Genomic DNA, 71061 nt, shown 5'->3' with positions numbered 1-71061 from the left:
CGGTGTTAAAAACACACCCGAGCAAACAGGAGATTAGCCTGACCCCCTGCCTGAGATACCGATTTATTTTTTACATCTATCTTCTCTCGATGTGCAGGTGTTGAGCCTCAGCTCATTTCATGTTCCTCTAAAATCGTCTCTGAAGTGATGGGTCCCCTCAGACTAATCCGAAAGTCGTGATTGCGGCGTCTCTGGGACAACCTTTGCGATGGGCACGGATTCATCAAGCACCGGTTATGGTGCAAATTCAACCTCACAAGAGAATGGCAAGACCTCGAATGCTCCCTTGTACAACGGTAAGCTTTTATTTAATGTTCTCCCGCTACCTATCTCCAAGAGCTTTAACGAGGTGGGCTACTGTTTCTCTCCTCCTTTAGAAAACGAAGAGCTGCAGCAGAGATACTAAATTATCTCCTCAAGTTCACATCCTTTACGGCCTGCCTAGTACCACCGGGAAAAAAAATTCCCATTAAATATACTTCTGATGAAATTTTCAATTTGGTGTGCTTGAAGTTTTTCCGTGGGAGCCACGTGGTTTTTACGGCTGTTCTTGACCGAGACAAACACAAGTCACGCCAAGACGATCCACCCTGCAAACTTCAGGCCTGTTTATCAAACCCACCAGGTGTCCCGTGGCCCCATGGTGGGGGCAGAGAGGCACCGGGGCACGTTACGTCCAAACTGTGCCGGCAGTGGGGCATGTCAGCGACACGGGTGAATGTCAGACAGGCCGAAAGCTTTTTTTAGTCTTTCTAAATCCTCGTGTGTGTGTGTGTGTGTGTGTGTGCGCGCGCCTTTGTGTAGCTTTCTCTTCTGTGAAAACCGTGGCTTTTGTCTTCATTCCCCGGTAACACTAATGCTGAGACGCTGCAGTGGGAATGCTCTTCTGCCCGGCGGGTAGGGTGGGATTGAAGCTGGAGAGGGATGGAGCACGCTGATTTTCCTGCTTGAAAGGTCCCCTCCCTCCCGCAACAAGGCTCTGCTCATAAAAACCAGTGAAGTTGTGTCCTGCCTCAAAGTTTTGACCTGTCCACATGCCAACTGTTGAGGTGTCCGAAAGCTTTTCCCTGTGGTCTGTCGGAGACTGCTAGTCCGGGTCCTTCGGCACAGCCTTTCCCCGTTTGCCCCTCCTGGTTTATCACAGCCCCGAGACAAGCCCACAGCGAGACTTCATTCTTTTTTTTTTTTTTTTTTTTCTTTTTTTTTTTCCCTTTTTTTCTTTTATTTTATGAAATGCCTTGCAGTCCATTTACCAGCACATTGTAAAATCTTAGCATAAATAATTAAAACAACAGCTGTCAAAATAAATGCCTGAGGTCCATCTTGGCAATGCTATGAAATATTCTCCTACCGGGTTAGGGGGGAGATTGTTTTTTTTTTTTTTTGTCGCGGTTGCAGGCTGGCAAGCCAGGAGCCTGGCAGTGCCCTGTAATCAGCAATGAGTTTCCCAGTCATTAGTTCAAATTAGAGCAGCTCTGATGACAAGTCGAACGGCAACTCCAGCTTCTAATGGCTGGGGAAGGTGCAGGCTGACCCTTCTCACAAGCCGAGCGGAATGGTTTATTTTGTCCCAGTTTCTGAAAAGAGGAACAGGCACAAAGCAGTTGTGTAACGCCGTGTTCAGATGGGTTTGCCGCCGGGAGATCTGGGGTCAGCAGCAAGCACGTGGCTTTGGTTAAAGACGCAAAAATCGCAGCAAGAACCAGCAAATTCCTGGAGTCTGGGGAGGTTGCGACCTCCACGTGTTTTGGGGACCAGGGTCTCCCCAGCGCCCTTTCTTTGGGCTTCGCTTCAGACTCACCTTTTCTTGACCTTCCCCCTTCCAAAACAGAGCTAGGGAGACATTTTTGTTGTCAGCAAATACACATTGGGTTGGACAAATCCACCGCTGTAATGTCTGGAAGGCAGGCTTTGAAATGTGTGCAGCAAGCAAAGGGCTTAGAGACAGCAGGGCTGGGGGCCGTAGGTGTTTCCATGTGGAGCGTGCTTAAAACTGCTGGCGGGGGCTCTGGCTCCCAAAGTCTCTGCTCCCAGCAGCAAGACCAAGCTCCTAAGATCTCCTGAACCCCTGGTTTCTCTCCCAGTCGTCAGGCTCACCCCGAGGCGATTCTCCTACCCGATTTCGAACGGTGAAGGTCCTGGCCCAAGAGCTGCAGCCATGGAAGAGATGAAAGTAAGTTACGGCTGAGAGCGTGGTGTGAGCTCCGGGTGAAAGCTGAGCTCTGCAGGGACGGGGAAGAGGAGAGCTGTGAGCTTGCACAACTTTTTTCACCGGTCAAATCATACGTGGGGTTTTTGAAGTCACGGCTCTTGAACTTGAGATTACTTGAGATGCTCAGCTTTCATTAATACAACAAAAGCTGTGAGTTTCTAGCCCTCGTGGTTACAGGGGAAAAGCTTGAAAAAAGACCCTGAGAAACATAACAAAATTAAAAATAGATGGCATACAGAATGATTCCCACAGGTATTATTCTGAAATAATGCCGTGATTTGGGAGGAAGATTGAAGTCAGGGGTTACCAGCTCCAGAGCTGGTGCTTCCTTCCCAGAAGAGAGAAGCATCCCAAAATGGCAGGAGCCTTTCATGGGTGCTTGCCCTCTCCTCCCACCCCTACTCTGCGTTGCGATGACCCAGCCGGGCTGGAGGTGAGTGTCCCCAAATCTGCCGCATGCCCAGGGCTGGCAGAGGCTGGACTGTCTCTGCCACATGCCTTTGTCCGGTGGCTGCCACCTGGAAAAGATATTTTGGTGTAATAAAAGGAGCAGACCAGAGGTCCAGGAGCCAGGTAACCTGGGAGTTTGTCGCTGGCTCTGCCACTAACTTGCTGTCTGATCTGCAATGGGTCACTTAGAAGAAGCCACCTCGACCCTGTAATGCCCAAAATGCCGTGTGTGAGCACTTGGTGAAAACGGTTTGCAGAAATACAGGGCACCCGCCTTCGCTGAAGAGCAAGCTATATTTTAAAGTGCCTGGCTTTAGCTATGGAGATGATGGTAAAACCCTTCATGCCTCGGTTTTCCTTATCTGCGGAGTGAGGATAATAGCATTGGCTGATCATTATAAATCCTGTTGAGCCCTTCGTTCGAGGCCGGAATGGATGTTTCTCGGAGAACCTCAGGCATTTGGAAGTGTAAGTCCCAGTGAAAAATCAGTTTGCAATTAGTCTTAGATGGTTTTTGAAATTATTTTCCCCTTGTATCTCCCTAGCCGAGTGAGAGGTCTCATTTCTTGCATGCAGCTATTGCATTCGCTCGCAGAGGTTTTCCCCAGCTGCTAAGCAAGCCCTTCTCCAGGTGCTGGGGACCTGGGGCTGGATCTCACTCCTGGGGACCCGGGGCTGGATCTCACGGCTCCTCGTGCCCCATGGGAGCAACCTCTGGGCACCGCTGACTGGCCGATGGATGCCGCTGGCTTCTCAGCCAGGAGCATCCCAAATCACTGCTGCCCTCGGATTTCTCTCCCTTCACGGATCTGGCTGAGCCCTCCGGGTGGCTTTTAAATGCCACCTCCCCTGGGACTTGTTAAAGTGCTTCATCAGTGCCCATCTTCCTCTGCAGGGATGACCTTTAACTCATCTCTGCTGTTGCTACCTGACTCGGATCACCTCAGAAGAAAGGTTGCCATGGCGATTTCATATTCAGCTCAGCCAAAAAAAAAAAAAAAAAAAAAAATCCAGCTTCTGTATCTTATTAAATGCTCCCTTTTGAGGACCCTACATGTGGAGAGCCAAGGCCGGGGGTTGCCCGCGTTCACTGCGGCGAGGAGTTTGGACACTGGGAGTTTCCCCGCCAGCCAACGTGGATGTTCCTCACCCCTTTGCCAAGCCCAAGGGTTTTTTTTGGTAACGTGTCAGGGTAAAAGCTGGGGGTGTAAAGCCATCAGTATTACTTCGAAAACACTCCTCTGCAAAATGTCAATCTGCCTTTTCAAGGGGATTTTTCGCCGCTCTAATCTAAACTGCGCTGTCAAATGTCAGGAGCGGGTGTTTAATGAGGATCAGTTGGAAGCCCTAATTGGATGGGTATTCAATGGTCGTCTTTTTTTGTCAGTTGTTGTTTTATCCTTGGGACTCTGTTTTCACAGAGATCCTCGTTAAATTTTAGAAGCTAATCTCCATTTAAACTACAAGCTCAGGGAATCGTGGTCCTCGGGGGCTGCTTGGAGCCGCGGCTGTTGTGGGCTTTCATTGAATTTACCTGGAAGGCAGAGAGAAAACCCATCCAGGGTGCTTCTGCGGGAGCAACAAGGACCATTTTTGGGCACAGGCAGTTCTTTTCTTGCAAAAAGCTCGATAGCACGCACGGTGGAAACTAAGGTCTACAGGCGCCAAGGTCATGGGAGTGATGGCGAAGGAGCCAGGGAGTGCTGGGGAGGTTGGCCCAGGTTCCCGTCTCTGCTGGGGAACGTGAATACACGCAGGCACGAGGAAGGGGTCCAGCTCACAGAGGTGTCCACTGCATTTATCTCCAGACAGACCGGGCATCCACAGCGGGAGGCAACAAATCCCTGATCCCTTCCAAAGCCATGAACCACCCCAAACTCATATAACCCTTTAAAACAGCCAGAGACGATGCCCACACGCCCTGCAGCAGCCTCTCCGGGCCACATTACCTCCCTGCCACCATATGCCAGTGTTTTCCTGCCGCGGCCTCTGTCAGAGGTGCTGCACAAAATGGTTTTAGGGGTTCTGTCACCAAGCGCCAAATGCATCGTGCTGTATCCTCTCGGAAATTGCAGCCGAAACCCCTCTGAGCCATCCAAAGATCATCCCAGCCCAAATCCCAACGTCCTCCGCATCCCACCTCCTGGCGCGTGGTCCCGCTCCCCATCCTCTGGCACGCACCGGGTTTCAGGCGGCCAGATGCATCCGATGGGGAAACAGCCGCTCGGCAGATCCCTGGGGCAGCACGGGAGCCCCCTGCGCTTTATTGTCTTGTGCAGCACGTGCTTCCTACCAGGAAAACCTGTCCCAAAGGGTTTATTTCTCCATGTGAACTCAGTGTCCCACACGCTTTTATACAAACAATTGTTCTTTTGATTTTTCTCCCCTTCCCCTACAAAACAATTTATAGCAGATGATTTTTAAAACATCCTGTTTTCCTATAGTTGTGCTTTTATTGCTTTTTTAATTAAAACCTTGGGAAGGCCATAAAAGACACATCACAGATGCAAGTGTTTCCATACCCTGTTTCACATTAAACACCCACAAATAACCGCGCTCCCCCACAGCAGCTCCTTCTGCCCCCTTCGCCCCGCGGCGCGCTCAGGGGTCCACGATTTTAGGAGATCCTTTGGCTAGGAACCGGCTCCTATTCCAACACCCACGTACCACCTTCTCTCCGTCCCTAATCGCATTTCATTTAACACACGCAATTACCAAAATGACTTCTTCCAATGATAAAGCACGGGATGTTCAGAGCTGCCTGGCTTCTCGGATGGTTTTCAGCCAAGAAATCTAGTGCCCTCCTGGTCTCTTCTGGAAAGCCCAGGAGCCGGCCGGCGTGCTTGTAAGTCTGCCCCTTCCGTAAAATCCCGAGAAGAGATGCCACGAAGCCCGTCCAGGAGGCAGGTGAGACACGCAGGTTACAAATCATAACTCCTGCCCAGTCATTTCTAGGCATTTGTTACGGTGTCTTAAGTCAGCAACCTCAACAACTCCCCTGGTCTCCAGCCAGGAATAAAAGCGCTGAAGGAAATCCAGCCACAGTAATTTCTCCAAACCACAGAGCTAACATGCATGGTAATTAATTCTTTTCGTGGAGAGAGGGTGTTTTTTTTTCTGCTATGAAGTCTCCCAGGGGCTGACACAATAGCCCATCTCCTTGGCGGTCATCCCATGGCTTTAATCATCTGTGGCACACAATTCTGCAGAAAAATTCAGCAGAAATTTTTCCAGCGTGGTGCCTGAAATTGAGCTGCCGAGGTCCATCCTTCGAAAGGGAGGTGTGACCTTTTGAAGCAGTAGATGAGATCGTGGTGCTGCTGGGCTCGGTGGAAGCTGCCTCTTGACTTCAGCGAGGTCAGGACATGTCCCACCACACGCTGGCTTCTCGACGCAAGGAACAGCATCACATGCTAAGACCAGGAGTCTTTTGGGGCTCATTATTTGTTTTTAAAGAAAAGAAAACATCCAAGTCCAGGGCTTGTGGTTAATGTAGAGTTTGTAGGAGCAAAGTTCATTTTTTCTAGAGATGTCTTAGTTATGGAAGAACTTTGAGGGTCCTTTCTCCAGCTTCCTTGAATTTGTCATTGAAGATTTCCTGAATTATGCTCTCAAACCTCTTTAAATCTAGTCACAGATGGAGCCTAAATGCCATGTTGTTGAAATTGAAGGACACAGCTTACTTTCTGGGGAATAATACATTGCGGTAAGCCGATACAGAATAACTAGCATGATTTCTGTTTTGTTTTCTCTTAACCATGTTTCTTTCAAAGCTTCCATCCATAACACAACATTCACCCACCCCCGTAACTAATTCATTATTTTACAGCAAGTAAAATCAAACAGGAGACAAATGACTGTTGTTTAGTGCCATTAGTTTCAATGGCTTTACACAATATTTGAGTCATTGGCTCTCCTCTTGCTTTGGAGGAATCCCAAATCTGGATGAATCTACGCACATTATAAACCATCCATGGGGCCAGGCCAGGCCTGCCGAACAGATGGAGGTCCATATGCTTTGGCTCTGCACCCATATGGAAGACTAATATGCAGTCCAGGAATAGAGCATGCCTCTCCTCCTCTTTTCTAGCGATCTCAAATCCAAAGTCATTTTCAGACACGAGCCGAGTTAAGCAAGTTCATCTGGAACCGGTGCAGCAAGACGCTACAAGGCTGAGGGTCCAAGTGTAATATTTTCCTTGCTCTGTGGTTCCTGCTGAAGCCGAAATTGCAATGTTTTCTAGAAAGCAGCGTGTCAGGCTTTCCAGAGTGCTAGTTAAAAAACCCATTACATTCCTATGATGTGCTTTAACCTTTGCTGCCTGGGTCGTGCAAGAACGTGGAGTGCTCCACCGGCCCTCGCTGGAGGAACTTCTCCAGGCAACCAAACCAGCAAATAGCTGTGGGTATTTCACAACGCCGGGGAGGGTTTGTTTGCTGGAGGCACACAGGATTACTATCAGATGGACTGCCACCACTTCAACACAGAGGGCCTTAACTTTTATTGCTGGCTGTGCTCCTCCGGCAGCACCGGCAGGTTTGTTCCGGCCAGGCGCTTTGCAGGAGGACAACACCCCCAGCTGCTTTTCAGCATTCGAGTTTGTCCTGGTGCCCTAATCCTTGCTCAAGCTCTGTGTTTTTCTCAGCGATACAACGCAACGGATACAGCTCGGTCCTTTTTTGAGCACGTGAGCAGTAAATCCAGTGCCACAATCGTAAAGGAGGTTGGTATCTCCTTGAAGACGGCATCTCGCCTCCCATCCCTGGAGCCTGCAGGGCTGTGGGGAGTGCCCTCCTCCTGCCATCTGCCTTTTTTAGGAGGTTGGAGATAGCTGCTGACGGCTGGGTGCTGAGGTTTCCTCTGCTAACCGAGAGGGAGATATTTCCATCCGTGCTGTTACCTTCGTGTTTATTCTCAGCTCATGCACAAGGCCGGGAGAGCGTCGCGGTGGGAAGGGTTGGTGGGTGCTGATTGTGATTCTTGTAGAAGCGCTCGTAGATTTGCTTGGAGATGATGTTAAGCAGCTAAATGCATCTGCCTTCAGCTGGATTGTGAATCTAATTGGCATGTGACGGCTTTGCTCTGCATCGGGCTAGGTTTGATGGAGCTGAACAGGAGTTATTCCCAGCTGGAAAAGGAGCTTATTGCTGAATGCCTTGATGTTGCTAATGCTGGCAGAGAAGGCCACTCTCTGGAGAGGGTGATGGGTTTTTTGGTTATCATTCAGGCCTCTGCCTTCTTCACATACATGGGAGACACACAACTGTCTAGGGGGGAGAAATAAGACATGTAGTCCGTTTCCCACAGGTGGTGGCCTCTCGAGCCTGGATTTTAAGCTGGGAGCCCTGTAGTATCCACAGTGAGGAGATGACCCAGCGTGGAGCTTGGACACGTGACGGTACTGGAGTTGCAGAGGCGACTTGCCAGCTTGCGGGTGCTCAGTTGTTTTCATAGGGAAAAATAGATTCAGTAGAGGGGAAAAAGAGAAAACTGGAAAGAGTTTCATGTGATCAAGAGGGGGAGCCCAAAGTGAAATTCTGCCGTCTGCTGCCAAAGGCAAGAGCGTAACATTTAGAGGTGAAAATATGCGTTAATAAACCACTCTTAAATGTGAGAAACCTAAAAAGGAAAGCAACCAAAACATTGAAAGAGTTAAAAAAATGTGTGGTTTAACAGAGCATTATACTGGAGACCGTGGTTATGCGCCTGGTTTCATCTCCTGATGTTGAGGGGCACACCGGAGCAAACCACTTCCCTGCTGTCCCCTGTGGGGCTCTGAAAGTTTTAAGCTTTAATTTCCATAGTTTCAAGCCTCTCTAGCATGAAATTAGAGCGTTTAAATTTTGAAAAGGCGTGGTGGTCAAAAAAACCAACATCTATATGCTATGATCTATAGATGGTGCAACCTTTTTCAGACTATTTTGCACAAAATTAAAAATGAATTCCTACGAAGATCGACAGAAACCGTTGGTGTCATTTAAGTGAGACTGACTGAAGGCCGCAGCCGTTGGTGTTATTCCCAAGCAGTATCTAAAATGCAATGCAAAACTGACGACAATTTTCTTCACACCTTCAAAACAAAATATTGTCTGTCTTGTTTGTGAGATCGGTATCTTAAAAAAAAAAAAAAAAAGAAAAAAAAGAAAAAAAAAAGATGATTCGGTTGTTTCTTAGCACTGAAAAATACCCCTCGGGCAGCTTGAAAAAATGTTTTAGAAAATTGTAATTTGGTTCACAAGGATTATTTGCACTTTGTTCACTAATTACCTGGGCTGTGGCGCAAGCAGAGGGTTGGCTATCATCGACCCTGCCCCGAGCTTCGGCTGATGAAGTGTTCAGGGGACGGTGATGGTCCCTCTCCATCCCTCTCGCTCGGCGGCTGGGAGGGATGCTGTGCCTTCCAGCCCTGCCCGGGCGAGGGGCTGCGGGGGGATGGAGGCAGCCAGGGTTCTGTGCCGCAATTCGGAGGAGCCGCTGCAACTCGCCCAAGTCAGCTTTAAACCAGGCAGAGCAGGAATTAATTGTAAAGGAGCTTGGCAGCACCGAGACTGCGGACTCTGCGGCTTGACCAGAGGAGCCGTACTCCGTGCCAACGCAAGACATGGGCAAGATCTCCCCCAGGAGAGCAACAGTCTCATCACTATATACGTATATTTTTATAGGAAGAACAAAAGTGCTGTGCTAATGCATTCCTCCTTCTGCATGGCTCTGCAGCGCGCACACAGAGCACTGAGTGTGGCAAGAGCCGAATTAAACTCCACGGGCGAAGGATCCTTGTTCCGGCTGGGCAGGTCTGTAGTGACAGGCTGGCTCCTCCAGCGTCCGTCAGCGGGGACCAAAATTCACCGGTGTGCTCAAGGGGAGAGGAGAAGGGGAGGGAGCGTGTGCCCGCGGCGATGCTGGGCAGCCTCGGAGGCTGCGGGGAGGTTTCATGGCCGGGCTGGCTCTTAGCCCGGAGGCACAAAGAAGCATGTGGCAGATCTGAAGGCTGGGACGTAACCAAGCGAACTGCCGTTAAAAAGAAAAGCAATTCAGGCAGCTGTGCTTCTGGCCGCCGTGTGGCTGAGCAGGCGAGACAAGACCCTTATTCCCAAGCTGGTGTAAAGGGGATAACGCCCCAGAGGCCCATGGTGAGCAAAAGGATGTTGAATTTAGCTAGAAGCACCCATTAGACTATTGCCCCAAATAGACATGCTGGGAAACACAGACCCAAACTGTGGGCTTAGCCAGGTGGAGACTCAAGTTTGCCTCTATTTTACAAGTTCAGGCCACTTTTTATCATCCAAAGGCCTTTTGGGACAAATGTGCCTGGCCCATGGGAGGGGGCTCCCCACCCCAGAGCCACCAGCATCACCAGTTTGGGCTGGCCTCGCTGCTGGAGGGAGCAGTGGGATGGAGGACCGAAGATTGAGGGGAGGCGCTGCTGTCGTTCATGGTGGTAAGTACGTTCACGGAGCAACACGTGCACCTGCATCCCTGCCTGAATAGCATCAATGCTCTTTTTTGTTTCGCTCTTGATGACAGGAGAGCCTTAATTGGGCATGAAGTAATTCATCAAGCAGCAGCCTGGTGCTGCCGCCGGGTCCCCATAGCATCTGGCAGCTGCCTTGCCACAGCCCCGCGGCTGCTCGTCGGCTGGTGGCTGCCCCAAAAATAGCCCGAATAGCACCCACCTACTGCAAGCGCTGCTGGGAGCAGAAGTTGAGCCCAAAACTCCGCTCCCCCGGCTCAGAAACAGCACATGGGCTTTTCAGCTTGCCCAGTTGCAGGGCCTGGGGCTCGGTGGAGCTATTTTCTGGAAACAGAGATGATCACACATTTCCAACAGGGTCTTCAGCTTGCCAGCAAGTGCAGCAGGTGATGGATGGCCTTGAACGTGTCCTGGGAACCACCTCAAAGTGGGACCACTCTGAGAGCCAGACCAGAGGACCCACTAAAGCAAGGGGAGGTTTCTGGATGGTTTTGTGCACATAAACTCAGCAGGGACCAAGCCGCATGGCAGGGAGGTAAAACGGGAGCTCAGCCATCAATTTCAATAGCTGCAGGGTCTTACTCTCCGTTTAAAGTATTTTTAAAGCTGGGATCCATTCTGGGAACAGAAACATCACCAGCAATTTCATCCCCCTGGATAATTCGCCTAGAACTTGCCTGTGCTTTGATCCAGAAGCTGCTTCAAGGACACCAGAAATCCCTTCTCCCATCCCCTTTCCCCCCCCCACAGCACACCCCCGTTGTGCTGCTGTTAGATGCAGCTCAATAATCTCGGTAGGCACGGTGAGGACATCCTGGTGGCTCTGGATGTCCCCCTGGCAGAGCGCTGACATCCCCCCCTGAGATGGGCAAATAAGCCCAGCCTTCCCCTTTCCTTCACTGGCAAAGAAGGTTACGAGGTCTCCCCATTTAATTGTCACGGCATTTTATGGTCTTGCCCCCCCCTTTTCATCAACAAAAATAAACAAAAAAAAATAAAAAGCCTGCACATTTCTTTCATTTCTTGTATTTTTATTTAAAAAGAAGGTTTGCTAACAGCAATCGGTGCCGTGGCCCAGGCCCCTCAATACAACAGTTGGCTTTAGCAGTCCCTGCGGCTTCATCCCTGCTCCATCCCTCCTCCGCGCCGGGGACAGAGCAGGGAATTATCCGGCTTTAACAACCGCTCCTGAATCGCGGGAAGCTCCTCGGGATCGCAGACTACTTCCATCTTGCAGTTTTACCCCCTGTCTCCTCTATCTCAGGAGACCCCAGCAGCTTCAGCTGCGGTTCACAGCCAGGTTTTAGCTTTACTGTGCAACTAAACCTCAAGTAAAAATAATAACAACAATAAAAAAAAGCGCCAGGTTTAAAAAAAAAAAAAACAAAACAAAACATAAAAGAAATCATTTTCTGGAGATGGAAAGAAATATCCCCTTGGTGGCAGATTAGCCCACATTTATCCACTATAATGTTGCTTATACCTTAATCTTCGGCCTCTTCATCTGACACTAATTAGGAGGCTGGAGGCTCCTAAGGGTACAGTAGCTTCCACGTCCCAAAACATGAAAGCGACTTTTTCCTTTTACCACTTGAAGCGCTCAGTTTTTAAAGAGACAATGTCAAGTATTTCAGCCCCAAACGATATGCTTTTTAACTTAAGCCCGGCAGTAGGAGGAGGCACAAAGGTGGTGGAAGCCCAGCCAGGATGGGTTTCAAAAACACGGCAGCGCACGTCCGAGGCTCACCGGCGTCGCGTTATTTGCTCTCCCACAAATTAAACCCAAAGTGCACTCGCTGAACCCCAGACTCACCTGCGTTCTGGCACTGAGTGCTAATTAGGAGACAAACAGAGTAGGCTACAGAAGCAGAAAATTAAACAGGCTAATCAGATCAATCTAGTTTCTTCCCTCAAAAAACCCAAAACTTAGGAGAAAAGCAAATGTGGTTATAAAAATGTCTTTATATTTTGGGCTCCCTCTAAAAAAAAAAAAAGGAAAAGGATTATTTCTTTGACGCTCATCACTAGCCAAGCATCCCGTCAAGATCCATCTGACATCCTAATTAACTGTTCAGAGTAAGAGCTAATCGGAGCTTGAAAGAAAGGAGAGTGCGGGACTTCGGGAACAGAGCGCTGTATTGTATGCTGGTTCTTTGCGGAGAAAGTAAAAAATAAATTATTTAGACTTGACAAAGTCCCTTGAAGTCCCGCGGTCTTTCCGCTTGGCTGGGTCTCGGGCCTATCGCCGATATTTCAGCGGTTATTTTTGGCAGGGGAGAGAAGGCAGGCTGCTTAGCAGGTGCCATTGGGGAATTAAGAGCTAGATGTACTTATGGTTTTCACGAGCCCTGCCAGATGTTGAGTGTCTTCCACTGTGGCACAGTAAGACACTTCTTACTAACGGTGCCGGTTTGCGGCAGCAAACCTCCTTCCTACCACTTTCGAAATTGCTCCTTAGGAAAGGAAGAGAAAAAATACATGTTCAGCATCCTCCTCACCGTCTGCCCGGCTCAAGGCCGGTGTGCCTGATCTCTGGAGGCCCTCACATCTCCTCTCCCAGCAAATGCCACCGGGATCAGCTCAGCACAGCTCCCCACCACCCCCTGGAGATCAAGCTGCAGCCCAGGAGGCTTCTCCCTCGCCTCTCCGAAGGCCATGCTCAGCCCGGCGGCCCGTGTTTCGGATGGATCTGTGCATGACTCTGTCGGGCACCAGTCCCCGCTGGGCAGGAGACGGGTGCTGCTCAGTGCCACGGGCAGTGCCTTGGCTGTGACAGCCGCCAACAAACCTTCCCTGCCCACCCCCTCCCTGCCCCTTCCCCTCCCCGCCACGAGCACGGGGCCAAGAACGTGCCAGCGCCGCCGTCCTTGGCCAAACAAACTAACTACCAACCTTGGACCAGTCACGACAAATGGCTTAACGTTTACCCATCACCTAACATACCCTCAAAAACCAAGGCCACCTTCACCACCGTTCGGGCGTAGGTCGAACGCCATTCCGAGCCCAGCAAGCCCACGGCAAGGGGTCTTGTCCAGGCCAGCCACCCCAGATGCTCCCGCATCTCTCCTGCCCCTTCCTTGGTGAACACCAAACAGTTATAATACTCAGGTCAATATATATAGGTACCACGTGTATATATTTGTGTCGCTGTTCTGCGCATTAACAAAGACAACCAGCCCCACCAGGCACCACTCGTCCTTTCCGCCCCCTCCCCTTCCTCCCGTGGCTGTGCAGGAACGCGGCCGGGGACCACTCTACGTGGCCCCATCGCACTCCCCCACAGTCAGCTTCAAGGCTCCCTGCTGGTGCAGCGTCTTTAAGGCTTTGAACTCCAAGGGCATGGTGTGCGGGCTGGCCTGCGAGGTGTAGCCGTACTTCAGGCTGTCGTAGTAGTGGTACTTGACCGGGTTCTGGTTCTGGTCCAGGGGAAAGGGCCAGAAGCCGTAGAGATAGATCTGGTTGCAGAATCGAGTGGCTAAGGTGTACATGAGGAGGCCGGTGGTGGGTCGCTTGATGTGCACCTTGTTCGTTAGCCAGTACCTGCAACGGGAGAGTAGAGGAAAGCACGTTATTCCCCCTGCACACGAAGCTCGTGTCTTGCCCATTTTTTCTCTCTCTAGCCCCTGACTGAGATATATTGGTGATTCAAAGTGAGAGGTTTCTGACTAGCAGAAGAGTTCTCCATGCCAAGAAAAAGCCTCTCTAGGGACTGCTTCATGAATAAGCATCCTCCTGCTCTCTGTCTGGTGGTTATATCACACTTGTTGCTATGGCATTGAAGCATCTCAGGCCTCGGCAATCCTTTATGAAAAACAAATTGCTTGCAACGGTGGCCTTCAGTACTTCAGCCTACAATTATCTTCCAATCAACCTAGGAGATCAATACCATAGTCCAAACCATCCACATGTCAAGTAGACTCCAGCAACCCCTCGAAGCAGACACACTCTCACACATAAGCTGATGATTTTCATTGATGAATGAAGATTTTTACGCTGGACGGTAAACACAACGGGGCTGTAAAAATGTTTGCTTTGGAATAAAGGGTCACCAGGCTGCAAGAGCTAAACCACACTGCCGTGCTCCTGTTACACCCAGCAATTGCTACCGTGATCCTGGACCAAAATACACCACCACACTCCGCAACATCAGGCCACGAGACAGACAATATGGCGTATTGCAATATATACTATGCGATACGCAGGTCAGCTGTGCTTGCTGCTGAAAAGTGCATTAGTTTTCACGAGGGATGGCAAAAAAAACAGGGGAAGAAGGCACCCTGTAGGGATGCATGAGCAGAAACGGTATCAGCAGTCGTGTTTTGGGCTGCCGATAAAAGTTATGGCAGCATCAACATCCCGTAAGAAGACCTTTCGAGCGGCCAGTGTTTGTTGCACAGGCAACTTAACTGGTTTCCTCAGCAGAAAAAACACCATCAGAGGAGCAAAATCAGAAAGCAAAAAGGTTTGGGGGAGACAAAAGGTCTGGGGGAGGCAAAAGGTGTGCCCCCTGGGTACACTCCCTCCTCCCCCGGCATGTCTGATGCTGCCCCACAGCAGGCAGGGACGGTGCGGGCAGCGCATCCCACCGTGTCGCAGCCCCTTCAAGCCCTCGGATTATTTTTAATAGATATTTCAAAGGGCCGGGGTTCAGGTGAGCGACCGGCAGGGCTTTGGATAAAAAGCACGAGGAAGCCGAGCACGGCACGCGGCATTTCTGCGCTCTGCCCCCGAGGTTTGGGATCCTGGGTCACACGCGGAGCCACGGGAATTGTCTCGCTCCTCATTTGCGCTTTCCTCCTGGACTCCGAGGGTCTGGTGCTCAGACAGCAGGAACCCGTGGGAGAGCTGAGCCTTAATCCTGCAAATTAGCTTTTCACGAAAGCCATTAAAATTTAGCAGCCAAGGCACACGGCGTACTCGTTTGTTCTCAGCCAGATAAGAGAAAAATTGACTTTTCTGGTGAATCAAATTCTGGAAGCAGAGTGCCCGCCTCGGCGTGTGCAGGAAGGGCACGGCAGGGTTTATTGGGGTCCCACACCCCGGGGGTGTCCCAGCGCCTGCAGCTTTAGCAGAGGATGAGTACGACACTTTGGGAAGTGGGTCCTCCTTGCCCGACGCATCTTGGCATCCAGCACGAAAAAGGAGCAAGTAACCGGGGCAAAACCAGTATCTCGGAGGCACAGCACGAGCATTTTCTGGGCTCGCCCGGCCATACGGGTTGCGCTACGGGGACACGGCAAAGCCCACTGCGGTGCCAAGGCAAACTTCTCCCACAGGTAGCCATAAAACAGCCTCCTTGATGAGTTTGTGGGTAAGCACATTAGACCCCTGGCGTGCGGAGACCAATGGGAGATTATCACCACCACTTAACTCTGTGAATTAGGGTATCCTCATCCAGCAGGGAAGCTACCTGGGAAGAACTGTCAAGCCACATAACCGGCTGGTTTTGGGGGAAGACACAATCAACTGCGTTTGTCCTGCACTTGCTTTAGCTTTAAAACTCTCCTTTTATCAGTTTGCCAGCTGGAGCACAGAAAGATAGTGCTGACCTCCTGGCCTGCCGAAAATATTAACTTTTGGGTTTTGCTGAGAGTCTGTAAAAACTGTAGGAATGTACAACGACCTTGACACCATGATGGAGTGACCCTTGCAGGAGGGCGCAGGACGTTTGTGTGATCACCAACGTTTTAAGCATATTAACGACGGCAAAAATGACCTGGGTCAAACACAGACATGCTCTACAGAAAGCAGACCGTCTTCTGCAACCCAGCCTGAACAAAAAGCCCTACCAAGACCAAGAAGGGTGTGCAACCAGTACCCAAAAGCAGCCCTACCAAAACCAACCTGGTGTGTCCACCACAGGACACGCAGCTAGTGAGCACTCACCCGATAATATTGGGGTAGGGAACAATCACAATTCATATTGGTATAATGAAAATAAAAAACCTGGCTCTTTTATTGAATCATAGAATGGTTCGGGTTGGAAGGGACCTTAAAGATCATCTAGTTCCAACCCTCCTGCCCCGGGCAGGGACACCTCCCACCAGACCAGGCTGCTCAAAGCCCCATCCAGCCTGGCCCTGAACACCTCCAGGGATGGGTTTTACCCCCATTCCCTTTTATTGCAGGCGCAGCACTGGGAAAACGAGAAGTATGATAAACCTCACTCCTACAGCATCATGAATTCTTGCTGCTGGATGCAGCTTTGGGAGGGGGTGATGGACTCCAGGCTGTCCCAGCCCACCCACACAGATGGCATACGTAATATAGAATGCCCAAACCATACCATAGGCCATGCCCCAGGACTTACAATTTGTTTCTGGGAGACTGAAAGTGGGAAATCCTCCAGTGAGGGCTGGGGAATACTGTTTCATGACCGGTTTGTGCTGGGAGTGTGGGAGCTCTGCAGGAAGATCTCCCTCTTATCTCTCCCACCACTGGCCAACTGAGACAGCAGCCACATTCCTGGTGCAGGAGAGAACAGCTGGGGATGGAAATAAAACCTAATTAATTCTGTAAATCCAAATGAGGTTGTCTGGGCGCACATGGGATGCTGTGTCAACAGCGCACCTTTAATATGTGAGGTCCGGGATTTTAATTAGGAGGAAAGATAATCTTGAAGCAGGCAGTAATTATTTTTCAAATTGGCTACACCAATCACCATAACTATTAACTGCAACATTTTATGGAAAGAGACAGCAATTAAAAGAGAAGAGCAAACAGCAGTCCTGAAACCCAATACCTCCTTTCTCAGAGCCGTTCTCACGGCATAGACCTCCTTCAAAAGCTGGTGCTGCGTCGTTTCTGTAAATGAACCCTCAGGGGTGTAAGGAGCTCCAGAGACGGGCTGGTAACTGAGCGGGATGCAGCTATGAACAGGAACTGTGATTCCGTCAGGCAAAATTCGCCTGAGACAGCTCTTATTTCGGATCATGATGGTGACAGATGGGAAATGCCATCGGATCTTCAAGGCCACCTTTCGTAAGGACGCAGTCCAGACACAAGCCCTATTTGAACTAACACTTGATGGTAGCCAAGGGCAGAGGCTTCAAGAAGAGTGGCTCAGAGAGTCTCACCCTAGCTGGTGGGGGGTTCTGCTTGCTCCTCAGCAACACCAATTTCCCAAAAGGTTTCCAAGAAATTTAAGCAGCCGCCCGAGCAGCATCGCATAGCACTGCTGCCGGCTGCCTGACCATCAGCGTATCATAGAATCATAGAATGTGTTGGTTGGAAGGGACCTCTAAAGGTCATCTAGTCCAACCCCCCTGCAGTCAGCAGGGACATCTTCAACTAGATCAGATCACTCAGAGCCTCATCAGGCCTGGCCTTGAGTGTCTCCAGGGATGGGGCCTCCACCACCTCTCCAGGCAACCTGGGCCAGTGTCTCACCACCCTCATTGTAAAGAACTTCTTCCTAATGTCTGATCTAAACCTGCCCTGCTCTAGTTTAAAGCCATTGCCCCTCGTCTTATGCCTCCTGCACTGCAGCCACAGGGGAAGCGACCACTATATTTGGACCTTCAAGCCCGGTGGGAATCCTTCAGGACATCAAATGCTCTGAAACTGCCCGTAGGGAAGCCGCAGCTCCCGCCCGAGCTGGGGAAGGTGGCAGCCTCCCCACTGCACATCTGGAGCGGGCACCCGCCCCGCTGCCAGCGCTCATCCTCCCCCAGCATCACCCAATTCGGGGAGCAGAGCCTGGCCTTGATTTGGGATGCCCTGGCAGTGCCCTGCAGGCAGTGTTCGAGGAGGGCTAGCGAGGGCAGGGTCCTGCTCTCTGCTTCCCCATCGCCTCCTGGTATGTCCAAGAAAACCCTAAGGTAACTTGTACCCTCCAGGCAAGGGTTAACCCGCAGGATAAACTGAACAGAAAATCCATCGCCCTGATGAAATGAATAAAAGAAACCCAGGTCAATGAAGAAATCAAGTTTCAGCAGCATCAGCCGCATTACCTAGTGATATACATCAGAATAGCTGAAATAATGCAATTTCAGAGCCTTTTAAAAGAGCTTATTCATAAAAGTGTGATACAAACACAAGCTGTTGTGGAGGTGCTAGTCCTTGACTGTCAGAAGCATACTATCAGTCTGCCACACACATCCTGCTCCCATTAACACTCATGAAAAACCAGCTACGGATAACGAGAGCGAGTGCCCTGCCGGTGCTCATGCTCACCTTGGTGCAGGTGAGGACAGGACCCGCCGGCGCCGGCAGGGCACAGATCATATCCCGGCTGCTGGGTGGATGGAGATGAAGTGCTGGAGCCAATGCTATCCCCCATCCAGCTTCTCCCAGCCCTTTTCTGTCCAGCTATCCAGTCTCCTCTGTCACCCCCACCAAAACACCTGAGAGCCACGTACGGTGATGAGATCTGTGCTGGAGGCGTTGGAACGGGCAGGTCCCCATCCAGATTCATGCTGTTGCAGACTCCAAAAGATGGATCTGGAGGCAGAGTTGGGCTTTATCCCATTGATGGGCAAAGCCCAAACACCAAGTCGAGCCTCTCTAACCAGACTGGATCTGTACCCTGTGGCTCGGGTCTGGTTTTAGTGACTTGGTGCAAGCAAATCAACACTGAGTCATGGATAAATAACTCACTCTCTCCTCCAGATCTTCAGCTCTGCAGTGCCCTTTCAAACACACGTGGTACTCAACACCCACAAGTGAAACCATTTCCAAACAGAGAGAAGAGCAAGACAGTAATTGGGAAGCAGATTAACCTATTTCTTTACCCTCTCCCTTCCTATGCCTTTCCCCTCTTTTTGACAAAGAAAAGACTAAATCTTCTTCCCGATTAACCGGAACAAATTAACTGTCTCAGGGTCTCAGTGCAGCCACACCACAGCTCAGATACAACGTGCCTCATTTGCTCAAGTGCAGAGGGGCGAGAGTAATTGCTCGCACAAGGATTTATTTGTGGGATATCCACTGATCTCACCCACCCATAGTCCCCCACATCCTACCCCAGTCACACAATTGGGAATGGCTATATTTTTCCCCACCCCCTACAGACTTTGGTCATATTCACCCCTCACCCGAGCACGGGACCACTGTTCTTAAACCGTCTGTGGGACCAGAGGAAGGGCTTTAAGGCACGAGTCCTTGGGGGCAGATATTTCAGAGGAGCCCCTGTGAGCTGAAGGATCATGTGGGAAGAAGCATGAAAGAGCCTGTTTAGAAACCCCACAACTGGGTGACACTGGCTACTCCACAGCAGAGCCCATCTTGAGACAGAGAGCGAGAAAAGGTGGGCTGAGAGGGCTGTGAAAAGCAAAAGCGGCATCTTGCATTTGACATGTTAGAGAAAAGGGGAGCCCATGGAGGGAAGCGAAAGAGCAGGGTGACACAATCGAAGCGACAGGTTAGGAGAATAACCCGCACACGTGTGTCCTGCGCGGCTACAGGCAAGGCGAAATTGCCGGAAAGGATGCGGACACAAGGCGAGGAGGGACCAGGGGAGGGCTTCCACCATGGCTGATGGATGGCAAAGGCAGCAGCTGAGCAGCATTGCTCTGAAAAATCAGCAGAGGCTTTAGACGTTGTTTGGGTGTGAGGAGCCAGGGAGACCTCTGAGGCAAAGATGAATCCACCTTATCCCCCACCAGGCTGCACTTCTGAGGACACGTGGCAGAGCTGCTCTACACAGCTACGGACCCTGAGCAAGGGGACTGCTGCCATGAAGGGCGCACGCGAACCATCTTGGCCATCTGGATGTTAAACCTAACGGGAGACCTAGCAAAGGAGCTGGAAGAGATATTGATTTTTTTTTTCTTCTTTCAAGAAGCTCTTAACAAAATCTTAAGGGATTAGAATTGGTTACTGCCAAGAGACCCTCGTGATGGACACAGTAGAAATGCTAGACTAGATTATACAAGGCAAACTGAAACGTGTCCATGAATTCTCCGCAAGGAGCGATAGTCAAACCTCCAGACACAATTATTTTCCCTTGCTTCCTGCATTTCATGTTATTTCTCTGACAAAAGCTGCTTGGCAATAGGGATTACAAGGCTTTCTGGAGACACTAACAGATGACTTATAAGGGGTTTGCTTGCTTCGCAGCCAGGAGACGAGCACGGCGCTCGCCAGATGAATTGCTCAGGAGACATTTTATAGAACCACTCCGAAGTGAGTCACGCAACCCCGAAACGCACGCCACCGTCCCCATCCCCGCGAGCTGGCTCCCCGCCACGGCACAGCTTTCCTCCTCAGCCTTCGGTAGCGACTCGGCTTCCTTCTGAGCTCCTCCATCGAAATGCTGATGGCTCTCTCCCCTCCTGGCGTGAAGATGAGGAGTTTAACCGTGTGAGAACAGCCTCCGTCCTATTGCACAGATTATCCAGAATCATCAACACAAAAAGCTATCAGCAAACATTTAAGGCACCCTCACAGCTAGGAAGGTGATGTCTCAAATGATGCTGTTAAGGACAACAAAACCAAATGCTTTTTACTTATCTCAGCAACACACACTCTACAAATGCCCCAAATGCACTGAAAATTATAGGAAAAAATGCTCAATTGCCACTGAAATGCATTCTGGTCTGGGGGAAAGCAGAGCAGGGCAATAAATACTGTGGTTCAAGGAGGAGTCAAGAACTCACAGATGTATTTTCACTGGAAGTGAAGGAAGAAGAGAAAAGGCAAAGCTTTTGTAGCTGAATTGAAGTTGGCTGAGATAACATTAGTCTTTGTAGGAAGTGCTATTCCTTGAAAAAAAAAAATAATAAAAGAACATCTTAGCTGAAAGACTCCCCCCATTTCTTTGTGATTTCCAAATCAACTTAGGATAGGTTATAAAGGGGAGCTTTATCCAGAAAAGACGACAGGACATCTCTGCAACTGCAGCCCACCGTAGCACAGAGGGATGTTCTGTGGGGCTTTGTGGATTATCGATTCTCTGCCGCACACCACAAAATTTATTTGTTTCACAAATCTCAGATCTGTCAAAGAAAACTGTCATGCTCCAAACCCGCATGTTCCTCAGAGAGAGCTGGAGAGATGGAGGAAGTCGTTGGTGACCGTGTCCCTGTAACAGCAAGGAGCTCAAAAGCAAAAATATATGATGATCTGAGGAATTCGAGAGCATCACTGCAGAGGAATAACTAAATTCCTAGCGATTCCGGTCAGTTTGACCTGAGGTGAGATTCCTTCTTCATCCCAAACTGCATCATATCATTTACCCTGAGCAGATGGCAAAGACAACCCTATAGGTAGCTGAGAGACTTCCTATATAGCACCAAGAGCATCAGCACACCTCCCTGCTCAGCAGTGGCTGGTTCATTCAATACTGCCTGAATCACTCTTGAATCCATCCAAGTCCAAACCTGAGGAGGCCGCACCGAGGCAGGGGTTAACGTTGACTCCAGCCTTCCCCCAGAGCAGCACAGCCCTTTGCCCCCCAGTCCTGGGTGGTCCCTCTGTACAGCTCCTTGCCCAGGCCACTGGGTAGGTGTTGACGTGCTCCCACCAGTTCTAGCCAGCTGAGGGGCCTGCAGTCTTAATTATATTAATCGTTAATTAGCAGGCATCCTTGTTTTCCTGCTGATAAGTGTGAGAGCAGGAGGGCAGGTCAGGCAACAGCTCCCTGGCTTAGAGGGCAACCCCTGATGAGGATTAGCGCTGGCTTCTGTGGTGATAATTGAATTAGTGCTGCCTTAGCGCAGCCATGACCCACCTTTCTCCATCGCCCCACAGCACGGTGACCAGCCCAAAGGACAGGACTGGGGGCTCGGCTGTAGCTCAGAGCGGGCACTTAGAGCTTGTCGTCAGCATCAGCCAGCATCCGACCACGTGCTGGTACCACATCCGTCCCAACCAACCCATCCCATACAGTAGCCACCAACGCTGGCTACTTCAGCCGCTTGCTGGGGTGACTGGTCACATCCCTCTGAGCCTCAGCAGGTTTTCAGAAGCCCCAACCCACAATCCTCGCGCAGGAACCTATTAAAACCGACGGGAACACTAACACGTGCAAAAGGAAGACACCACTCCAAGCCATGGGAGAAAGGGTGAGAGACGGTGCTGAGCCCCCGGGCTTGTCCCCAGACCCCCGCATCCCCTCCGGCCAGGCAGGACCTGCCAGCCATGGGTGGTGGCTCCAACGCTGCTCTGTGGGAGACGCACAGGGACTACCAGCGTGCCAGCCAGCCCGCCTGGACCGCAGGGCTGCAGCGCAGGAGGGCCAGGAAGGTGCCGCGAGTCGGAAGATAAGCTCAGCAGCAGAGCTTATCGAGGCATCCTCCTCCTCTCCCGCGGGAAAGCGATGCCCAGCCTTTGCCAATCCCTCCACAAAGCTTCCTGCGGGAAGTTTCTGGCACCAGGAATGGTTGCCAGCGCAGGATTAGCAGCCTGTTGATTTAAAGGGCTTATTACAGGAGCTTAATTCTATTTTGACAGATGAAAGTAAGTCAATTACAGCTAGAAATAGCTCAGAATTTGGGTTGTGGTGTTGATTTTTTTTTTTTTTCTTGCTCTCCTCCCTTTCTGTGAGTTGTGGTATCATTTCCTTCCCTTTCTTTACCTCGAAATTTTCTGTAAGATGCCTCTCTGGCCCAGGGAAGCCTCAAACGCAGGCATTTGGGGCAGACATAGCTCTTTTTGCCTGTTATTGCCGCCTGTGATGCACCGCGGCACCAGAGCCTCCACTCCTCCCAGCCTGCCTGGGCCTCCTGCAGAGATGCCCTTCACACCCCTCTCCCTGCAGCAGCCCTTAGGCTTGGCTCCTGCAGGAAACGACCCCAAAATCTGTTCCGTGCCCATCCCCTGCTCTGACACATAACCCAGGCTGGGACAGAGCAACACCCAGCACGGGCCAACTGACCGGAGGAGCCCAGGCTCAGAGGTGGGTCGGGGAAGAAGTGCTCAAAGCGATCAAGAAACACTAATGCTGAGGCTCAGAGGTGGGAGCACCAGCTGCACGAGTGAATTCCCATCCCAGGAGAGCAACAGGGTCTAGTCAGGAGCGGAGAGGACAACTACTGCCACTAAGCCATCTCCAGCATAAAGCACCGCCTGCCTACACTCCCGAAATGCCTAACGAATCGTGACCCTCCTCAGAGAAATAAAGCAAGAGCCTACCCTATTACCAAGCCATTTACATAGAAGTCTCACCCCTGGAGCTCTCTTTCTTTTCCAGCCTTACCATTCCCACCACACACGTGTCTCCCACACACCTGGCTGCAGTCAGAAAGCAGGTGGGTGTCAGGAGGATGGGGCCGGGCTCTTCTCAGTGGTGCCCGGGGACAGGACAAGAGGTAACGGGCAAAAACTCGACCATAGGAAGTTCCATCTCAACATGAGGAGGAACTTCTTTCCTTTGAGGGTGGCAGAGCACTGGAACAGGCTGCCCAGAGAGGTGGGGGAGTCTCCGTCTCTGGAGACATTCCAAAGCCACCTGGACGCGTTCCTGTGCAACCTGCTCTGGGTGACCCTGCTCTGGCAGCGGGTTGGACGAGATGATCTCCAGAGGTCCCTTCCAACCCCTGCCATTCTGTGATTCTGCGATTCCCTCCCAGTAAATCTGTTCACTTCCACCTGGCCCTACTTATCTGACCAGCAGGACCAGATCGTGTCAGTCCCCTCCCCGGGCTGGTCATTTAAGATGAGCAGTGCAATTAGCACCATTACAGGAGCATGAACAGCAGCCCTGCTGAGCCCGTCCAGGCTGCCATGAGCAACCTGACCTGAGGAGCTGTGCGAGACTTGCACGTCACTTCAGCACAAAGTCACAAACCTTGTCACTAGCTCCACAAGCCACAACACACATACACATTCCTCCAAGAAGAGCCCTAATTGTAGGTCGGGGAGTTATCGTGGTGACATCCAGACTTACAGCCAGCAAAGCACTGGAAGACTTAGGCTCGCTCTATCGCATGGCTAAAAGACCTCACGCTCAATACTGGGGAGACCCTGCCTGCGAGGTGGTCTCCAGTTCTCATCTAGGGACCAGCCACTGCCCATGGAGTCCTCCTCACGGTCTACAGAAAGAAACAGCTTGCGCCGTTTGCCTCCAGCCCAAACCCACTGATGGCTCTCCAGCTCAGGAGGCTCATGAAATCCCATCTCCAAGCACACCAGAAATGCTCTCACCCTCGGACAGCGTGCAGCAGGCGCAGCGAGGGGTAGGCAGTCCTGACATTGATGCGATGCTTCAGGATGAGCTCATTCACCCACTCCACTCGCTCCTTGCCCCCCTTGGCCATGAACGCCGGGATCCAGAGGATGCTGCCATTGAGGCTGTGGAGGCGTTGCAGCAGCTTCTCCCTCCAAGTCTCATTCACCAGGTCCTCAAAGGCCCGTTGGATGACCGAGGGGTTCATAGTCACCAGGTCCGTCTTCATGCCCACGTCCTGTGAGTACTCCTGGACAGGGGCCAGATTGCACCTGCGAGGGGAAACATCAAATACCCCTTTATAATGGACGCGAGAGAGGGCCGTGACAAATATGATGGGTGTTTGATGCCAAAAGCCAGGGCCAGTGACAGATGTGCCCATTCGCCTTCACTTTTGGGAGGAGGAGGAGGGAGAATGAGTCTCTGTACTAAATTAGAGAGGCTCTGACCTGCTAACGATGAGCCGTCCTAATATCGGGCGATCATTCCTCAACACGCCGCCATGTGCATGCGTATTCCTCTGGGGCAATGCTAATAACAGACATATCTTTGGTGTCTGGTGGGTGGGTTTGTACGGATCGGTATCTCTTCTGGTGCGCTTCAAAAATAACACGTAGCAACAAACCTCCCGTCTTTGCTGCCACAGCAGATTTTAAATGAAACGGCCTTTCCCACGCAAGGAAAGCACTCGCCTCTCAATTCCAGCCTTGCCGGGGTAATATTATCCCAAGTCCCTTTTCTCCTCCTGGTGAGTCTCAGCTAACAGCAGACCGGGTGGCACCGGCAGTGATAATGACACCAGCAGGAGGTGGACGCCAGGACATGGCCTCCACAGGGTTTGCCTGTCTGGAGGCTGTGACCTTCAAAAAAATATCTCTTTCTGTAGTATTACTGATGCCTCCTCCTAGGCTGCGCACGTGGATACGGGCACATGTGCTCCCCTGGGAGCTCCCGTGCCACGAGCTCCCGTGTCATGCCAGGGCTGAGGGATAAACTGCCAACAAATCACCCTCGTTATACGGTGGTTTCCTGGAGGTCCTTGAGGGGGGATCCATGGCCATTAAGGCGTGGCCATGTCATGTACATGGCGCTGGGTAAATGTCACCGGGGACCTGCTCACGGGGGGATGCAGAGAGATGTTCCTCCCGCTTGGTGAAAACCAGAGGGTACCCACATGTTAGCACACTGTGTGATCTCCTGTGGTGCTTTACAGTGAAGTTACAGTATTTAACGAGCAGGAGTTACATCCTAACCATCTGCCTCGATAATCAGCCATTACTACTGTTTTCCTTACTTTACGGATGGGGAAACTAAGGGAATGGCTGGAAAGAAAATCCAGCTACTGGCACGCGGGGCCCTTGTGATCCACTCACTGCAGGAATAGAATCACTGCAAATACACATTGGATCTGAAGGGCTGAACCGTATCCTGGACACAGAGCCCATGGCTGATGACTGCCAGCCCCACCGAAAAGGCTGCCTGGATGGAGCAAACCTTCCCCAGGAAGATGCAGGTTCAAGTGGTGGCTTGGTGGCACAGAGAACCTACGGTGGGAAGAGCACGTCCATGTCAGACCTGCACTAGCATACATGGCTGGGGAGAAGTCACTCAAAATCCCAATCCTTACACCCACAAAAAGCTTTTCTCCTGCAACTTTGCTGCCTGACACGAAAGCCCCTCCCTAAACTTTGCCAGAACTGCAATAAGCAATTTTTCCCTTTGCTCCCTCTGGTTAGACTTAAGGATGCAAACGCTAACGCCCTGTCCCCCGCGGACAGGACGGAGTTGCAGGCAGCCAGGCAGGCTTGAGCTGGGGGCAGAGGTGACATTATCCTCGTTCCCACATCCACGCCGGGGACCGCCTCTGTGAGCCGCTGATGGATTGGGCTGTCTGCATAATAGACTCGCCAGAAAGCAAATGTCTGCACACAGATAAATCACCAGCGGACTCCTACAGCCCCTCGGCGCAGAGATGTACTCGGGTGGCGGGGATGGGAGGCAGGCGCGCTCCTCCTCGCCACTTCACGCAGCTTCGGTAGCGAAGTCGGCGTGTGTCCCAGTGGGGGTCGGGATCTGCTGCCGCAGGTCCGTGGGGCAACGCGTCTGTGGGGACATCGGTGCTGGGGACGGAGCGGTCACAGGGGAGCGACAGACCTGGGCGCGCGCACGTGTGGTGCCAGGGCATCGTGCGGCACAGCCGGTGCTCGAGGGCAGAGGCGATGTGGGGAAGAATCGAGCTTGTGCCCATGGGAGAGCCCAGGACAGGGTTTGTTCGCCAGAGGGCATGCATGTGGGAAAAGAGGAGGGAGTGCTTGGGACTGGGCGTGCTGGGGGCTAATGGTGCCCTGGGGGGGGGGATAACGGTGCCCTGGGGGGGTTAACAGCGCACCTTAGAAGACACGGTGCATTTGCAAGAACACTGGAGGAGCACTTGGTGGCGGGTGGAGAGTTTGCAGCAAGGCGTTTGCATCGCTGAAGCCTACGGGGCTGCGAGGCTGCGCTGTACCACGCAACCAGGACTCCAGCCCCTTTCCACCGCCCCGAACCCCCCCTGAGCCCCCACCCCCAGCCCCATCCCGCAGCTGGGCGCAGTCCCCCACCTTATCACGAAGCTGTGCGCGTCGATCTCGGGGCCGCAGCCGCTGCTGAGCAGGACCCCCGAGTTGCCGACGATGGCGCAGGTGGGGAACTGCTTGCCTTTGAGGGGCGAGGTGCGGGGCAGCAGCTCGTACAGGTTCTGCGAGACGTTCATGGTGCTGTCCCTGTCAAAGACATAGTGGATGACGTCCCCCGGCTTCAGCGTCCCCTTCAGCACCGAAATGTCCTTCTCCGCATCCAGGAACTTCAGGATCTGTTTCCTGAGGACAGGAAAGAAAGCAGCCCCATCAGGTGGGGTACAGAGAGAATTTGCGTCATGCCTAAGACAGACTCTTGCCTCCTGCCTGCCCTCGCTCCATGGCTGGTCCCAGCTGACTGATGCTGTCTGAGAACAGCTTACAAATGGATATCTCCATCTTAACGCCTGCTCCTTCACCCATCGCTTCCCGGGGAAGCCCACCATTAGCGGGGGGTCCCTGTATTTACCCCGGCGAGAGGGTCTCCTTCCCCCCGGCACGACCCACCGCCAGGACGCGCTAATCCCCACTTGGCCTGGAAAATGGGGGCTCAAGTGCTCCTCGTTTTGTCGTTGCAAGGCCAGCTGGTTCAGCCGGGAATTCATTTCCAAGCGATCGCTTACAGATATGAAGCCTCGCTCAGCAGGAGATAAGCCTTTTATTTCTTCCTCGACTTCTTTAGATGATATACAGAGGCAATTTGCCAGCTTGCACTGGAGAGGACCAAGTCTGTCTCTTGTCCTATAGGTAATTACCAGTACCTGATCTTCAAAGACAGTGTCTGGTTGTGTCTCCATTTGGATGAGGCTGGTTTAATGTTGTGCTTAATGCTTTCATTACTTCTGTCAACAACAGCTGGAGACGAAGAGTCATTTATTACTACTTCAGCTCTAGAGAAAAGAAAGACAGGGAGAGGGAGAGAGACAGGATCCGTTAGCATCCCAATGGCACTTCTAATCACTGTCTTCGGCTCCGGCTGCTGGAATTCAAACTTCATCAGAAAAGCAAAATTGTAGTTATTAGCGAAACAAGAAGTGAAAGCCTGTTTGTATTCTGCTACACTCAAGCAGACAGGCACAAATCCTTAAATACCTGCTTGCTTACACACACACAGACTTACAGCCAGGCACAGCTCCACAGAAAACACAATCCCGCACACCTAGCCGCAGAAAGGCACGCTCACAAAACCACGAGCAGGCTCCGCAAAGCCGGGCTGGCGGCCGCACACTCGCAGACAAGACACCCCAGAGCTCCTGGGAGCCCCCCAAATTCACCGCGACATCCCCTACAAAGGGCAGCTGAGGTTGCCAACCCGCTGCCTGGTGGCCGCCCGTGAGCCCCCCAAAGTGGAGCCGGCTCAGCTCCTGCAGCGGGTTAAAATCCACGTCAGGGAAGTGCAACCTTCACTCCACCCCAAGGAGAAATTAATTAATTCAGCTGAGGTGCTGGGTGCTGCTTGTGCGACCGGGCGACGAGCATCCCGTTCCGAACAGGGGGAGAGGGTGGCTCGCTGGTAACTTTTCCCCCCGTTAGAAGCGAGCACGAGGATTTCAGCATCCGTCTCGCCTGCTCCAGACCCAGAAATGAGCAGGGGGACGGGCAACAGCCAGATGCTGCGGTTTGGAGACAATCGCTGGGAGACCCCAGCTTTTAATCCCTGCTCTAAGCAGCAAATCATCCCCCAGCACTTCAGTGCCATTTACATCCAATGGCAGGAATTAAGGGAGCCTCTGAATATTTGATTCCAGCCAGCCGCCCTCCAAAGAGAATACCCAAGCATCTCATCAAGAAGCTGTGCGTTGTGTCTGCAAGCCCCGAAAAAAACCTTCACACTTCAGAGCTCTCCGAAAAAACACACAGCCAAAGCACTCGCTATCAGCTAAAGGGAATCTCCCTCTCTGGCGCAAAGGGCTTTTTCCAGCTGGGAAATGGTTTGTAAATAAATACGTTTATAAAAAGCCTGGAAACCCTGAGGAAGGAGAAGAGTGAGAGATGGGGCAGAGCTGGCGGCCCAGGCTCACGGACAACATCCAGCTCCCGGGAGCGCATCTCCAGGCCAGGGAAGGAGCTCCCGAGGACACACCGTGGCTCACGCTACTGTAATGTTTCGGAAAGACAAGGAAATGTGTTTATAAAAGCTGGCTGCCAGTGAGTGTCCTTGCGTGTGTTCGCACAGCGCCTCTCCAGAGGCTGCCAGTCGAGGCTGTTGGATTTGTTTGCTTCTTGCGTTATTCCATATCACCTCGTGTCTTGCAAAGCTCACTTGTAAGGCGTCAAAAATCATAAAGGAAACGGGGTACAGAAATCTTGGGAATAACTATGATTTTTTGGGGGTTTGGCCATTTTCCGTGTTTTAATCAAGTGGTGGCAACATCATCGCAGAATGACATCGCCCTTCCTTTCCCGCGTGGTGTCACTAAGCGTTGCAGCCGCCCCACTTAACGCTGGGCTGACGTGAAATCATTGGAAAAATAACACAGAGAGACACTGAATGAGGCTGCGATGCCATGGAATGACTCTGCAATGGAACGACGTTACTGGAGCGCATTATGATAAAACCGAATGAAGTTCTGATGTCAAAGACAGCGATCTCTCGTCTAATAGCACATAGTAAAACTACGAAAATGGCAACTCTATCACTGACTTATTTTCACAATAAGTAACTCTCTCTCTCTCTCTCTCATTCTCTCAATCACCGTAACTTGCAGATTCTTGGTTATTTGCAAATGATTATTGCACTGAGCTGGGGGAAGGAGGGGGAGAAACGATTAAGAAAATGCAAAGCAGAAGTGAAAAGAAACAGATACATTTGCTAAATAAGAACAGCACTATCCAGCGAAGAGGAGAAGCAGATTAATAGCTGCCTTACAGCAAAAACAAATGAACACAAAATCTAATTTACAAACCTATTAGATTTGCTATGTAAGCTGTTCACAGCTGATCTGATTGTACCTCTGCCTCCAGAACTCCTGCAAGACAAAGGAAATGCATTATTTATAAACCCAGCTCCTCTTTGCCAAGCATTGTTCAACAGTCAAGAGATCCTGCTCTGAAGGGCTCCGAAGGGAGACACTGCTGCACCGTGCGCATCCCACCCCATCCAGAAGGCAGACGTCCCGATGCCTGTGAAGGGCTTTTCACATCCATCGTCATTGCTGCCCTACTGCGACCGTAAAGTCATTCCGGCAACAAAGCTCCTAACCAACCCAATTAATAATACCTGCGTGATCTAACCAGCCATCAAAGACATCTGGTCTCTGCCATCAAAGCAGCATGCAGCCTACAGGTTGCATTAACTACATCTCTCTTTTTTACGAGTCAGGTGTCAGCAGTGCAGAGAGAAGGTCTCCTCCATCTCCAGGTTACCAAGGGACTTTCCCTGTCCCTTCCAGGTCGGGACTGAGCTAAATGATCCGGACAGGATTCCCACCGCCGCTGTCTTCACCTTGGGCTTTCACCTGAGACCACCCAACACCTCCATTTTATCCAGACTGAGCCACCAGCCTCCTGAGTGACTCGTGGAGATCTCATCCTCACAGTGCACCTTCTCCCAGCTCCCAGTGACCCAGGCCGGGACCCAGGCTCCCATTCCAGCCCCCTTTGATCCCATGAGTGCCCTGAAGTCCCTTGTCCCCACCTTTGGTGTAACCCGGCTGAAGCTATGAGGCCAACTCACCACAGTCACTCCCATGCTGGAGCTGAGACCTGAAGTGACAGCCTTGTCACCCCCGTGGCCTGACACCAGTGCACGAGGACGGGTGCAGACCTGCCTGAGCAAGACCTGTGGGAACAGACAGCCGAATTTTCCGGCACCCTTGTGATGCTATAATGAAGAATAGGTGGGACCAAGCCACTTCAGAAACCAATGCCACTCACAGGACCTGTGAATCCTCACTTAAAAATAAATACATACAAGTATTGGTCTGCGCCTAGTTGGCTGCAGAGCCCCTTCTCGCTGTAGCTTGCTGTTTTCAAAGGGGTCACAAAGAACCAGTCGCTCACTTTGCGCTGCGCAGAGAGAGCTGGGCTCCTTGTCAGACACGTGTTAACTGCCACGTGCCCATTGCTCTGTTTTATTGTTTCCACCACACAGATACCCAAATGAACATGAACATAAAGAGAACCAAATTCTTTTCTCGCGGAAATATTGTTACCTGGAAATATATACCTTAATGAAAATGTATCTCAGGAGCACGTATTTCTACCAGTCCTGAAAAAAAAATCCCCAACGCATTAGACATAAATGAAAAAGAAATAGAGTGCGTGACCGCCTGGTGCCATCCAAAAAGATTTTCAGACTCGCGGGATGTGATGTAAACCCCTTCGTTAGGCTGAGCACCGTGTAACATCAAACCTTTGGAAACGCCGCGACGGTTGTCCCTTTCCTCCCTCCTGCCGGTGACCAACTACAGCCAAGTCAGAGCGATTCCTGCTCCGACACTCTCCTCTGTCCTTTGACAAACCTGAGAGTCAGCGAGCTGTTTCATTTTTTGGTTCATCAAGGGAACAGCAGGTCTAGCTTATTCCTAGAGCCTACTGGCATTTAACAAGCCTCCGCTTTAATGGGGTTCACCGCGGGGTGTGGGAGCAGACTGGATTAGTGTGCAAACCACGCGTCCTTTTCAGAGACGCCTCCTCCGAAGGAGCTTTCCAAATGGGATTCACACTCCTTCACACTTGCTGTAAAACAGATAGGGACTGGATTAAGGGCTTAGAAAAAGAAACGCTGCTCCCTGAATAAGTGCTGGTTCACAATCTCTGGGAAAGGAAAAAAAAAAAATATAAAACCGCAGAAATTAGGAAGTAGAGAAGACCTGTTAGCTCCCACCTCATCCATGTTTTGCAGCGATGGCAGGACTGATCCGAAGCATCACAACGTATTATTCAAATGCACTTATCCAGTCTAGCTATACATGCCCCGAGCGATGGGTCTGTGCGTGTCTCCTCCTGAAATTAAGGCAGGCGTCGGGGCCGGAGATGCTGGGCGGGAGGAAGACAGGTTGAGAGCACATCTCCCACCTCACTGCGTGCAGAGGTGGTGGGGAGGGAGATCGGCTGCCCGCGTCCCCTGCGGAGCAGCCCCTCAAGGGCAGTTTCAGGGGTCACTCCTTCTCCCTCACACACCGTGAAAAGTGAAAGTTTTCAAAATATTGTAATGCAAACAGAGCACGAAGTGTTCTGCTGTCATACATGACCACGGAGGGGGCGGCTCATCAGTGGAGGAGAGAGCAGGGCTCTGCTAGCCACCTTCCCATGCCTTGCTCCATGGCACTGGGCTCACCGCTTCGCTGGCCAGCAGCAGCCGGGATGCTCTTGGTGGACACCCGGGATGCTGGCAAAGACACCGCCCCCTGTACCAGGCTTGGTTTCTCTCTCCAAGCCACGGAGATTGCCTGAAGCTGGGACACGACACTTGGCTGAAGGTCTCAGCTGGTTTAGTGAAACCTAAAGAGCTCCTCTGGCTTCAAAACCATCAGCCTTTTGGCCCTTTGTGTCCTACACTGCAACTTCTGGACATCTTCCCTACAACCTCCCTTTGTACAGTCGAAGGCAACGCACGCTGTGAATATGATAACGTGGTGGGTATTGCCCCATCCAGCCATCCGGCTCGGCCCAGCCCACCGCTGGGTACCAGCCAGGCAAACCAGCTGCTCAAAACACCCCTAGTTTAGTCAAGCGTGGGATTTTCCAAGGTCTGCCATGCTTCATTACCAACACAGACAAGCCAATATCGCTGTACTGCTTCACTTCCCCCACCTGGGAAGAGGAAAACATTAAGAAATGGAAGGCACTAATTAAGAGGCACACGTTAAGGAAAAAAAAAAAAAAAAAAGTCAGCCCATTTTATTACACTTTGCTGACCCGGAGCTTCAAATCTCTTGGCTTCAAAAGGCAAAGACCAACCTCGATTAAAATTGCACAGATAGGCATTGATTTTGAAAAGCTTTCTAGTGCTACACCGTGTTTAGATTGAATTGCCTTATTAATCTAGTTGTTATCAGTTTGATTGTATAGCCAGCTCCACAAAGTACCAACCTGCTTCCTAATCCTATTATTTACAAAACGCTCTTCTTTTGACTTCTGTTGGGATGTTTTCCAGTGATAAGTCGCATCTATATGTGCTAATGCCATATTACTGGCTTATGCCATCCTTTCTCGTTTTTGCTTTGAGATTTTTCAAGCTGAATTTCCACTATCATCTAAGATATTATATAGGTCAAAACGCTCCGCGCTCAGATGTAAAGTGACACTGATTCATATATCAGAGGATAAAAAAGAAAAAATGTCTTATGGTTCAGGTCCAAATTTTCTCGGATGAATAATTTGTGACAAATCAGGTACGCGAAGACTTTTCTATTCACCCACTATGAATGGGCTGTTTAGGGTTTTTACTTCCCCTTTCATCGTTTTTCCCACTTCTTAAATGATTCTCTTAATTGTTGCTAGGTACGGTTCGGTCTTGCTTCGAGCAATTTCGATACGTGAAATCAAAGCTGCTTTGACTGAACAAGTAGGTCACACAGCCTCTTTGGGCGAGCGGGATCTCGAAGAGCAGGCTTTACACATCCATGTTCTCAGGCTTACAAATTCAAAAACGTGTTTTTCCATGGATATTTTACGACACCCGATTCCAAGTCCCGCTTCCCCCCAGCATCTGTGGCAGACAAAACACGTAGGAAGCGGGCACAAGAAGCATGAACGAGCTAGAAACTTCAGCCCTACCCAACCACCCCTTTAGCCACGTTTGTGGAGCCCATTCCTGGTGGAACAAAACCTCTGCCTCTTCCCGACCTTGGGCAACCTAAGTCCCCCTCTTCTCCCTCCTCCACATGGAAGAAAGGTAATAATCCCTTGGGAGATGGTTAAGCAGAATGTATCCACCTGAATTCCTCAGAACGAGAGTTCAGGGTGCCACGATTTTTATTTGAGGGGTTCAAATGATTAACGCCGACTAATTAAGTTTTCACAACTTGTTTTTGTGTTAGGGGCATTTTATGATCCTTGTTTTACAGCTGGGACACTTTGGGGTGAAGTGGCTTGGCCCGTAACACCAAAAAAATCACAGTCCCACAAGCCAGGATAGGAGCAGGCACTACGGGCTTACAGCAGACCTGTCCTCTTGAAAATGCTGCTCTGTGCGTGCTGAGAGCGAGCACGGCTCTTGCTGGGTGAGAAGGTAGGAGACATCACCCAGAGGACCCCAGGAATCGATGTGAAAAGGTCTCACTGGCCTGAAAAGTACGTGCAGGTCTCCTGAAATGGCTGCAGGCTGTACCCATAAAGCAGTCTGCACCCGTGAAGCAGTGCGTCTATTAAAAAAAAATTAAAAAAAAATCACCACCTATATTTACTTTGCTTTTTAAGGATTGCTCTGATGTTGTCCTCAGGACCTGCATTGCTATTTTCTACCTGAAGAGCACATGAGCGTGATGCCAGGCCTGGTCAGGGACCACCCTCTCAAAATCACTGCCCTCCCAGCCCACGGGCTGTCCCCAAGGCAGCTGGGTGGGCAGGGGACGCGGAGCGGGATGCTCACAGACCCTCTGCAGGATGCTGCTTTGTGGCCAGACGGACCCCGTCACTGTAACTAACAATTCTGGGGAAAGGGATACCCTGCCCAGCCTCTGGAAATTAAATACAAACACATACACTGCCCCCCTCCCCCCAGACTTGGTAGACTTGCTCCTGCTGACGCTCACGGTGCATTCACAGGCATGAGCCAGACCTTGCAACGTCAGGGATTAGCTGGCACCTGCAGGTCACCTCGTTAGAGACGGGCTCGGATGCTCCCACTGCCCTATTAAGTAAGTGGATTCATTTTGCTGACTGAGAGCAGCGCAGTCATTAAGCTGAGCCGTGCGCCCCCCGAGTCCCCAAAGCCGGGGCAGGATTTGCCGGGGCCAGTGCTGTGACTTGTGGCTCAGGACACAGGCGTCAGCCCTCCCTCCCCTTCCCCGAAACTCAGGGCTTGTGTTGAGACCAGCAGAGCAGCAAACGCGACTCTGGGGCTTTTGGGGGAAAACTGCCACATTTCCAAGTTGTCTATGAAAGAGGAATAATTGGCTTCCAAGTGCCAACCTGTCCAGCCTGTCCCACGGGGTGGAGAAGCAAAGGTGTCCCAAGAGCCCAAACCGAGAAAGAACCGAGCCCAGAGGCTGGAAACTGGGATTCCTTGGGAAATGTATCCTGGCCTTCCATCTCCACATCGGGGTCTTGCTGAAAAGATGGAAAAAGGACACATTGATCAACAAGTCCCCTTGTGGGCTTCTCACGAGCCAAGTGGTTTCTGTAGGGTTTAGGTCAAAGCCCACCCATATCCATAAAATGTTCTGCTATCACAGGAGAGACAAATTTGCGGAGGAAAGGCTTCACTGATGGTTAGCCCCACACATAAACCAGCTGCAAATCAGAAACAAAAGCCAAAACCAGGCGAGAAGCGACGAGATCAGAGATGCATTTTTGAACCTTGAGATCATGGACTCCAACACAACGTCATGCACTCGCCCTAACACTGGTCCTCTCCCATCCAGAAATGCAGCACAGGCAGGCTGGTTTCTCATCTCGCCTCCCTGTATCACATTTCATAACACACCGGGAGGAGCCAGGACATCCGACACTTGCTGATCAATCCCTGAGACATTCCACCAGTTGCCTTTGAGGCTTTCATCCCGGGGTGCGGAGCGGACTGCGATTAAGAGAAGCGGTGGCTGTTGGGTAGCCCTATGTACCCGCACTTCCCTGGCGAGCAAGGTTCTCTCTGTAGGGATTAATTTGGAAGACATTTCTAAATCATTTGTCTGCTAGGATGAAAGATCCTGCAATACATCTTGATGAGACGTTTGAAATCACACTTCGATGTGTTTAAAATCTCACTTGTTCATATTGTCACAGCTTGGCAGCCCGAGTGTCAAAAACTTCCTAAATATCAGGTGCTATTTTTTACTGCTCCCGAGTTTTCATTCTTCCCATCGAGCTGTACGACCGCGTTTGGGAGAGCGTGCCCGTACTGTGGCTTTCAGGAAAATCCCCTTGCCCCGCTGGGGTCCCGATGGAGCCGCGGCATACGAGCCGCAGGGACAGTGCTTGGGCAGCCGGGCTGGCGGGGTAGCATCTTCCAGCATTCCGAGGAGACTCGGTGTAAAAGCACCATCCGACGGCCTCGCTGCAGCTCACGGCACTTGCTGTTACCCGCCACGGGCAACGCAGATCCGTCAGTCTCGCGCAAACCAGCCTTGCTAATTTGCTCACCTCCTCCCACGCCCCAATCCCACCTCCATCACGTCGCCCATCCTGCAGGCTCCTTCCCCGGGACCACAAGAAGATGGGAAGGTCGGAGGCGCTCGGCGTCCCTACCTGTCGGGTGGTAACCGCCGCTCCGCATTGGCTCCCGCGTAAACGAGAGCAGGGTTTGGCCCTGAGGTTTCCGCCTGGCTGCAAATCACTGTGTGTAATGATTGCAAGCCTACGGCGAGGACGCGGGAATCAAGACACATGAGTTTGCAAAACAGAGACACCTATTGCTTAATAGGGAATAAGCCAATTAGCCTGAAACGCTTACGTGACAAAACTGGTGAAGAATCAGCAGGAACGGCACAGCTCTGGCAACTGAAGGACACGAGGCAATGGGAGGGACACCAGGGGATCGCTCTGTGCTGGGGTAACCAGAGCACCACAACCAAGTCCCTCTCCCTGCCTTGAGCCACCTGCCCTGAAAGCCCTGTGAGAGGCAGGAGGATGCTTGAACAGCCTGATGCCCGCGAGGGAGCCACGGCCCAGGTCTTTAAGGCTCTGCCCCCAAGCCAGCACACTCTTTCCTGAGCCAGAAAAGTGTCACCCGCACCTGTGGAGTGTCAGGTCTCACATCCACAAGCGTTCACCATAACATCAGCATGGCCCAAATCCATCACCCTGTCATGCCCTTGTTTTATCGCTGCTCTAAAGACAAAGTAATCATGCGCTCGCAGGGCTCAAATGTCACAGACTTCACGTCTCCCCATCCTGCAGGACCTTACTCCTTCCTCCATCTCAGGTCTTCCATTAGAAGTTTAACCCTGGCATCGGTTCAGTTTCTTTGGCTGCGCTAATGAAACAGCCAGCAAAGAAAAAGAGATTGAAGCAGGCAGAAAGGACCCAATTGAGGAGATTGGGGTGGGTGAGTGTTTGTGTATTTAGCTTTCCCCTTCTGGAAGGGAGAAGGGAAAAAAAAAACCAAGAGCCCAGCCAAGATCTAGAAAGAAACTGAGACAAAAGGCTCACTGCTTAAAAAACATGTCTACACTGTACATTTTTCCTGAGATGATTTTTTTCAGCCAACAGAGCAGAGCTATCAGGGAGCGCAAACAGCAGCGCATCAGTCTTGCGGCAGATCCTGTCACCCTGAGCGTTCGCGTCCCGAAAGACAGAAATCCCAGTGGCTCCTGCAGCATCTCGAATGCCAGATACCTTGGGAAATGGGAACAGTTCAGTACGAAACGATACCATGTCTGAAGGGCCCTGGGTCCTCAGGCTCATCCTCCCACACCCGCCTCTTCCCTGCTCTTCCCGCTGCTCCGTGCAGGCCCTTGCAATACTCAAGGTCTCATGTGGTTTCTTCTTTTGCTGTTGACGTGGATGCTGAGGACCTCTCCTGGGCAGCGACGTCCTCCTGGGACGGGTACAAGCATCCTCAAAGTACCATCGTGTGCCTACAGAGAGGGTCGTAAGCGGCTGGATGAGAGCTGCGCCCCGCAACTGCCTGAGCTATTTGCCCACCACCAGAGGCACTCACCAGCAATGGAGTTGTCCCAGGACCTTTGCAGGGACTTAGTCCCCAGATGATGATGTCCAGATGCCAAATATCGAAGAGCCAGCAGTGGTTTCAGAGCTCGGTCTCCTCTTTCCTGGCCCATAGAGCTACGCCGTGGAAATCCAGGTGGCAGTAAGAAGTAGTTTAATTACCAACTGAGCAGCTGCTGGTTGACAGTCGAGTGTGCTTCTGGGTGTCTGAAAAAGCGCTGGAGATGCCTTATGACGATGCTTAACCTTCACAGGGAAAACATGTCCCCTTTTGTAGCCGCTGGCTGAAAGCTGAATTATATCCCTGAGGATGCCAGTAAAGCCTGGGCTGGGAGGTGACGGGTCATGGTGGAAAACCCATCCTTCGATGCGGAGCTGCCAGACGCACAGGCGACACCCCGAGCCCACTGCGATGATGTTTGATTGAAGGAGGCCTTGAGAGAGCACTTCAAAACTGCATCGTGACTGTAACAATATGTGCTTTTAAAAACAGTCCTACCCATGGAGAGAGCTGGGCAGGAAGGGACGGCGTGCTCGGCATGCCGATGGCCAGCCTGGGCAGGTTTTTTTGTGTGTGTGTGTGTGTGTTTGAGATATTCCCAGTAGATTTCTGTATGCAATAACAAGGATTTCATCTGCAACAGCAATAAGAGAGTCCAGCGCTTAAATTTGGAAAGAGCTGACCCGGTGCACGAGCAGCCAGCTCAAGAATCAAAGGCTGCGCAAACAAGGGCAAAGGGGTCCAGGAAGGCTGGACGCTCTTCAAGAAGGAAATCTTAAAGGCCCAGGAGCAGGCTGTCCCCAAGTGTCGCAAGTCTAAAGGGCAGGGAAAATGGCCAGTCTGGATGAATAAAGAACTTCTGATGGGACTTAGGAATAAAAGGAGGGTTTACCACCTTTGGAAGAAGGGACAGGCAGCTCAGGAGGAGTACAGAGATCTCGTTAGGTTATACAGAGAGAAAATTAGGAAGGCAAAAGCCCAGCTGGAGCTCAACTTGGCCACTAACATTAAGGACAACAAAAAAAGCTTTTATAAATACATCAACAAAAAGAAAGCCAGGGAGAATCTTCATCCCTTACTGGATGCAGGGGGGAAAGCTGCAACCAAGGACGAGGAGAAGGCTGAGATACTTAATGCCTTCTTTGCCTCCGTCTTCAATAGTCAAACCAGCGATCCCCAGGGTGTTCAGCCTCCTGAGCTGGAAGATAAGGATGGAGAGCAGAACAGCCCACCCATAATCCAGGAGGAAGTAGTCAATGATCTGCTTCTGCACCTAGACACACATAAGTCTATGGGGCTGGATGGGATTCACCCAAGAGTACTCAGGGAGCTGGCGGGAGAGCTCAGCAAGCCTCTCTCCATCATTTATCAACAATCCTGGTCAACAGGGCAGGTACCAGATGACTGGAGGGTGACTAATGTGATGCCCATCTACAAGAAGGGTCGGAAGGAGGATCCGGGGAACTACAGGCCTGTCAGCCTGACCTCAGTACCAGGAAAGATCATGGAGAGGATCATCTTGAGTGAGCTCTCACGGCAAGTGCAGGGCAGCCAAGGGATCAGGGCCAACCAGCATGGGTTTAGGAAAGGGAGGTCCTGCTGAACCAACCTGATCTCTTTCTATGACCATGTGACCCACCTTCTGGATGCGAGGAAGGCTGTGGACGTTGTCTATCTGGACTTTGGTAAGGCCTTTGACACCGTCCCCCACAGCGTTCTCCTGGAGAAGCTGGCGAATCATGGCATAGACAAGTGTACTCTTCACTGGGTAAAAATCTGGCTGGATGGCCGTGCCCAGAGAGTTGTGATTAACGGGGTGAAATCCTCTTGGCGGTCGGTCACCAGTGGTGTCCCTCAGTTTTGGGGCCAGTTTTGTTTAATATCTTTACCAATGATCTGGATGAGGGGATTGAGTGCACCCTCAGTAAGTTTGCAGACAACACCAAACTAGGTGGGAGAGTTGATCTGCTTGAGGGTAGCAAGGCTCTACAGAGGGACCTGGACAGGCTGGATCCATGGGCCAAGGCCAACTGTATGAGGTTTCATAAGGCCAAGTGCCAGGTCCTGCATTTCGGTCACAACAACCCCAAGCAACGCTACAGGCTTGAGGAAGAGTGGCTGGAAAGCTGCCCGGCAGAAAAGGACCTGGGGGTGCTGGTGGACGGCCAGCTTAACATGAGCCAGCAGTGTGCCCAGGTGGCCAACAGCATTCTGGCTTGTATCAGGAATAGTGTGGCCAGCAGGAGTAGGGAAGTGATGGTGCCTCTGTACTCGGCACTGGTGAGGCCTCACCTCAAGTCCCCTCTGTACAAGAGGGACATTGAGGTGCTGGAGCGTGTCCAGAGGAGAGCTACCAGGATGGTGAGGGGTCTGGAGACCAGGTCATACGAGGAGAGGCTGAGGGAGCTGGGCATGTTTAGCTTGGAGAAGAGGAAGCTGAGGGGAGACCTCATTGCCCTCTACAACTACCTGAAAGGAGGTTGGAGAGAGGTGGGTGTTGGCCTCTTCTCCCAAGGGAATAATGACAGGACCAGAGGAAATGGTCTGAAGTTGCGGCAGGGGAGGTTTAGATTAGATATTAGGAAGAATTACTTTACTGAAGGAGTGGTCAGGCACTGGAACAGCCTGCCCAGGGAGGGGGTTGAGTCACCATCCCTAGAGGTATTTAAGAAACGTCTAGATTTGGCACTTCAGGGCATGCTATAGTGTGTGGTTGGACTCGATCTCAAAGGTCCTTTCCAACCATGAAGATTCTATGATTCTAAGGAACCTCAGAAGGGTCAATAGCAAGATCAGGGTGACGAAGCTGATGACCGCCTGGCAAAGGAAAGCATCCGTAAATCTGATGGCATTTTTGCTTTGTAGCGTCACCCCCAAGAGCGACGATCACCCCTGGGCTGGTGCAGGGACTCCTCCTAATGGGGTGACCCCATGGCCGGACACAGCATTTGTGCTGTGGCATCACTCACTGCTTCAGGAGGACCATTTCGGTCCCACTGCCCACACACTGAGCACCTTTGCCATGCGCCGCCCCCCCCCGGCTCACTTTCCTTCCTGTTCCTGGCTCCTGGTCCTCTCACCCTGCACCATCGCCGCTACCACGATGGGTTCGGGCAGCACCATGCCCTCCTCCCTGCATCAGCCCTTTCGCTTCCCGATCGGAGCCAGTGCCGCTGCTCTTGATGAGGATGAACCTCCCAGGCCACCCCACCATCAAGGCTCCTGCTCAGCCAAGAAAAGGCATTGTTTAGGTTTACGGTGGGAACAGAAAGAAAAAGCAGCTGTAAAAATGCTCTTTTTTCTTTTTGTTCTTTTTTTTCTATTGCGTTGCAAGGGGCAGAGCTGTTGACACCCACCTGCTCTGTCGCGGTGTTTGCTGAAGGACACTCTGCTCCCACAGTGAATCTACTGTGCCAGGGAACTCCCCTGTTCCCAGAGGCAACTGGGGATGGAAACCAGAGAACTGGCAAAATAATTATTGTCCGGTGTTGGAGTTTGGGCTTATTTCTTGTGGCTGAGGATGACCCAGGCCCAGGGAAAAACAAGTGATGGAGGCAATTAGGGATGGAGACCTCAGGGATGAATAAACAAAATACCTGTAGCCTGAAAGCCCAAGGAAAGAGAAAGGAGCTCCTGTGAAACGCTTTCCTGGAAGATCAAAAGCACATCTGGCACGCAGGTAGGCACCGACAAACAGATGTTCAAGCAGAATAACTATGGTCGCTGCAGAGAATACAAGAGAAAACAGAACCCTTTGTCCCGGAGAGGCCAGGAGGGCTCTCGGTGGCCGCGGGACCTGCTGTGTCACTGCTGGCCACGGTCCCAGGGCTTCGCTCGCTGCCCAGGAGCACGGCAGGGGCAGGGAGGAATGGGCACCGTACTGCTGACGGCTGAAGCACTTAACCTCACCGTTAGCTGCTCAACAAGCCTTCGCTAAACGAACCGACATTTGCAACTCCTTGTTCTCTGCAGGGAGAAAAAGGTTTCCTTTGCTTTCCAGACTAGAATCGTGCCTTTGCGGGGTTAGAGATGGGAAACAAAAAGCCCACCTGGGCAACAGGGAAATTTGAAGCCCTTGTGGGAGCTGCTGCGCTCTCTTCACGGCTCTGGACTGGCCGTGGCTTCAGCAACCCTGCACCCAAGAAGCTCTGGCTGGGGACACGCATCCTCCTACCACAGCCACCACCCTCCTCACTGCAACCTCAGAAATTCCCTCCTTGGGGGGTCTCACAAGCTGCCGACTGTCAGGACTGGACCGAAGAGTAACTTTTCACCAACTGTACTGGAAAGCCTTTAGAGGGACTGGTTACATTCACAGTGCTGGCCTTTCTTTTCGTGCCACTGGATTGCTCGCGGGTCTGCTAGCGCTTTCCACCCTGCTGCTCCCAGCCCTCCCGCCGGACACCGCTCCCCTGTGGGTACCACTGCTCCTGCTATTCCCTCGGAGCTCAGCTACGGAGATGTATCTCCTTCAGCTTGCCCTAGGCAGGAGCACAGGGGTTTTGGGCATGTCTTTGTGGCAGCCACCCCTGCCCCTGTGGGGCAGTGGGAGATGAAGGAGTGCTTTACAGGGAAGAAGGGGAGCTCTGCAGCCGACCTGAAATTGGCTGCTTGAGCTCAAGTTATCGTCAGAAGAGTTGCAATCAAAGCCTACACCGAGTATTTTCTTACTCAAATCAGTGCTCCAACATTGCTTTTATTTTCCAGCCCGATGCGTCACGGGGCTTTTGTCAGAGCCCTGCCGTACCCAGCGAGTACAAAGGTCTCTCTGCTGGCTCCATTTACATGAATAGTTACAGGGTGCCCGTGGGTTCTGTCCTGCAGAGAGGTTTTACTCCTCCAGACCGACCCGGATAATTGTTGGCTCGCCTGCACCCGCTGTGTGAGTGCACAAAAGTGTATGTTGGTAGAACACAGCACTTTTTTCAACACAACTTTCTGGTGGAGAGCAAGTCTTCGACTGACTCTGGGTCAGGCGCAGTAAATCACAGCCTGAAAGACCTAAGCAGGACATTTATAGTCCAGGGACCAACCTCCACGAGAAGCGTTAAGACTACAGCACACCACAGACCACTCAGAGCAAGCACATCAGCCCCCATAAAGGACACAAAATCTCTTTCTGGCATTCCTGAGCCTTTGAAAGGCAGGCATTAGAAAAGGGCACATGAGGAAAAAGTGGCAATTTACTGACAAGCTTCCAGGTAGGCCGGCAATATTAGATACTCCAATTCATCACTTAAAAAGAGCAGAATATAATTCCTCTTGTAATCAGGATGGAAAGGCATGTGGCCTGGACCAGCAGAGAAAAGATTGACTCATATTAAGTCCAACCCATTACCAAGTGTCAAGTGCTCCCTAAGATGGCTCACACGCTAATTTGAGAAGTCACCTGGTGGCAGCGGGTCACCAGCTCCCTCTACAGACAATCAGGACACAGCCGGACCCCTGCAGAACTGCTACAGCAGATGCATAATAACAAAGAGTCCCTTTAAACTGCCACCAAGGAGCAGAATTTTCCTCCTCGTCACCGGCAATAATTATTCCGCTCGACTCCGAGTCCTTTGTCTTCCTCCACGGTGAGTGGTCTGGCCCGCTCCCCTACCCCGGGGTGGATGAAGAAATGGCTGCGATTGCCTTAGTGCTCCCCAAGGCAGACGCCGATGTGTCTTTTGTTTCTTTCCAGGGAAACAAAGAGCCGGAGCGATGGAGGGAAAATGTAGGCGCCACCGGGCTGCAAGAAAAGTTCAGCCGCCCGGAACCAGGTGGTTGTTCGGAAACAAAGTGCCAAGACCGTTCGCAACGGCAATACTTCACCGGCAGCAGCACCCGCCGGCGAGCGTGAGGAGCGAGCCGAGGCGAGCGTGAGGAGCACGCCTGCCTTCCCTCCCACCGACATCCCCCGGCACCGCAACTCCAGCCACGCGTGTGTAGGTGACACATACACACAATGACGGGGACGTAGCGGGATGAAAACCCGCGTGCAGGGGCGGCTGCAGGGTGAGGGGACCGGGCTAACGAGAGCGACACGGCGTCGGGAGCCAGAAACTGCTGAATTTTCATCCTTGCCTTGACACCTCTTTGTTTCAGCATCTCCCGTCTGCAGGAGGTGGTATAATAATATCTGGAGGAGCAAGACGGGACTGCTTAAGGAGCAAACATCTTTCTCAGCATCCTCTGCCAGGCAGAGCATCTCCAGCTGCCCTCAGCTCCTACCTCCCTTCACCTGCGATGCTGGGAACTTACTGCCCATGGAAACAGCATGGTTTTGTTTTTTTTTTTTTTTCGGTCGTCCTTTTGTCAGTAAGATTATGCTCTTACTCTGTACCTAATGAACACTTTGTTCTTTCTTTCTGTGATTTCTCAGTATTCGTAGGTGAGAGAAATATGTTCCCCCCCGCTCCCACCCGTATGAGGCATATTCTTCCAAAGACAATCCAAATCGCAGGCAGGGGGCAGGGTATGTGTAAAAGTGGGCAAGCTGTTCGCGCCTCACAATAATTAGAGAGTGTTTTGGTGCCAAGGAAAAAGAAGAAAAGAGTTGCACCTGCCTGCATTTCCCAGCCCCCCTCGGTGGCTGTGAGCCTGCCAGGGGACACCTGGCCAGCCCTTCGCTTTCCTCAATGCTTGGGCCGCACTGACCAAAGCGAAGGTGGTCGATGGGGGTGTGGAGGAGGATGCTGAGCCACACGATCCACCAGACAAATATTCCTGACCTGGGGGAGAGCTGTACAAACACCTGGTACCTCCCAAACCACTCACGCAGAGGAGCTATTCCCCCCCGGACACACAAAGAGCTCCTGGAAAACTTTGGAAGGGTATCTTTCACTATGCTGTTGTGCACTTCTGCTGTCACACAGTCCCCTTTACATACAGGCCCTGTTTGCAAAAGATACTCCGATCGTGTGGCCCTCAAAGTTGAAAACCCTTTATCATCCCCTGAACTGCTGTCGATCGGGCACTCAGCTTTCCCACCTCTCCCCCACAAAACACTTCAGCCAGGTCAGAGCATCGTGTGGACCATCCCTGGTACCACGGCAGCACACAGGGATGAAGCGCTCTTTGTGCCAGGCTCCTGCGCGAAGAGTTTAGGGTGTAAAATGAATGGTGTTTGGCGCCTTGCTGTGTTTGGGATGAGGGAGTTCATCAAACCCAAACCACTTCGGAGATGCAATAGGGAAAAGAAGTGTGTGGGAGAGGGCAAGGCAAGAGAAAGGGTCAGTTTGCCCTACTTCAGGATTACTTCTTAATAGAGCAGGGTCCCACCTTTGCTTTGTGCATCCCTGTATCGGAAGCACAGCTGATGTGGGAGCTTACCTATGGAAAAACGGTCTGGGACTAACACATATCAGAGGGCACCAGATTGCAGGACCCCTCCTTCGCTCCCCGGGGCGTAAGGTGCTCCTCTCCTTTGCTAGTTACCTTTTGCACTATTATTTCTGAAAAGCCGTATGAAACGAGCTGCTCACCGTTTCTACAGAACTCATCTGACCCTGTTGCCGTCTCTGCCGCTGCACCGCTTGGCAGTACTTCCTTGGAGGAACTACAGCAACAAACTCAGATGCCAGGGCTTGGAGATAAGCAGCCAGCAAACATCTAATTTCCATACAACGTACAGAAAAGAGAAAAAAAACACCAACCCAAACACTAGGAATCCCTGATGAACCAGGGTGAAAAACAGGACAAGTAAGTAACAAAACAGAATAGATTTTCAATAAGGGCACAGCAAGTTCCGGCGGACAGATCTAGCAGATAGACAAGGAGAGAGAAGAAAGAACAGAAGCCGGAAAAGAAAATGGGAGGAAAGCAAAGGGATCGGAGCAGTCTGTCCGATGGGGAGGACGCTTCAGAAGCTTTTCATTTCCTTTATTATTATATAGATAGTGCCAGCTCATTGCAGAGCAACAATTAATCTAGCCTGGTAACCCGCGGTCCGGTGCTGGGTGTTTCTGGACAAGGCTACTCCCCTTTAAGCACTTCTTGCCTGTGGCACCCAATATAATATAACAATGAAACAATGACAAACATCACTGCATTTCGTTTATAATTTTAGTCCCGAGTGCCAGGTATTTGTTTTGATGTGACGCTGTGGGCAACGCCACCTGGTCCCAAACGGAAAGATCTTCTGCTATTTGGGCACTACGAGTGCACCCCACACTGCTGGAATTATTGGGTTTGTTTTCCTGTGCTACTGTAGTGAGTTCCTCAAGTTAATACAAACCCTCCTCTCGGCATTTGTTCCTCTCATCCCCTAAGTTTCCAAGCAGCCCCCAGAGACAGGGTTTATGGGGTGGGTGGGGTGTTGCTCCTCTCCTCAGCCTTAGGGGCTGCTTTAGTCCCTGCCAGGCAGGGCACCTGCAGGTAAGCACCTGTCCTGGAGGCAACCGGGGAGGGGTGATCACAAAGCCTGTGGGGACAGAAAAGTGGGTTCAGCTCTCCCACCCTGCTCCATCACCCCCACCCAACTGGTCCCTGCTCAGTCTCTCCCACCCTGTGGACTGGTCCATGCTCCAGCACCCTGCAGACTGGTCCCTTATCCATCATGTCCGCAAGCTAGTGCCCTCTCCACCATGCCCATCCAGACGAGCACTGGCACCCAAACCCCCTGGGCTGCAACTTGCCCCACCATACCCGGCCAGCAAACCGCCTGCACCAACATCCCACTTAGGGACCTGCTCCATCAGTCCACCAACACCTGAGCACTGCCCACGCCCAAACCCCTCTCTCCAGACCAGTATTTGCTCCAACGTCTCTAACCAGACTGGTACCCGCTCCAGCATCCCTACCCAGACCTGCACCTGATTGTGCATCCCTACTCGGACCAGGACGTCAATGTCTCTAGTGGGACTGGCACCTGTTCCAGCATCCCCACCCGGACAGGAACCTCAGTGTCTCTAACGGGACCGGTACCGGCTCCAGCATCCCCACCCGGACCGGTACCCCAGCACCTCTAACGGGAGCGCTACCAGCTCCCGCACCCTTGCCCGGACCGCCGTGGCTACCCCCCGACCCCCTGCCCCGGCGTGCTCCGTCCTGCCCGGCCGGGGGGGCGGTCCCGCCCGGGGCTGCCGCCGGCTCCGCGGCGCTGCGCGGGAGCGGAGCGAGCTCCCTTCCCACTTCGGCGCGGCAAGAAACCGGGAGAGCCGGAGACAAAGAAACTGTCGGGCTCCCCCCCCCGCCACTCCAGCCCTCCGCCGCCGCCTCCTCCGCCTCCAGCACCCCCATCCTCCGCGCCCCTCCGCGCCGCGGAAGGGGGTATTTACCCGCTCTCCTCCTCGATCTCGGAGATATCGGCGAAGATGAGGAAACCGACAAGCAGCGTGAGCAACGCCAGCGTCCAGCCCCGGCACGGCAGCGGCATGGCTCCCGGGCTGGGCTGGGCAGGGCAGGGCCGGGCCCCTCCGCGCCGCTCCGCGGGGTGCGGAGCAGCGGCTCCGCGTCCCGGCTCGGCGACACCGCCGCCGCCGCCGCCCGGCGGGGCCGCTCCGCCCCTCAGCGCCCGCGGAGCGCCCGTCCCGCCCCGCCCGGCGCGGGGAGGGGGCGGACGGGGCGGGCTCTGCCCCCGCTGCCCCCCGACGGGAAAGTTTGCGGGGCGTCCCGGCAGCGGCTGCCCCTCGTTCCAGGGATGCGGGGGACACACACACGCACACCCCCGCCACCTCCCCGCCCTCCGGTGCCACCCCCCGAGCTTTTTGTTGGGGGTCCCCCTGCGCGGCCGCGGAGCGTCCCCTCCCGTGCGCCCACCGGCGCGGTGCGGCGGGGTCAGTCCCGGCCTTGGAGGCGGGGGGGGGGGGGCGGGTACGGGCAGGCGCGTGGTTTCTGCCCGAAAGGGCAAAAACTGTCATCAAATAAGACACAGCTACTCTTTGCGATGGCGGTGATTGTGCCTTGTCCTCTCCTGCAAGGCGCCTGCAACAGAGCCGAGCTTTTGGGGTGGCAAACGGTTTGTTTACAAAGATGATAAATAACTCATCACACCTATCCCTATTACTATTAATACCCATTTTGGTAACAACAATGCTTTGCATTACTATAAATACCGGCTGTCACAACCACACCAGCCCTGCCACGATTCTTGGGATCTCGCCGGAGTTGAAACAGGCAGAATTTATTAAGCACAAACCACGCAAGGGGCTCCGCTTCTGGAGGCGCTTGGATGCATCGCTGCCACATTCACAGCCCCTGTGAGCAACCTCTTGCAGGCTCTGTGGATTTCGTTACGGAGCGAGAAAAGGCTGCAGTTTCTACCCAGAAAGAGAGATGAAAGTTGGGAAGAAGGAAAAAGGCACCATCTGGAGCGAAGAAAGGTCAAAATAAGACCAAGAGGTCCTTTCCCTACACCCCTGTTATCTGTTGGTGCAGCGCCAGCCCGGGAGAGGAGAAGCCGGCTGTGCCAGGGTTAGGTGAGGCCAGTCTGGCAGAGTGTCTCCAAAGCCAAGCATAATTCTTTCGGACCAGAAAGTTGCTGAAAATCAGAATATCTGGTGATATATGCACCACCGAGCCGGAGAGGGCCGCGGTGGATTTATAATGCAGCAGATAGAAGAAGCACAGATGTGTTGAGAGAGAGAGATACTAATTGCTTACATATTTAAAACAGCATCTTTAGTCTGAATGGGAGGCACCATTAAGCAAACCAGAGCTATTAACTGGGGCCACTTGGAAAGCTGCCATTTTCCCTTCTGCACAGGGCTTTTCGCACCAATACAAAAGTGTGTTGCTCGGGGGGTGTGTGTGTGATGTGTGTCAGTGTTGTGTGATTCCTACCCAGGGTGCCGAGGGGATTTGCACTGGGATAAGCATGTCCATACGTACGGGGATGGGTGACACCGGTACTGCGTACGGGAAGGCGTACTCGGCAGAGGACTTTTCTCTTTATCTGGATTAAATGGTGGAAGGAGCCTGTGATTTCCTGGGGATGCTGAAGCTCTTGTGGACGGAGGAGACAAACAAATCATCGTTACATTTATAGGGGGAAAAATACAACATAGGTGAGTCTGGTACAATTACACCATAGTATATATGGCAAATTTACAGTCCAGTATACAGCTTTTATAATAGAGCATATTCAGGCCCCTGGGGAGAAAGTGATTTTAGGTGGTGTAAGTAGCCCCATAATTTACCTTCTGCATAAATCTGAGAAAAGCCTCATTTTCCTTCTGTTTTATTCTTCTTGGACTCCTTTTGCTCACCATTTCCTGGAGTTTCACAGCAGTGTGACTGGCCTGAGGATGAGGAAACAGGCTTCGGGGTGACCTTGCTGGTTCAGGGACTGACATCGGGGTTTCCCGAGATGCAGCGGGGCAGAGCACCAGTCCCCTGTGGTTCGGGAGCACCACACCGCAGCTGGCTGCCCGTCGTAACGCATCCTCGAGAATACAGATGGAGACGATCCGCTCCTGCATCTTTTTCAGCTCCATCCCAGGTGGTGTTTTGGCTTCGTTTGTCCGATCTTTCTGTCTCGGTTGCCAATCACGGTGGCGATGTGCAGGAACAGAAATCAACGACGGCGGCGGAGCAATAAGCGGAGGGGGATCATTCGGTGCATGGCGGGAGACGGTTTGCCTGGATGAGGACCCTCACAGGGCCAGGGACATCCTGTTTGCTGAGATGTTCCTTCCGCTGAGGAGTAGCTTGTGTTAAAAGACATGCTGGGAATTGACTCTACTCCTGCGTAAATCAGTGGAAAGACTGCTATTAACTGAAATGAAAAAAAACAAACAACACACCTCCTTGCAGGGTGAGCTGAGAGTTAAGCTTGATGCCCTTCACTGGAGAGCTGCGCCGCTCCGGGCTTGCACAAAGAGCTCTGGGAATCCTGTACGTGGTGTCATCTGTTGCTTTATTCCTATGAAGGATGTAGGTCGGAGAGAAAGGTCATTCTTCGGCTGATGAGGCTTCAAACACGGGGAGCTGGACCTTGCAGTACAGCCGGTTTTGAATGAGGAGGCAGCGTAAGCTATATGGAAGGCGCAGGAACAGTGCGGCTTGCTGACTTATTTTGTAATCAATTAACGAGGCCGGATAACATCACCAAGTGCGACTCTGCCACGAAAACCTGGAGATCGTGTTGCGGTGCTGAGGGCTAAACTCTGCCCGATCAGGAGTCTTACCACAGCGATAGAAATAAATGAATATAATACGTGCTGACTGCAGGAGAGGACGTTTTACTCTGCATTGGCTCCGAGTCCATCCTTTACAGCATCCTGGCCAGATTTGAGGGAGGAGGAGATAATGCACCCTAGTTTGATGCATTCCTCTGTACCCTGAAGAACTGCAAACTGCTTTGGAGCAATTGCCATAGTTCCTCAAGCGTTAGTTGTTCTGCACATCCAATTCCCTATGAATCCTTGCATGATTCAGCTTAACCAGGTGCATAAATGTTGCAGGATTGGGTCCGTAAGCGTCCAGAGCCTCAATTTTATGTCTCATTTATAAGATGGGTTGCAGGAAGATGAGAGCAAACTGTCGCAAATAGACTGTTGTGGTAGAGTAATATGTTCTGAAACATAATAAAAGGCTATTATATCTTCTAGTTCCTAATAATTTGAGGAAATAATTCTGTATCCAGAACATAGGGAGTAAATACAATAAGGTGCACTGAAAAAAAAATAAAATCTTAGCATAACGGCAAAAGTAACTGCAGCAGAACAATATTGCATTTTGCTGCTTTGAAGGGAGAAGAGAAAAGAAGTGGCATTTTTACATTTTCTTTTGACCTTTGAGAAATATCAGGAATATGTAACAGCCATACTCACCAACAATAGCTCGGAGGATTCTGAGAATAAGAGTTAAACACCCAGGGACATTTACAAACGACTGGCAGAGAGGCGATGAATTTAAGATGTGGGTATGAATGGCGCAGATACACAGAGAGTGCAGAAATAATACATATTTAAAATGCTTTTAATCTGCGAGAAGCATCATTGAGAAAGGTAGTGGCTCCTGAACAAGCAAAGGAGGGACAGAGATGACGACCCACGAGGTCTTTGCCGTGCGATGACGAAGGATAAAACCTGGTGCAGCAAGAGGTCTCAGGAGACCTTTCTTCATCAAACCCGTACCGCTGTGAAACGCACATAACTTTTATCATATCTGTCAGCCAAAATGAGCAAAGTTTACAGCCCATTTTATGCAGCTAAACACTACTCTGACGTGACGAGCGGGCATGACAAATGGCAGCCTGTATTAACCAGGGTCGCGGCGTTTCAATGCCTCATTATTGTCAACAAACCCGCCTCTAGGTGCTTTCTCCACTAAAGCCCTCAGGCCTTCCTGCAAAAGTCAGGAGACTCCCAAGGGGGGGTGAAGTGTCTTTTCCTCCCCGGTAAGTTCATCAGCAGGAAGGCAGGATGCTGGTTCGGTAGGTTTGGTGCTCTCCATCTTCTCCTGAACGCTCTTGTTGGTCTCTGCATGGAGCAAGGCATCAGAAGACCACTCCAGCATCACAAGTCCACAACCTCTTTGCTCACAGATGGAAAAACTCCAGTAACAACCAAGCAGCTTCCAGAGCTGTCAGGCTCCTCACCTGGCTTTATTTGTTCTTGGGTAAATGTTTTCCAGCTGGATCCCAAAGCTGCTAGGTCCATTACTAAAATGCATTCACCTGCCTCCTGGAGGAGCTGTGAGTCTTACCGAAGGACTTCCAAATGCTGGACAAATTAATGTTTGTTGCAGGCAGCGTAATATGAATGTGGTTTGCTTTTAAGAAGCAGAAAGTGCTGAGCTACAGCCCTAGCAGAGGTCTTTAGGTGTGTCCTAATGTTGAATCTGAATTTAGCCACATCAGAAGGGTCCGTAACTTTCTGTGGCCCATTCCCTCTTGAATTGAGTGCAGACGCATCCCTGCTTCCCATCTCTTAGGCTGGAAGGGGGAGCCCTTGCTTTCCTTGGAGGAAGAGCCACGACCCTCATGATTTCCTCTTCTCGGGGATTTTTGCCATTGGAAGGAGGACTCCAAGTCCGTCATCGTCTTTACACCCAGAGCGGCGCAGCAGCGACAAGAAAGCTTTGGTGGTTCACAAGAAAGCCAGGAAGAAAATTAAACGGTATTAATTTCAAGCTCTATTAGGATTTTAAGAAAGTAAAATCAATAGAAAAGGATGGACTCAGTAGGGAACGTGACCTTATTTTTCCCAGTGTCTGAAGGGGAAGCGCACACAATAGAGATACAAAAATACATCTGTAAAACCAGATCAGTTTCTTTGATGTTGAAGACGAGAAGTTAAAAACACTTACGTAAACTAGCATCATTTGACTGGTGTTTAGGAGAAGTGTCCTAAAGAGAAAAAGAGCAAAAGCAAAAAAAACCACAAAACACCCCCAAACCCACCCAAAAATCCTCAAACCCAACCCCATCCATTAGTCCTTTCTATTTCTTTCTCTCCTGCAGTAAATTGCAAAAAACGGTGTGATCCCTGCAACATTTCATCAAATACGACTCACCATTGTCAGAGCAAAATGTTTGATATAAAACAAGAATGATCTTTCTTTCTTTTTGGTCAGATAAGCTGGGTTGAATTAATAAAAATGCCACATTCACAATGATATTGATAATTTGCATGTGAAAAGCCTTCCACCTGGTAATGAAAACAATTTTTCAGTTTTGCCACCACTAGTCGCAAGAGATAAGGTCTGCTGTCCTCCCCTTCACAATTAACCGCGCACACACAAAAAAGGGAAAAGGTAGAAAAAAAAGGGAAAAGGTAGAATATGTGTGACAATCGCAAATTGCCTATTATCTGAACCCGATGCTAAGCTATTGATATTTCCAATTGCGGCTGCACAGCTGGCACGCTTTTACAGCCTGGCCGTGTGTGTGCGCGCTAAGCCGGGCACTTCCAGGGTGGGAAGGTAGAGCCGAGTACGTGCTTGGAAGAGGTTTTTATACCATATCGATGGCATTTGGGGAAAATAAAAAGCGCAGCCTAAAACAAGTTTGTTTGCTAACCCCTTTCGTGGTTAGCAGGCCACTGGGTGGCAGTGCTGTGTGTGCACGTGTGTGTGTACACATACATACACATACACACATATATAATGGGGGGGGACCCTCTTTTGGGGGGGTTGTTTCAAACCCGGGCTTGTTTGCTTATCCTTGATAACCTGAAGGCCACCGTGATGCCCAAGGCAGGAGGCAGGAGAAGACAGGGCTGAAAGATGCTTCAACTTTGCAGAGCGTAGACGATTGCTGCGCTTCCATCGACCTGCGTTAAACTCCACAGCCAGAAGGAGTGAGTGCCCGAAGGTCAAGCCCCATCTCGGCACTGGGTCCATCCGAGCTGTCCCAGCCTTGCCTCCAAACCTGCCCTTGCAGCGTTTGTCATCAGAGGAACAAAGAAGCCCTTTGCTGATCATCCTAAAACAGTAACGGCACGAGGTACCTGCCTTGTTCCCTGCCTCTACCCCTAACCCCCATGCTTTGGCCTTGTTCTTCCCACCCCACAGAGAATCACAGAATGGTTCGGGTTGGAAGGGACCTTAAACGTCATCTAGTCCCAACTCCCCTGCCCTGGGCAGGGACACCTCCCACCAGCCCAGGCTGCTCCAAGCCCCATCCAGCCTGGCCTTGAACACCTCCAGGGATGGGGCAGCCACAGCTTCTCTGGGCAACCTGTGCCAGCGCCTCACCACCCTCACAGTAAAGAATTTCTTCCTGATATCTAATCTAAATCTCCCCTTTTTCAGTTTGAAAACGTTACCCATTGTCCTATTGCTCCATTCCCTGATCAAGAGTCCCTCCCCATCCTTCCTGTGGCCCCCTTCAGGTACTGGAAGGGGCTATAAGGTCTCCCTGGAGCCTTCTCTTCTCCAGGCTGGACAACCCCAACTCTCTCAGCCTGTCCTCATAGCAGAGGTGCTCCAGCCTTCTGATCACCTTTGTGGCCCTCCTCTGGACCCTTTCCAACAGGTCCATGTCCTTCTTGTGCTGAGGACTCCAGAGCTGCATGCAGCACTCCAGGTGGGGTCTCACCAGAGCAGAGTAGAAATAACTAAGGCCACATTTGCAGTGACTCAGAATATGTGCATGTGCTCGGTGATATCTGAAGCACGCACATCTCTTGCATATGACCAGCAACGATTTGAATTTAACAACACATCCCCCCGAGATAATTCCAAACAGATAAGCATTTCTCAGTTATAACGGTAGATTTTAAGTGTCTGATAAACAGATATAGGTTTCAGATGCCAAACTGAGACCTCATCGGTTTTGAATTTTGCCTTTTATCTCAGTTCAAAGCTGCTAAGACGTGGCATTTCTTTTAGGTTTGTTTCTGCAGTACACCTTCATCACAGTACTTCTGTCTGCATTTCATGGCCCTTAAAGCACAGGTCATATTTGACTCTAGTTTTGGCCTGTTTCAAGTCGGCAGGTTTGATTAATCTTGTCCTGTACTTGACAGATACCCAATTACTCTCCACAACTGTGTCGAGGAGGTAAATCTACCTACTTTGGGTAAACAATCCTACATGCGGGATGAAGAAATAAGCCGTGTATGGGCACTGTGAAGTATGGGAAGGGGGTTTCTTGCAACATTAACTTCAGATATCGGACTGTTGCTGCTTGTGAGAAGTCAGAGTGAGAAAGAGGGCTGGAGAAGACGACACAAGAATAGATAAAGAAGGAGGAGGAAATCTTTGTGACCCTCCTTTGGGGCCATCCAAACAAAGACGACAGCGCTGCTAACCACTCGAAAATCTATCCCAGTAGTGATGAGCACACCTGAGAAGACCTGCAAGAAGGCTGTCGTGCTTTTTCCTGGTCTTCTTACGGTCCTTCGGAAAATTTTGATGATCTAAATCTTTGCGAAATGTGCAGATTACAACAGCAATTAAAACAACCAAAAAAATAAAAGAAAAAAAAAAAAAAAAAGGATTTCACATGCACACATGGTCCTTTACAAATGAGAACTTTTCTGCAAGGAAAACATGAGATTTAACAATATGTTCCATTTAGCAAAAGTTACAAAATCTGAAGGGGCAATGTAAAGAATGTAACTTTTTCTGCTCTCCACTTCTTGCTAACAGCTAAAAAAACTGCTGTGCAAAAGGCCTTTAATGCGATACCTCATTTCAGCTCTAGAAAGGCACTTGATTTCTGTCTACAGAGACTGTCATTTTGCCCCCCATCAATAATAAATGGTTTTTTCTCCTCTTTTATACTGGTATTTCTCATCCTTCTTGGCCTTTGTGGTGGGCAGAGCTGCTGAGTGAATTTTTTAGGCTTCAGAATAACAGGAATTTTGGAAGAGTAAAGTAGGGCAGAGGGATTTCCCCCAAAGAGCTCTAACCAGAAGCGGCAGGGAGAGCACGGCGCCCCGGTTAGCTCCTCCTGCAGGCAAGAACAGAACTTCTTTGCCTAGAGCTCGCCTAAGAGCTTGCCTCTTGGTGGCCAACGCCAAGGAGAAATCACCCACATTTGACCCCAAAAGCTCTTAGGGCATTCCAAACGCCCCCATCACAGTAGGAGCAAGGATGTTTTCAGTATCATACTGCCCTTCTGGATCCTAAATGAAAGAATCCTGGAATGCCGGGTTGGACGGGACCTCAAGGGTCATCTGGTCCAGCCTTTCTTGGCAACAGCAAGGTCAAGACAAGATGGCCCAGCACCCTGTCCAGCTGAATCTTATATTGATTCTATGTTTCTAAATTTAAGTTTTTGAATATGTGACCCTGGTTGCGCAGCACCGTGCGCTTGAGAACCCATTACTTTGGAAACCCGGTTTGTCAGTTCAGTGAACACGTTCCTCGGGAAGGAAAACTTTAGTGCAGCTTGTGCCTAAATGTGATTTTTTTTTTTTTTCCCTCTGATCTTAGATCATTAGCGTCCTCTGTGGCGAGGAATATGAATGATTGATCCGCTGCCGGATTGCACCGAGCACAGCAAGATACCAGCGTAAGGGGGAGACCGTACGTAACACTCCTGGCAGGTTTAAGTGCTCTCTACAAATGTAGAAGGAGTAAGGAGAGAGAAAAAGAGCCGGCGTGGGGGAGAGAGACCACGGGCATGTAACAGACTTCCCGACCTGGTGATTTATTTATGGCGTTCCTAGGGGGGAGGAAGCCATGCAAAGATCACGAGCCTGCATGCTGCTGTGAATAAGCGCCCGCACGTATTTAGCGAGCAACAACACAAGGCACAAAACCTGCAGAGGATGGGGGAATGCTTCCACTCCGTGTGAGGTTATCGAACGATTAGAGTCAGGGAATGAGAGAGTTTTATTTGGAGGAAGAGGAAAGATTTCCCTTGCTTCTTCCTATAAATAAATTACGGGAAGATTCTTGGTTTTCCTTCCTTGAAAGGCAGGGTGTTTCCTCTCCCAGCGCACACCTCACCACGCTTTCCTCCTGCTCCGGCCAGCTCCTTCAAGGGCTTCTGCAGGGAATTTTGGATGCTGATAACCATCTCAGGTGTGTAAGAGAAAAGGCCCCGTCCCCACCGAGACGCCTGGGAGACAGATTTCACAGCCAGCTGCTGTCTCCAGGGCAGGGGAACAATGAGAGGAGCGTTGCAGAGAAGAGGCCTCCAATACAGCACACACAAAAAGGCAGAATCTGTGTCAGCTGAAACCAGTCACAACCTTCGTCGGCCTGATGAGAACTTACGTTGGCAGATGAAAACGTTTATAAAGTACAGTATTGCATAAAGGAACCGCACAAAGATTAACTCTGAACTCACTGAAAAGCCTGATTCTGTGAGGTGCCGAGTCCCTGCAGCTGCTAATGAAGAGCCCGTTGCCTTCCTCGCCATAAATAGATGCTACTAAAGTGGTCTCGTGCTTTTGGCTGGATTGGCCAACCAGAATGACAGATGGCTCTCCCCCGCCCCCTCCAAAGAGAGGAGAGGAAGAGATAAGGAGATTTATGAGTTTAGAAAAAGAACTAAACTACTATAATGAAAATATTAATAAATAATAATAAAAAAAATATTTAAAAAGTATACAATACATACAAAACCATATCCAGCTCCCAGGTTGACGATCACATCACCAGCAGGCACAGGGAAAGTCCCAGACTGGAGTCAGCGATGGAGAGGAGCGGGATTCCGTATCTGGAGTCAGGAATGCTCGGATCGGGATCAAAAGCAGATGAACAGACAGGGTCCTCCTCGGACATCGGCCACTGAAGAAAGAGAGTTGACATTTTGATCCCTCAGCTTTTATACTGAGCGTGATGCAGATGGGATGGAATACCCTGTTGGTCAGTTTTGGGTCACCTGTCCCATCCGCTCCTCCCCGCAGGTGGGACCGCTCTATGCTTTTTCTGCTTCCGACCCTCTAATGGGGCAAATAACGAAATTAGCTGACCTTGGTTGTTATAGCAATAAGCATAAGCAAGAGCCTCTCTGCGTACCATTCCCTGGTATAAGCAGTTCTTATCACTCTGAGGTTGAACAGTTTCTGAACAATATGCTGTTAATTTCAGAGTTTAGTCAGTTAGAAGAGGCCCAGCTAAAAAGTAAAATTACAAAGCAGAAAATTGGTTCTGTCTTACCTCAAACCAGCACAAGTGGTTCAACCTTGTCTTCGGACTGGAGCAAACCCTGGGTTTCACCGGGATGGTGCAGTCAGCAGCAGGAGCGGCAGCAGCAGAGCAGGAGGCTGGGCCGTGCCGTGGGGACGGTGAGGAGGAGCACAGGGTGTTTGATAGCACCCACCAGACCTTTCACATCACAGAGCATTAAGCCCTAAATGAGGACAAAGTCTCACTTCAAAGTTCTTGACTCTGACTGGACCCCATCAGAAACAAGATCTTCAACGAAAGCCTGGGCCACCCTATTTTGTTTCTGAATTTAGCTTCTGCTTCAGCTTTGGGGATTTCAGAAGGAGGTAGCCCTGGTGGTCCTCTGGAGATCTGTGGGGACATAAGGCACCAAGTGTCCCAGCTGCCTCTCCAGCTGTCCAAAGCTGAAGGTCTGGTGACTTGAAGAAGGCTCATAAGCACCAGCGGTGACTTGACTTCAGGAGCTGGATTTAATTACTCCAGGAGTGGACTTAATGCTTGGACTTGCATCCCAATCAAACTTGTCTGTCGTTCATAGGTTCCTAGTAGAAAAAAATAATCTCCATTTATATATAGGAATATAATAATCAATCAAGCTTTATTGCTCCTGTTTCCATTCTAGCAGCTTATAACCACATAATGAAAGCACATAATGAAAACGTCATAAAAACACACAGTAAAAACACATTCACCATGCAAGTATTGCCATCTTAGCGCGTTCTGGATAGAAACGCTGAAGAGTTCTTGACGCTTCTGGTACGTACTAGTAACCTCCATAACACTACCTCACACCCACCCTTTCCACTCGAGGAATGCTATCTATTTAAACGACAATGGTTATGGAAGATGCACGTCAATGTATGGATTCAGCAAACTAAGAACATGAAAGGTCTCCAGAAGAGTTTTGCCTTCTTGGCTTTACAAAGTTGGTTAGAAAATTCTCTGAGAAAAACCTCTTCAGCTGCTTTTCTTGCATTATAGCTCTTATTGGAAAAGCCACACGAGATGGATGTTGGATTAACATTCTTCTTCCCTGTGGTTTAAATTCAGGTTCATCTTCGCAGACACTCCTTGGCTTTACTTTGAAGGATGCAAACAGCTCGCTCTGCCTCCCTGCTCTAGCTTCATTTTCCTTTTCCTGACAGTTTTTCATATATCCTTGCTCTAGCAGAACATGGTTTGCCCTCACTGTAAATGAATTAACAGCCTGAACCTGCAACCTGGACGTCCCACCTGGACTGGGGAATGATTCTGCACCATGACAAGAGACACTGGTCCCTGCTAACCCTGCTTTATGCCCAAACCATTTTGGTTCATGTCAGCTGACTCCCGTCGCGGTGCATTGAGATCACCATGGCAGAGCAGTGGTGGGCTGCTTTGCCCACTCCATGTGGCAGCAACTCCTTTATCTGGGGAAAGTTGCTTAGGTCAAAGCCTTGTGTGGCTGGCAGCTGAACCTGCCCACTTGCCCCTTCACATATTTTCCAAGTTTCTCACACGGTTGTTTCAGTGAGCGAATAGAAAGGAAATTAATCATCAATCCCTTCGGCAACTTTATCCTTCACTTCACTAGTGCCGAAATAGTTACCTCTCACTTTGATAAGAGCCTCTTGAATTCTTCTCACTTTGAAAGATTCTGTTTTGGGTTTGAAGGCGACATTACAGTGACACTGTGAACTTAATGGCTCAGCTACAGGTTGATTTTTCTATTTTTTTTTTTTAAAGCCACAGATGTTACTACTAACATCTAAGACGTCTGAACCTGGTTATCTTAGAGATTAAAGGCGATATTGTTCCCAATTTTTTCCAGCTGCTTATTTTGTGTCTTTGGGAAACACTTTGTACTCACATGGCTTTGCTTTTTTTCCTCCATTACTTCTCTCTCTTTTGTTTGCTTGACACTTTCATGTGGAGAAAGGGGAGAAACATAAACTAGGCAAATGTGATTTGATCACAGAGCTGGTAGGGGGCAGGTACAGTCAATCATGCTGCCTTGAACTCTCTCGTGTGCGATCAGCTGGAGTTTGTTTGGAGAAAGTCCCCTGAAATTATGTAGCACAAAGATGCCGATCCAAAGCCCACGATCAAGGGATGCTTTTGCACGGACTCTGGATCGGGCGTAGTATGTAAATATTCCCCCATATAATTTGCAGATGTGGGAAAAGCTGGAGGTTGGTTTACCAAAAGCCGTAGATTGATCCAGCCGCAGAGCAGAAATTCCTGGCCCTGGTCCTTCGGTCCCTCTCCTGAAACATAAAACCACCATCAGAGGCATTTTTATTCTCCCAAGTTCTCAGCTTCTTCAGAGACACACTAAATTAACCTGAACTCCCTTGGTTTCCCTTAATCTTACAAAAATGCAAGATGCAAAGCAAATCCCTTGTCCGCAAACACATTACAGGCAAAGGTAGCACAGCTACCCCCCTTACACCAGCTCCGAATTTGGTCCCTGGGATTTTAACTGTTCCTTTATCTACTGAAAAGGAACGTTAAAAAGTTTAATTGGCATGTAATGAGATAACTATAACAAGTTAATTAGTTCTCAATTAAATTGCGTTTACCATACATTCTGAATGTGTTGCTAACAATTAACGACACCTAATGAACTTGCAATAGCGACTGAGTTTACAACGATAAGGAAAATAATAATAATAACGCTCACACGTGGCTTCATAGCGCATTAGAAGCGACAAATGATTTAATAAGTATGCGGTTAAATCATGGTATCTCGTGCAGCCACTGGAAACATCCAGGAAATTTATTCTGGCACATCTAACAGGGTTTGAGAGGAAACAAGTGACTTTCAGGATAGGTCTTGTTGGGAAAAAAGAGTTCCCCGAGAGCTGTAGGAAAATTGCAAAGGAGAAGGGGAAGCAAAGCTGCAGGATAAGGTCAATTATTCATTGTAGACTTAAGAAAGCACGACAAAGGAAGATCATGATGAACAGTTGGAATACGGTGGAGATCCTGAGGTGGAAACGTCAGTGGATGAGGGAAAAGGGTTAATTTCTTTTCCAAGATCACTTAAGTAGGTGGGTATATGGAGAGCAATTTGTCTCTGTGCTTCGAGTTAACCTACCCTTAACGCTCTCCCCATTAGAGTGCCACACTGAATAAGGCATTAGAAAGAAAAAACCCTACAAACTAATTTACATTTTAATGAATTTTTAATTGAACCAAAATCTGTTGTTTCTGTTTAAAGATGCAGTGTTGACTTTGTGGTCTGTGCTGCCGAGAGCCAAGTGGCATCTTAATGCGATAAAAAACAATGATAACACTAAGCTTAATTAGGTTTGAAAGCGTGCCTAGTAAAGTGGCGTGGAATAAAAACGTTGCCTTCCTGCATGGAAGCCGAGAGACGGGCCCGGACAGAGCCTGGACCACTCGACTGTCCTGGCTGCGATGGAGCAAGAACCGGAGCCCCTACTTCTTGCTCATGGAAAGCTCAACCGATGGCATGAGCCGGGTGGGAGAGAAAAACCTGCAACAGGGTCACCCGCAGTACCTTCAGCTCCATCTCCTCCTGCCATTAAATCCAGCTTTAATGACAGGCAAAACCTCCTGGGGTTTCTCTAATCACTTTTCTCTTGGAAACAGGCTATATTGAAATGCCAAAGCCAGGGAATTGCAAATTTCCAAGGGCGGGACTCGGAGGCAGCGATTCTCGTCCCCTTCTCTGTCCTGGAGTGTGCCTCCAGCAAGATAAACAGATCCTCCTCCTACGCATCCGAGCCTATCTAGCACTAGGATACAGGAAAAAAGCCCTTATGCAGGTAATTCTGACCAACTGCACTTGGATTTAATCAAAAATGCTACCCAGTATTTAGTTGAATTCATTTGCTTTCTCTCTGAGGTACCTATAATCCCCTTGCAGACATTTTAACGTATTTTCTTGTATTTTTAATGTCTTGTACTGCGTGATTTGCCAAACTGACCGTGGTGCACACGTACCGAAGGAGCTCAATGAAAGGGCAGGAGAGCAGCTATTTTAACTCTAGTTTCTTGCAGGTCCTCTTCTTTCATCCTTCCTCTGGGTGCCTCTGCTCCTGGGAGGATTCCTCTGTTCATAACAGGCTCAGGGTTCCACATAATTAAACCCTGGTTTTATTAGTTATTACTTATTAGGTTATTGTTGGTTTGGTTGTACAATGAACGTAAGCTGAATACACCCCTCACCTCCCCAGAGCGCCCGAGCACCTGACACTCTACCGAACCCAAATAAAATCACAGCAATCCAAAACAAGCTGTGGCAGCAGGTTTCAAAACCTGTTAAAACCACTATGTGAGCTTTGTCTTCCATATCCTGCTGCTACCTACAGCGTCCTGTGTCTTGCAGCAATTTGCTCCGCAATTGCCCTGCTACGACACTTGAATTTATATTGCATATAAGTCACCAGCCTTCAGCGCTCAGCTTTGTCCTTTACATTATACCCCACATTATTTTTGACTTTTAAAAGTAAGGGTTCCCCTGACCAATTCATTTCATACCTCCTCCCAATGCCAGTGGGCAGTAATTTGGTTCCCTGTTAGCGTGGGCTGGAAACATGTTCCTTCCTAAAGGGAACAAGTTTGTCACGAAAAACATCCTTGCATGCGTAGTGGTTAAGGCAAAGACCTTCCACCTCATCACACGCTTGAAGCTATCATCATTTCTAGTTGGAAACAAGCAACGTTATGGTTGTACTCAATGATCTCAAAGGTCCCTTCCAACCTAGACGATTCTAAGACTCTAAACTTTTCACTGCTCCGTCGATTTTTTCAGCTGCTGGTGATTTTGCCTTCAGAGGTGTTAGACTCCAAACTCCCTTTCCCTGCTTTGCTGCTCTGTTGTAGCTGCTGCTCTCTGGAGCTGGATCGTCTGAACAGAGCCACCGCTCTCCTCACATTGCCTTGGCTCAGGAAGCTATTCCTGCCCCTCCTGGCTTGGCAACAGCCGGAGCTGTCAGGGAAGGCTGCTGTTGCTGGGTGTGATAAGCAGAGCAGTCCAAGAATAGCCCTTGGTCCTGACGGAGCATAATCCCAGAAGAGCTGGGCCATGAAGGGGTTAATGAAAGGGGAAATAAGTCACTAGGAGTTTTGAATTTCAATCAGGGACACCGGGATCCCCAAAGCCACGCGTATTGAGAGGGGTAATGTACCGAGCACAGGACTCGGCAGGCTCTTGCCTTTGCACGAGACATCGCGGTGGGGATTCACCTGCCCACAGCAGCTTATCAGGACCTCTCTGGGCAGGCAGGGTGCTGACGAGCGCCAGCTTCCCGAGAGCAGAGCTGGAAGAGGTTAGTGTGCTTCCAACGTATTGTGGTCTCTCTAAACTCCTTTTTTGACTTGGCCGTTGAGCATGAGCAGTCCCAGAGCTGGAAGGCTGGATGCAAATCCAGTTAGCTGGGCTGGGAAGCTCTCAGGGGACAAAGAGAGACTGAGGACAGGCCTTTTTGCATGTCTTTCTGCTGCACTTGTGCAGGATCTTGTCTCCCTCTAGCCCACAGGAACAAGCTATCTTGAAATCCAGGAAACAGCTGCTAAATGGCAACAACGTCTTTGCATTTATACGATGAACATTACTGGAGCGTGTGAACTCAGGCTTCTGCAGATAAGCTCTAAATGTGGGTGGGTTTCACCTCATTTTGCTTCTGCCTTCAAAAAGGGTCTTTCAGCAAATCGTGCCCTTCCTCCCCCGCCTTTCCCTTCCTTCCTGCTCTCTCCTCCCGTGCTGCTGCTGCTTCGCGAAGTTAAACATCAAGTCAATTGAGCGATTTTCCATTTTGCTCTGACAATTGCAGACATTTGAGGTTACCTAGAGTTCCTCTAACACCAAGTGATGACCAGGCCAAGGGAGCACCATCTCCCTCTCTAATGAGCTTCAGCAGAGCGGCTGGCAGGTCTTGACGAGCGCTGCAGCAGAGGACTCTCTCTGCCAGAGAGGTCACCTCCTAGTCAGCTTAGGGCATTTCCTTGGAGGGATTTGTAGCTGAGGGCTGTGTCTTTGAATTTGACTTGATCTGGGTGATACAGGCTCTCAGACCCAGACAACATTCACTCTCCTGCTTTCAGAAATAGAGCGATACTCAGTAAACCCCTCTGGATGCCAGGCGAAATAAACGGCAAAGAGGTAACCCACCATTCTTCACTGTTGACGGAGAAATAGGCCCACAATGCAGCGTGCTGCAGGAGGTCTCCCAAGGCTCTAAGTCAACATCTTTGGGAGAGGAAGATACCCGAAAGATGGGTTTATGTGAATGTTGCTGCAGTGGTTTAAGATGTTGCCTTCACCTCGGACGAGAACACAGACCTGGACCTCAGTTGCGGCCAAGCAGGTTCTGGCATCCTTCTCCAGAGCCCACCATCACCACGTGGTCCAAGATACAGACCTGAGGACAGAAGAGGCCGAGGGGAGAGAAGCTTTGGCAGATAGGCAGTGAAACAGCTGGAGGCTGTAATTTCTTAAACTGTTGCAGCGTGAATTCATCTGTAGCCAGGAGGTCCTAGTGAGTACGTAGCTCTACACCCATTTACGATAAGGCTTAGGTCAATCCTGATCATTTTGTTCCCCAGCTCTCTAATGGGGATAGGAGTAGAAAAGCTGTCTTTCTAAGTGGATTGATATAATTGACTCAAGCAGAGATCAAAAACTCCTAGGAGATTAAGACTATGGTCGTCTTTGAATGTGGATAGTTCCTAGCACAACAGGGCCCTGCCTTTGGTTAGGCCTACTGCAAATTAATAAGTATAATAAATTATATAATGGATGGAAGAACTTAAACAAAACACTTCTGCCCAAGAAGGTAGAAGTGATTTTTCAATAGCACACTTTTCAGGTTTTTACCAGGCTTCAGCTGCTTTTTGAATAATGAAATAGATGAACAAGTGCAATACATAGGCCTGAAGCACGATCCTAATTGAAATACGTCATGGTCAGACAGGGCATGTTCTACACAGGCAAAGATCAGTGCGATAAAGCAAGGAACAAGATGGAATAGTGCTTCAGAAGTGTTTAAAAGCTCTTCCCATTCGGCAGGAGTGGCTCACATTTGCAAAACATTTATTCAAGTCTTAGTTGAAAATAAATCCTTGAATGTAGCTATGCTATTCAGAGGTTGCAAAGTGGCAGTGGCCTCTTTAATCATTGTCCCATTCAAGCCCTAATCAGCGCAGCGTATGCAGGAACAAGTGGTAGGAGCTGAGAATTCACCTCCTCAGCAGGGTGAGGTTGTCTGTGTCTCTTCTTTCTAATTAGAAGCTCTATTCAAATGTTAATCAGCAACACCGTGATTAAGGAGGATTAAAGAGAACACTTGGACATCGCTTCACTGATGTGGCAAAAGAGGCTTTTCCTTTCTTGTAACAAATAAGGATGTTCTTCTCATGGTGGAAGACAGTTTGTTTCCCAAGTCTTGTTTGACTTCACCTTAGCAGTGAGGATGCCACCCCTCCTCCAAGATGCTGCGGCGATGGAGGGCAGCTGTTTTACCTCCAAGACCTTTGCTTTTTGTCTGACATCTGAGCTTGGTGACTGTTGTTGGTCTGCTGAGGCAGCGATGAGGGACTTGGCCACCACAACCAAGAGGAACTTGGGAAATACTGAAGATAAACATGGCCTAAGAGATAGTCACAGGAATAAGGTTTCTGCTCCCCCAATATTAGATCTGAGCTCTGTCCTCAGTTATTTCAGTGCTTTATTGCCCTTCTTATCCCGTCACTTCTCTGCCAATATAGGCTCCTAAACAGCCCTGCCTGGATTTTTGTTTAGAGAAAGGAAGAAAATCACCAGTGGGGTGAGATGAAATCAAATGAATCTGAGCTGAGTGGAAGAAGCCAATGGAGGAAATTATAACTGATGGAAGTGGACATAACCCTGCAACTGGAAGGGACAAAACCACTGGAGATCTTATCAGGATGACTCCAGACCAGACAGAATGAAGATGGACCACAGAACCAATGGGCCCTTGTCCATTCCGAATGTCTTTGCCCTCCCATATTGAAAGGGAAAAGATGCTACGTGAGTAGAGACTATGTCCTTCCCCAAGGCCCTCTCCCGAGGTGCCTGCATCACATGCCATGTCTTGCCCAGCGATATCACGTCATTCCCAGTCCCTTCCCGTGCCCCACAATTAGGGGAAACAAAAAGATCTCTTGTGTTTCTTCTGAGAGATGAGCTCAGCTGGCATGAAATGAAACCATTTGTCTAATGGTCTAATATTTGGAAAAAATCCCTTCAAAGAGACTGTACTGGAACTGGCAAGTCCTCCAAATACATGAAATGATTTAATCAAAGGTGACAATTTAAACTGAAAATTTGGTGGATGGTGGCCTCATTGTAAGTCTGTATTTCGCTATTACAAAAAGTTAGCAGCAGGCGAGACTGCCCTCCCAAATCAAATGTTGTAACATAACCGAGATCCTGACACAAAAACATTCCTCTGAACTCTGGGGCCAGGGAGAACTCCCTCCCTTTGCATCTTTCAAAAAAAGAAAAAAACAAGAAAAAAAAAATCAAAGCAATCGGTTCATTTCTGGTGGAGAATTTGGATGCTACCTCCTGCATCAATGCATAATCCTCAGCACGGCGTTCGTTAAGCCGTGATGATTCACGACTGGCTTCTCCAGCTGAGACACAGGATGGGTTCAGCCCTGAATTGCCCTCACTATCTGGAGGCATTTAACTCCGGGGGTGACAACGTACAGATTGCTGTGGGTATTTTGAGGCTGGCTCCGTTCTGCAAAGCTAAGTGTTGACTTCAGGTGAGTTTCTGACAATACAAAAAGTAGGCAAGAGGAGATTCAATCCTGCACTATATATTATATATGATTGCTTGGGGCAAAAACTACCAGCATCTTTAATTCTTCTTGGTATTGTACAGGGAAAAAAAAAAGCGGTGGCAATAATAGGCTGTGTGCTTGCAGAGTACTTCCAGGCTGGATTCATTTTTAAAGTCAGCTAAAGGTTAGCACAGAGTCATCAGGGACTTCTGAAAATTAGGGGTTTTCAAAGCGTACAATTCCCATGTTGAGATTCTGTTAGCAGTCAATATCCAGTCTGAATCTTCAAATACCAGCGAGGCCTTCAGCGTACCTTTGTGTCACACTAATAGACAGTCACATCTCAGCCACCACCACTGAAAGAGTGGCTCTTTGAACTGGAGTCCTGTCCTATCAAATGGAGATAGACTGTAATCTTGGGAGGCATATCTATGCCAGATTTGATGTAGGGACAACATGATAGTGGGGGTTTGATGGAATAGACAGTTGTGTAAACTATACAAGCTCATAGTCTACTGACCCATGGCAACATCCACATCCCTCCGCTGTCACTGCTTGCTGGTACCTGCACGGGGTAGATTAAGTGTGGCAAGCTCAACCTGCCCACATGACAGTATAACTACACGGAAAAATCAGGGGAGAACTGGCATTGTATCAAAGCGTGCCAGAGGGAAGGTGAGTAAGAAACAATTATTCACTGCTCTTGCAGCAGAAGAGCAAGGGCTCGTCAAATGAAGTTCTCAAATTGCAGAGTTAAGCGAAGAAAAAATAAGAACTTTCGGACACGTATTTAAACTGTGGAATATATTGCCACAGGATTACATGGAGGCCAAAAATATTCATGGCCAGAAAAAAACCTGTCAAGAGCCGTTAAAAAGAAAGACTTAAACATTGCCCAAAGGTGAAAGGACACAGAGAGATGCTTCCTCTCTTCCCCTACAAAAAGCTTCTGCTGCTGCCGAGTGTTACAGACAGAAGCCAGAGTGAAGCAGATGCTTGGTTCAGCTGAGTAGAACCATTCTTACATCCTTATAAAAAAATTAAGTAATGTTCTGTTCACGGACTCATCCTTTCTGGGGAAGTTCAGGATGTCCAGATATAATTTTGACAAGTTTCAGAAACTAATCAAATATGCCTTTGACTCATGCTGGACAAGGACCGTCTTGTTGGCTGAGTGCAATTAATCCCAAGATCCTAATGAATTACCATGAGTCCTAAAGGTCAACTCCTACCCCCATAGCGCTCCCAAGATAGATGAGCCCCATGTTAGCAATGCCATCCGTGTCCTTCTGCAGTCAGGACAGCATTGCGTGCTTCTCCTCGCACTCGGGGTCTCGGTTCCTGTCCCTCAGCGCGAGCCAGCAGACTGAGAGGAGCCTGTCTCAGCTTCGCGCCTGCCCGGGTCTCCAACATTTTACTGCTGTCACCGTGGCCGTGTCTGTACAGCATAATTCAGCGCTCTGCAGCGCTGTGTCAGCCAGCTCTGAGTCAGGCAGCATCTGCACTATTGGCACCTGAGCTGCATGCACGTGGAGCTCCCTGGAAGCTGGCATATATTATTTCTCACCCACAGGGCTACTTCAGTGTCCCTTGCCCTTTGGCACCATGGAGGCACACCTTTGCTTGATTTCAGGCACACAGCGATGAGGTCTAACATCCCCTTTGCTCATCACTGAAACAGAGAAGAGACGAGACTGCCAGGAACAGCCGTGTCAGTCCATGCCATCTTGACACATCTTGCTCCGCTCCCCGCCAGCCTCGGGGAGGTGAGGAGGAAGACTGACAGGATTAACAACGCAGCAGAAGTACAGACTTACTTACAGCTTCAGTTGTTAGCACAGCACCACCAAACCCAGGGGTGAAGCCCAGCAGGACAAGCAGCACATCCCTCATGGCTTCTACACGCACAGCAGCCTGCGAGAGCCCCGCCAGCCTCCCTGGTGCCACACAGGTCCCAGGTGGCCCAGCAGGCACCTTCTGGCCACATCAGCAGCCCACACTTAGAGACGCCTTGTCTGCAGCATAAGTGAGTCATATCTTGGGGTAGGCTCAGGTCTCTCCTTATGTTCACCATGGAGTTGCCATTTCAAGAGGTTGACCTCCTGTGGGCAAGGCTGAAGTACTCTCACTAATGAGCTGGCTCTTCTTAGCCTGACTGAGATCAGCTGGTGCCATTTAGCGAGGGACAGCCAGTAGGTACCACAGCACTGGCACTGTCCTTCAGAATTTAGGAGAAAGACTGGGAACGGATGATTTCCCTGTCTCCATATCTTTCACTTAATGAAAACGTGGCTTTGCATCAGACTCCTTCCATATGCCTAAGTATTGGGCACTTTTGTCTGGCAATAAAATTCCCTTAAAGCGTTTAAAATAAAAAAGAAAATCAGAGAGCTACAAAACACTGAGGTTTTGATCAGAAATCATTATGCTTCCCACATGCTTAGAAATATATTCATCTCCTCCTTGCTTGCCTCTTTCAGCTAACAGTATCATCAGAGGAGTTCTTCCAGCTTCACCTATTTCTTGGCTTGCAAAGAAATAAAAATGTTGATTGATGATGGCAGGCAGATGTGATGAAAGCATCCCAATCAGAGGCACAACACTGTTGCCTGACTAATGGTTTTCCCACCTCCCACGGGAGGCAGCACGCATCAAGTGCTGAGCTGGCTTTTCCAGCGGGCAAAATTCTGCACTATCAGATCTACATAAACCGCCACAAGTTCACTTCACAGGGCAAGAAGAAAGCAAATAGATAAATTCAAAATAGCACCCTGCCCTTGTCTTTACTCCTGTTAACATCCCGGCGCGAGCATTAGTCCGTTGCAGCAGGCTATTTGTTTTAAGATTGTATTTGGCTGGACGGGGAGTCCAGACAGAAGAGTACTACGTTAATCTGACAAGTTCCCGTTGCTCTTCCATGCATCGAGCAAATCGTGGATGAGCTGGTACCTCAAAAGCGTGGGCTGGTCCTGCGGGGAGGCTGGGGTAGGGGCTTCACTGCAGAGCAGCCTGGAGGAAAGGTCCTGGGTGACAGTGCCAGGTCTCCTCTGGAAGCAGAGGAGGACAGTGGTCGTCTTCCTCTGGAGCAGGGCTGAGACCTTTCAGGGTGCCATTACCACAAAACCCTTTTCCAAATCATCAGTAAAAGGAGCGGCGGATAAGCTGCTAATGCCAGTGTGCAGGAATAGATGGGTTGCATTTTAGGGCAGCAGGACTTTGCTTTACGTACAGTGTGAAGGACATCTCCATATAGCAATGGGTCCTACCTCAGCCTGAGTTCAGACCCTGGTGGGACCCAAGCTGGATCCCGTTGCTGCTTGCAAAAATCAGCAGTAACTGGCAACCGCTGCATCTTATTGACGTGTCTCCCAAGATGCCGTAATTCTCACCCCACCCAACGGCACCCTCTTAGTGCATCTTTTTTGGCACATGTAGGTAACCTCTGCCATAAAGAGGTCACCATGTGGCTGCTCTCTTGTAATGCCATCCATTGCCATAATCCCTGACAGCCTCTGAGGGGAGACCAGCCAACACAAACCCTTTTGGGGGTCACCAGGGATTCTGGACCCACATCCTCCACGCATGGTTGAGAAACCGGGGTCCAGGCAGCCCCCCCAGGTAGAATGGCCTCACTTCTTTTAATGCCAGGCTCCTAATACTGATACAGGAGTTCTCACAGCAGCAATAATCAGCCACAAAGCCACAGAAAGATAGGCAGGCCGGGTTCATTTTAGATAAGGTAACCGTGAAAAAATGACAGCATGACAGACAACTGCATGAGGGAGATCTCTCTCCACCGTTAAGGCTCTTCTGACAAAATGATGGAACTTCCCAGCGAGTGCTGCTCAGTCAGCTCCGGAGCTTCAGCTGCTGCTGTTTCTCAGACGATACCTTCCGGGTGGGATTCTTCTCTGAGAAAAAGGAGCGAGGAAGTGAAAGTTATGAGAGACGTGGCCATTTTGGGATAGAGAGCTCTGGAATTCAGGGTGAACATGCCCATGGCACTGCACAGCTGGGCTAGGTTTGTATTTTGCCTTGTTGAAAGATGCCGAGTGCTCTCTCAGGGAGGTCAGGAACCCTGTGTTCATCTACAAGCACCCAACCTCTGTCTTGCCACCCCGGTTCTCCCCGCTATACATACACCTGCACAAAATCGTCATCAAATTGTCAAAACCCAGCTTCTGAGGGACAATGTCATAGCCCAAACCGCCAGATGTTGCAGAAGGCAGGGTGCACCAGCTTTCTCCACCTGCTGCAAATAAAGGGCAGCTGGCAACGACTCCTGTGCACCCGGTCGGGCACGATGGTGGCAGAGAAGCCCACGCCTCTTCCCAGCGATGCCCCTGGCTTGCCTTAGGCCTGGTCATCCCTTCCCCGTGTGGTGTCCAGAGGCAGTGTGCGATGCTGCACGCATGCACCCCTGAGGATACACAAGCAAAAGGGACCGGGGAGGTGGCTCCAGATCAAAATTTTTGGCTGCATCTCTGAACGCTCCTCTGCCGATGAAATATTTATGATGACACGTTGCCTAGCAATGACCAGATTGCCCTGAACAGGCAGGAGATGAAATATACTATGGGATGTGGGAACCGAGGAGAGAACGTGAAGGGTAAAAAAAAAAAAAAAAATAATATCGAAGAAAAACCAACTCCAAACGACCACTGATTTTGCTGGGCTTAGAACATTTTACTAGCAAAAGATGAAAAATAGATTTTGTCCAGTGAAGTGTTGGATTGGTCAGCCTAATTTCACCAGCTAGGTGGAAGGCTTACAGGGATAAAAGCAGGCAGTCAGGAAGCACTTAGCTGTTATGTAGCAAAATGGTTTATTTTTGTCACTGCCTGGCGATGTGTGTCTGGACAGCACTGTCCTGTGGTGTTTTCTTCCCTCTCGTTGTCAATGTGCCAGAGCTAATTAAAGCGAGCTGGGTCTATCTGTGAAGTGGGATTTACTGAAACAAACTAATCAGGAAGGCAAAAATAGCATGTATTTTTGTCATTTGGAGGGAATTGGTTGGCGCAGAAAGAGGATGGAGGGGAGAGCCGACATCGGATGTCGTCTGTTTTGCCATCTGATGCTCCGCTTTCATCCTGGTGTACATTCAGAGCACTTTCAGGTTGTTTTTTTTGTTTTTCACCTCCCTGATTTAACCCCATTTCCAACAAGCTGAA

General features: G+C 50.3%; 1 protein-coding gene across 2 annotated transcripts; it reads right to left on the bottom strand.

Moving 5' to 3' along the window:
- Positions 1 to 11162: 11162 nt before the first annotated feature.
- Positions 11163 to 47137, bottom strand: ST8SIA2 (ST8 alpha-N-acetyl-neuraminide alpha-2,8-sialyltransferase 2). 2 transcript variants are annotated; one of them, XM_063347213.1, is made up of 6 exons: positions 46894 to 47137; positions 29763 to 29825; positions 27618 to 27746; positions 26842 to 27099; positions 24220 to 24513; positions 11163 to 13674 (listed from the first exon to the last, which is right to left on the bottom strand). In XM_063347213.1, exons 1-6 carry the CDS (start codon positions 46989 to 46991, stop codon positions 13389 to 13391), a joined length of 1128 nt encoding a protein of 375 aa, XP_063203283.1. In that variant the 5' UTR covers positions 46992 to 47137; the 3' UTR covers positions 11163 to 13388. The 2 variants fall into 2 exon arrangements, with proteins under 2 accessions (XP_063203283.1, XP_063203284.1); XM_063347214.1 differs by lacking the exon at positions 29763 to 29825.
- Between the last annotated feature and the right edge of the window lie 23924 nt (positions 47138 to 71061).

The sequence above is a fragment of the Chroicocephalus ridibundus genome, chromosome 9, assembly GCF_963924245.1.
Source record: "Chroicocephalus ridibundus chromosome 9, bChrRid1.1, whole genome shotgun sequence".
NCBI lineage: Eukaryota > Metazoa > Chordata > Aves > Charadriiformes > Laridae > Chroicocephalus > Chroicocephalus ridibundus.
The sequence above is the reverse complement of the archived record's forward strand: the minus strand, read 5'-3'. Positions and strand labels throughout refer to the sequence as shown.

Bases quoted from the DNA above. Each gene is read 5' to 3' on its own strand.
- ST8SIA2 (XM_063347213.1), bottom strand. From the start codon at position 46,991: ATGCCGCTGCCGTGCCGGGGCTGGACGCTGGCGTTGCTCACGCTGCTT. The intron at 29,826-46,893 runs GTAAATACCCCC...TTTGTCTTGCAG, and splicing joins GAGATCGAGGAGGAGAGCGG to GAGTTCTGGAGGCAGAGGTA. The intron at 24,514-26,841 runs GTGGGGGACTGC...TTCCCCTCGCAG, and splicing joins GCGCACAGCTTCGTGATAAG to GTGCAATCTGGCCCCTGTCC.